Here is a 69,940-nt window from a genome sequence, read left to right as displayed (position 1 = left end):
TTGCATATCCTTTCGACGATGACGTGGCGGCGGCCTCTGGCGCATCACCGAGCCGGCGGGGTGGGATGCCTGAAGTTTACGTGGCCGTTTGGTTTCCTCCTGTTATTGCTTTCCATCCAATTGAATCGGCCAGTCCGTTGTATTTCAGACCTGCGAAACAGTGACACTGCTGGTACTGTAATCTACTCGTCGCCTGCTGCTTTCCGTTAGCCTTCCGAGCAGTGTCGACGCTCTGGAAACTTCGCAAGAGGGCCTGAATACGTTGCAGCCGGAGAGAAGATCCCGTTGACACGACCCCAGGTACTTGCTCCACTGGCAGCTGTGTCGGCATACCTCAGGCCAACTCCGCGGCAGCAGCAGCAGCTAAATCGCGAACAAGGCTGCTCAATCACGGTGCCACAATGCGTGAACCTGCGCCGTTCACAGCTACATTGACGGACGTGGCGCGTCGTGGCCTGGAGATACTTAAAGCCACCACAGGTCGTGCTTTTTCATCCTCTGGGCGACCATCCCGGGGTTGGAGCTGCGGCCCGAGTACGCAGTAGTCGGAATACCGCCGAATTTGGATATCGATATTCATTGCAACCTGACGCGTCATACGGCAGTCTCCCATGTAATTTGGGAACTTCTCACGAGGATCCGCCAGCCCGCAGCCAGTACTTCCCTGAGGATGTCTCGCAGTGCACGGACTCGAAAGTTACGGGCCATGATTTAACTCTCCATCGCCCCCCAAGTTCCAACACCTCTTCTGCTCTGTCGCGTGTGCGCAATGGCCAATATTGTCCAGTCTTTCCAGCTCATACATCATTGACCGCAGAATACACTTTGGCAGCCCCGCGTGGACGGAGGTCTGGGACCGGTTTGAACCGTAAGATGGAGCGACAATCGCTCACCCGGGTCCGTTTGTGCGCAATATATACTCTCTTCCCAGCTGCTGCCGAATTCGACGGACCTCTCTGTTATTATCGATGCTCAAGTTATCTTGGGCGGTGTGCCTCGGAGCTCTTAGCTCGCTACCTTCAGCTGTGTATGGCGCGGGATGCGCTGGGCTTAGTGGCAGCGCATCTGGGAATGGTGTGTCTACCAGTTTCAGTCGTTCTCGGAATACCTGATTGACCTGGCTCTAGATCCGTTTTGGATGAACGACTCCGGCTTGACGTCGCTCAGTAAAAGCGCGTACAAGTCGGGCTATAAGGTTGGTCATGATAATCGCTGGGGGCTTGACACCTGAAATCTATTAGGTATTCCGCAATGTGAAAACTGACTATGGGGCCGTGGGCAATGGTGTCGCAGGCACGTGTGATCATTTACAGACAAATTCATGGCACTCATTGGTAATGCAGACGATACCGCTGCAATTAACCGAGCGATCAGCGGTGAGTGCAATTTCTTTTGTGTATGGACAACCCTGAAGTGGGTATATATCCAGATGGCGGTCGCTGTGGCCAAGGCTGTGTATCATCTACAGTCTGTTCTAGCCTCATTTCTAATCTTCTATCTGTAACGATTGGTAGATTACACCCGCAATCATCTTCTTCCCTCCGGGGAAGGTATGTATACAGTATTCTATGGGTGTAAATTACATTGTTTACTGATTGGTTTGCAGTATCGTGTAACTGCACCTATAATTCCATTCTACTATACAACTCTGTTTGTGATTTGGCTCAGTACTTGCATCCACAACTCATATGATTGATTCAGTGTTGGTGACTACAACAACAAACCAACACTTGTTGCAGATGCTAACTTCAATGGCATTGCTGTTATTGGTACCTGCTTTCACTTACCTTGTTATGCTCTATCAAACAAATTAACAGATGCTGATCCTTATATTCCCGGACAAGTTAACCCTGATGGTTCGGGAGTTAACTGGTGGACAAACCAGAATGTGCGCTGTTGTGCTACTTGAATAGGGAAAGTGACTAAAGCATGCATTTGTAGAACTTCTTTCGCTCAATTCGAAACTTTGTGATTGATGTCACAGCCATGCCGCCTGAGGCATATGGAACGGGTATTCATTGGCAAGTTGGCCAGGTGGGTGCATCCTTTCTAGCATGAGACACTCTTTGTAATTGACATATGTAGGCAACATCATTGAACAACATTGACTTCAAGATGTCAGCTGCATCTGGAACAAGACACCAAGGGTAGATGTTCACTATTCATGTTGATTACCTCTGACTCAATTGTACAGAATATTTATGGAGAATGGATCTGGTGGGTTTATGTCAGATCTGACATTCAATGGGTGTGTTGCATGTTTTTTCTAGCTCCCTATCTATCTAAACCAGTAACAGTGGTGCATTTGGCATGTGGCTCTCCAACCAACAGTTCACTATCCGCAATGTAAAGATTACCAATGCTGTTTCTGCCATATATCAACTCTGGAATTGGGGGTTTACATGGCAGAATATCCAGATAACGTCAGTCTCATGCTATTCTCATTTCATTGCTGTTCATTATTTCAAAGGAATTGTCAAGTGGGATTTGATCTCAGTACTGGAGGGTTAACCCTAGCTACACAAAGTGCTGGTGGTGTCCTGATTATTGATTCTAAAATATCATCCACTGGTATTGGTATCAGGGTATGATAAGGTGAACTTGTCAAAACCAGCATTGACATTGTTTCAGATGACAAGCAGTCAACCAAAAACACTTGGTGGCTCCATTGTTCTAGACAATGTTGCCTTCTCCAATATCAAGACTGCCAATATTCAAGATGCTAGTGGCACTGTGGTTGCTGCTAACACTGGTGTTGGTTTGGAATGGTTCCAGGGAAATGTTTATTTAGGTATGATTTTATTCTTTTTCATTTAAAATAATCTGAATAATCACTAGGCAATTCAAAGCGCTATTTGCGTGGATCATATACACCAGCTGGGAGTCGTCCACAGCTCTTGACAGATACATCTGGAACTTATTTCTCCCGATCTCGCCCTCAATATGCATCATATACCACAAGTCGTGAGTTAATATATCAAGAAAATATGCTAATATTAATAATACTCAGAATTCCGCACTCTCATGACAAGTGGTCTTGGAGCAAAGGGTGATGGTGTAACAGATGATACTCAGGCAATCAATAATTTTATCTCTCAGGTATGCACTTTCAAACATGTCAGATAACATAACTGATCTATGAAATAGAACTCTGGTTGTGCAATCCTAAGTATGACAAATATTATTTCCACATATACTTAGTTATACTAACCAACTATCTAGTTATTGAAACAGGCACCTATCTTGTTTCAGATACAATATTTGTCCCTGCTGGAACACAACTTGTTGGGGTACTCTACTCAGTCATTATGGGCACTGGGAAGAATTTTGCTGATCAGGCTAATCCTCGGCCTGTCATTCAGGTAATCATCTCTTATATCTAATGGTAACTCTTGAACTTATGTAACATGGCAGGTTGGTCATCCTGGAGATGTTGGAATTGCTGAAATTAGTGACTTTGTTATCACTACTACTGGTGGTTCAGCTGGTGCTATTGGCATTGAGTGGAATTTAGATGCATCATCACCAGGGTCAGCTGGACTTTGGGATGTGCATGTCCGATTGGGTGGTGCCAAGGTAAGGCAGACCTTCAACACTTTTTTTTTCTGAGTACTAATCTTACCAGGGAACAAATATTGATGCAGCACACTGTTCCACCTCTGCAACCAACTTAGCAACCTGTGGTTCTGCATTTTTGGGCATCCATATCACTCCTTCTGGGTCAGGATACTTTGAGGTATGCACTATTTTATATATATTACATGTAACTAATATAATTTAGAATGTCTGGGTTTGGAATGCAGGCATGTATCAAGTATTGGTCTTTCTTATTTGCTTATGTTCAACCAGACCATGACCTTGATGATCCCAATCAAACACAGATCAATTCTTTTAGTGGACGTGGGATACTGGTGGAATCAGCGGCTGGTCCAGTTTGGCTGGTTGGAACTGCCTCAGAGCATCATGTAGGTCTCTTTTTAGCATGAGTTATTATTGCTAAAAATATAAAGGTCATTTATCAATATGCATTCAACAATGCACAGAACATCTATGCAGGCCTAATCCAGACTGAGACCCCATATTTCCAGCCTACACCTATTCCCCCTGCACCATTCACACTCAATTCAGCTTATGGAGATCCATCTGAGGCTGTTGTTGATGCATGGGGCCTAGTTATAACAAGGTCCTTCAACATATTTGTCTATGGTGCAGGTCTATACAGCTTCTTTCAGGTACCTTATACAATTTTCCAATATCAAGACTAATAAAATTTGTCTAGCATTATCGCCAAGATTGTGTTGCTACCAAAAACTGTCAGAACTCAATGGTTTTGGTTGATCATGAGTCCTCTGCAGTGTATATTTATCAGCTGACAACAACTGGAACTACCAACATGATCAGCTATCCTGGGAATATTTCTATTGCATTACAAGCAGATAATATTGATGGATATGCAAGTACATTAAGTCTTTGGGAAGCCAATGTGGGTGCTCTATTAGTTGCTCCAGACTGAATAACAACTTCACAGGGAAATGGCTCTCCAGGCAGTGGCTCTGGTGGCAACAATGGAAGCAATCCTGGTGGTGGTGGTGGTTCTGGCACATTCCCTAATTGGAACTTTATGCCATGGAGCAAGTTATTTCATTATTTGAATGAATTATTTTTATTGATATATACATAGATCCCAACCCTATCCCTAGTTCTGGTGCTGTCTCTGAGACATTTGCTATTGCTGGTGGCTCCACAACAGTGATACCAATACCTACCACAACGACAATAGTAACTGTGGGGACACAATTTGTATTCCTTGACCCAGGAGGAACACCAGCAACAGCATTGCTTCCACCTGGTGTTACAGAGGTCAATGGTATAACACCCACATGGACCTTTCAGATAGTTCCTCCAACCACAGGTCCTATTACATTTACTGCACCACCAGAATTCTCTGGTGGTCCATCTTTTACAACAGTTGTGCCATCACCATCTATAGGTGCTATTGAGACTGTTACAGGTCCTCATGGTGTCTTGTGGTCTATGTCAGGTGCTCCAACAGGTCCTGTAATTATTGGCACTTTGCCAACATCAATTGGTATATCTGATGGCATCACTCCAACACCTGTTATGCCTGTTGGATGGCTCGGGCCATGGAGAGACCCTATATTTCCCTTTGTAAGTTCTGTTCACTATGATTTTTCAAGAACTTATGAATTTTCCATAGACAACAACAATTGGGCAACCAGCTCAATCAAACACAGATGTCCCTTGGAGTATAATATTTAGTTTCTGCAGAATCAATATTAATATAACTTATAGATCCAAATCCCTTCCCACCACCTGGAGCAACATCAGAGACATTTGTTTGCTCTGGTACTACAACTAGTTTTCCTATTCCAACTGCTACCACTACCATATCTGCTGGTGGTGCTACTATCACATTGAATAGGTAAGTTATTACTCAGGCATAATATTCAATTTTTAATTTTTCAGTGGTGGCACTCCTGTTGGTGGTCCATTAGCCACCCAGTGTTCTGAAGTGGGTGGAATTATTCCAACTTGGTGTATGTATAATCTATTCTCATTAAAGAAATCTGACACTGCTATAGCTCAGGATATTATTCCACCTCCTGGAGCTACACAGATTACATTTACTGGCCCTCTCACCTCAACTCCCACATATATAAGTGTAGTTTCTGTCCCACCCAAAACAGACTCCCCTCATCCCACCGTAACTGGCCCTCCTGGAGATCATAACCGCTGCAATACATTAAATATATGGGCAATCATCTTTGGAGGATTCATCAACCCATGCTTGCCACTTGATATAGGAATTATTCATGGGCTTACACCTGTTAGTCAAATCATATTTATAAAGATCTTGTACTTAACCCTTTGCAGGTTCCAATTCCTCCTCCTGACTGGAAAGGACCCTGGACCAATCCTATTCCTAGACCCACACCACCACCTCCTGGTGGGGAGGATGATGGAGAGCATACCTCACATTCTATATCAATGAGCAGGTCAAGTAGCATGAGTCAGTCCTCTGCATCTTCATCAGCATCTTCATGTCCAACTATGCCGGCTGATCTGGGGCTTCCTGATGACCCAGAAAATGTTGATTGGGATGCTACAGGCACTGATCCTGATGAGAGACGTAAAAGAGGTATGTAATTATACCTATCATTTTCAGTATTAATCATATAGCAGGGCTTTCTGCAGATACTATGCAAACATCATCTATAACTATGCTTTTAGCTGCAGGGAGGACACTTATACATGGTGCAACACAAATATTCCAATTATATCTGGATTGGTATAATGAGAAGATCACTCTGCCCTCTCCATTGTATCAACAACCCCAAAGATCATCTGGTCCACCTCAAAATCTGACTAAAAGAGTTTTTCCTCTGACACCTCGTCGTATGCTACTATATATCAACTTATTTAAATCTTAACCTAGGTTATAGGTATCAACATTCCTCGCTGTGCTGGAGCCAATACCAACAATACACACATTGTCGAGCTGGGTGCTGGAGATTATGTGAAACTCAATTCCAGCCTTGGCATTATAAGCACAGTTCTTGGGGCAGAAGCAGTGAATGGTCGTCCACTTGGTGTAGATGTCAATCGTCAGTCTATTTTCCAGATTCCAGCAGATATAAAGATACTAATAAATATATAGAGGAACATGTTTTTGAGTAAGAGACTGAGGATAACAGAGCATCTGGCTTATCAAGTGTACAGATTAGGCTACATTGGCCAATGGGCAGGCTCAGTTCCTATGCTTGCTGGTGATTGTGACTGGTATGCACTTTCCAAAATCCAAATTAATATTTTTTAATCAGATACTTAGGGTATTGGATAATCTCATCAACTATATCAGAGCAGATGGCACAACAATGGGCTTTGGCTTAGTTGATGCCATTGATCAGGTCTTGACCACCTTTCAACCTTGTTATAAAATCTAATTGCTTTTGATTGTAGGAGATAAATATGGTGTAAGGGATCAAAAACACTGATGACACTGCTATTGATGTTAATGCTTTCAGTTGGGTTGACAAACCTTTAAATCAAGGTTTGCATCATTAGCTTTATCAATGTTTCAACTTTCTGAGCTTCTTGACCATAGCAAAATCAAATGTTGTCAACCAGAATGCTGGAACAGCAATGAATCCTCCAATGAAAAGAACATTTGATACCATCCCTAACTTTGCCAGCTTCCGTGAAGCCTCAGATACAATCTATAGGATGGAGTGAGATTTTCTACTAGTATTTATCACAATATTGAAAATTTTCAGGTTCTTTCTCCGGAACCTAGCAGCAATTGGACAATGTATGTGCTGCTCTCAATATATTGGATCCAGTTCTAAGGCCAACCATTTTCCAGACTTTGGTGGAACTAGCCAAATTTTCAAAATGACTGCAGAGCGTGTTCAGAATGTGCTGTCGGAGATCACACCCTCGGAGGTTCTTTCTACTGATGCAAGCTTACCCCTTATGTTCAACACTTGGCTTCGAAATCTGGTCAATACATACCCAGCAGGATGCACGTCTCGTGGCAATAATGCCTGGGATTATTATCGGATGAAGATGCAGGCCTTGGCCAATCGACTTGGAGTACCTGTTCCTACATGCTATCCCCTCTATACTTTGAACACAGTGAAGTTTCAGAGTCTTTATCACAAATCAAAAGCTAACAGAAATCCTCAGTATAATCCCTCAACATTTCCAACAGGAGTATTAACTTCCACTGGTATAATAATAATGTCTCCTGATCCCATTACAGCTACTTATTCCGGATGCACCAACTTCACCGCGGTGCAATGTTCCTGGCACACTTGGAAACTTGATTTACAATTCTGATAATGGTGTGGGCCAGCTTGATGCATATGGCAATCTGAAGACGATGGGCTCAGGGAACACTGTTTGTGGCTTTTATTATCACTTGAAGCTGGTCTGAATCGATTCCATCAGGTCCGCTATTCGATTGGTTCTGGGTCGTCAATCAGCGGAAGACACATGCAAGGCCTTGATCTGAGCCAGGACCCCAACTTTGGAGCCTCCTGCCCCAACTCATTCTTCTTTGACGACCTCCCGGGGTTCACACCCGAGTACGAGACTGCCGAGATCCAGTTTAGCTGCAACAATGGCCTTGGGCCGCAGGATGCCGTGATCAACATGGTGATGGATGGGCGGGCACTACCAGAGTGTATCCTGACAGCGGCGCCAAGCGACCCAACGCTCCCGCCTCAGTGGAAGCTGCTGTGCAGCACAACCTCGGATGAGGCCCTCAACTGCGCGCTGGACTACCTCCTCGATACATACCGCGTGCCCACGCTGACACAGCCTATCACCGGCCTCGGGTTCCAGATCATATGAACTCGGACGTGAGGAGTAACTGGACTACTCTCTCCAAACTCATTCTGCCTGTTTCTCGATATATATATGCTAGTGACAATGTCAAGACAATGTTATATACTGAGACACTTATAATTCTTTAAGTTGCTGCTCCACTGGCAAGCTATGAGCCTTCGAGGTAGCAGGTGACTCCTTCCTGTATTTTCTATAAGAAAGTTGCAGAAAATAGTTTTTTCTTCGAAATGTTGCAGAAAAGTAAAATTATCACAAAGTGTGTGGAAATTTATTACTTCCCCGGATGTCAACTTTCAAAACCAGATATTCAGAACTTTTTGACAGAATATCATATTCTGTCAAAAAGTATTTTAAGGGCTTTCTGGGACCCCCCTTACTATATTAAGTAATATGTTCCCATGATTATAGAAAAATTAATCAATGGCATCAAACATATCCATAAGACTTATATTTTCTATTAGAATGCCTCAGGCCGTAGATAGGTAGAATATGGTATTTTAACCTTAGTCACTAGTATGTCAGGCTTTGGGTTGTGCCATATAAAGCTCTCCTGCACTCAGAACAGAACAGAATTGTTGGGCCTGTAAGCAAAGTGGGTGCAGTTGAGTCAAGTCATATGAGCTCAGTAAGACAGTCCCGGTCCGGAACTTGAAGCAGAAGACAGGTTCTCCTGTTTTCACTCCTGTGAGTGATTTTTCCTGTTGGAACATCAAAGCAAATACTATTTCCAGGTTGTAAAGCAAGGTATCGCATCGTAAGTAGGTATCGCAAATAATCAGTAATTCCCACATCCTCAACTTCATAGTCGTCAACTCACCGCATGGGGCGGTACGAATGGGCGGGCGAGGGCGGGACGACGCCGCCGCGGCCAGTGCTCGCGCTGTAGCTCGTGCCAATACTCGTGCGCTGGCTGACGCTCGCGCTCCCGCTCTGCCTCCTCATCGCCGGCTCACGGCCGCCAGCGCGCGCGGCGTTCTGGAACGTGTTCTGCATCGTGAGCTCCGCCATCCCCAGCGAGCTCACCTCGCTCCCGCCGTCGCTTCCCGCCACTGCCATCCCCACTGGCCCGCCGCGGCCATAGCTAGACGGCCCGGCCTCATCCTCTTCGTCGTCATCTGGGTCCGTGTACGGGTTCGCCCGCCCGAGGTTGATGCTTCCCACGCTCGGGTGCGGGGTATGGTTGCCCTTCTTCCGCATCGCGCTTGGGGCAGAAGATGATGCGCGGGAGAGCGGGCGCGCCGGGCCGGGGGTGACGCCCACGCTCGCGCGGCGGCGGTGCGCCGAGGCGGTGCTTGACCCCGTCGAGCCCGCGACACCGGCGTAGAAGGACCCGGGCATTGGCGCGGGGACGGGCAGCGGCGCGGCCCCCGTGGACGGCGAGGCGCCAGCGTAAATCCCCGGCCGGGGGGTAGTCGAGCGGGCAAGGTCCGCGGCGCTCGGGATGAACGGTTGGGGCTGCGGGGCGACGGGCTGCTGCTGCTGCTGCTGGCCGAAGCCAAACTGTGGGCCCATGTTCCACGAGCCTGTCTGAGGCTGGGCCTCTGCCAGTGGTTGTTGTCGCTGCTGCTGGCCAAACCCAAACTGCGGACCCATCGACCAGCTCCCCGGGACCGCAGTTGGCGCGGGGTTGCCATTCCGGCTTGCGGGCCGTGCAGGCTCTACGTCGAACCCGCCAAAGCTCCCCTGGGTGCCCAACAGCGGCACCTGTCTCTGCTGTTGCGGCACGTGACCCTGGCGGCTCGCGGGCCGGCCCGACTCGACCGTGAACCCGCCCGGACCAAGAGACGAAGCAGGCGCGGGGGCATAGAGCGCGGCGCCCTGTCTGCTCGGTGGACGCGCGCCAACTCCCGCTGCGGGGAGGTTATTCCATGCGGACACAGCCGCGGGCAGCGGCGTCGGGTTCGGCTGGCCTCCTTGACTTGGTGCATATAACGCCGCACCCTGCCTACTCGGCGGCCTTGCTGGCTGGCCCCACGGGTCCGCCGGGGCTGTACTCGCCGGTGGAGCACGTGCGTATATTCCATTTCCCTGCCGGCTCGCAGGTCGCGCGGGCTCTGTCGTGAACATCGAGTTTGGTAGTGCCCCTCCGATACGCGGCGTCGGTGGAGCAGGCTGCTGTGGTGGTGGTCTGGAGGAGGACTCAACGGTGAACCCTCCCGCGGCGGAGGCAGTTCGCGCATGTCCAGGCCCGAATCGGGAGGACGTCGACGACGCCGCGCGTGGCGGGGGACCAGCGTGCTGGGGAGGAGGCGCCTGTCGACTAGGCGGACGCTCAACCGTGAACCCTGCACTGGGATTTCCCCAGCCTGCACTCGCTGGACCCCCGGCATACACCCCCCGGCCCGCCGCCGGAGACCGCCCCGGGCGGAATCACCTGTCCCATCACCGTCGTCATCTGCGCACCTCCTCCGCCCGGGCCAGCCCCAGGGACGAACCCGCTTGGGACACCCCTTGCGAACGCGGGCAGCGGGCTCGCGCCGGGCCCGAACCCGATGGGCGGGCGTATGTCGTCCGATTCGTCCGACGTGTCCGAGTCTGAGTCGTCTTCAGGGTGCTGGGGATGGTGCTGTGGGTGCGCAGGGGCGTAATGTTGTTGTTGGGGTTGTGCTTGAGCTTGTTGGCCGGTGGAGGTCGGCCGGGACTGTAAGCGATGTCAGCGTTGGGTGCAAGAGAAGCAAAGGACATGATTTAAAAACCAGAAGAGGAAGAAGCGGAATGTAAGAAAAGAAACGAGGCATAATAAAATGAAATAGCCGAGAAATGAAGGCGCAAAGAACACAGAACCAAAGGGAAAACAGCAACGGTGTATCACAGAAGCAACTCGCCTCCTCTAAACGATCGATAACAACACTCGCCAAAGCCTACGCCAACGAAAAAAAGCAACAAGAAAAAAGAAAGATCTTTCTGCGAAAAAAAGAACACGACCCAAACTTGCTGCAAACACAAGACGAATCCAAATCAATCAACTCACCGGCGGCACCACCGTAATATTCACCGTGCTCCCGCTCGAGGACCTTCTCAACAGCGTGTCCTGGCTCGGATTCCCGCCCTGGGTCATCATGCCGGGGACGTACGCGCCGGGCCGTGGTGGCGGTATCGCATACGGGCTGAGCGACGCTTGTTGTTGCTGTTGCGGTGGAGGGACGACCGGCGCGGGGATCGGGATCGCAGGCTCGGGGACAGGCATCTCCGCCCAGTGTTGCTGTTGCGGCTCTTGTACTTGCACCTGCATCTAGTTAGTTAACCTCCATTAATAATAATAAGGAAACACACCTGGGGCACAACCACCTCGCTGCTCCGTCTCCACTGCTCCATCTCGCCGCCTTGCGGGTCCGCATACGGCGACGCCCACGTGCTCCCCGCCGCGCTCGGCGAGCGGCTGCTCCCCTCATGCGCGGTCTCCATGATCACGCTCAGCTCCCGCTCTCGGCCCGGCGCGGGGAACGACGTCAAGTTCAGGTTGCGCAGGCTCGCGGACACGCTCGAGGCCACGCTCGTCGGCGTGCGGTTGCGCTCCTCCGCCACCGGAACTGTTGTCGCCGGTATCGTGATCGGGACCGGCATCGGGACGGAGGACCGGTGCGGCGGAGGCCGCATGGGCACGTGCACCTGCGAGCTGGTCACGCTCGTGTCGTCCTCGTAGTACGCCCAGCCGAGCGGGGGCTGCGGCTGCATCGGCGGCGGCGGCGGGGGGCACCTGTGGCATCAGCGCGGTCACGGGCATCGCGCGGGGCGTGCCGAGGCCGAGCGAGTCGAGCGAGGTGAGCACGGAGCCGGCTGCGCTGTGGCGGGTGCCGGCGGAGCGGAGGGAGTAGGAGGACGGGTTGATCGGGCCGGCGGCGGAGCGCATGGAGGCTGCGCGGCCGACAGCGGGTGAGTCAGCGACGATGGAGACACGCCGGAGACTTGTGGCACGGGTTCTTTGGGTGGGATCGGGATCAGAGTTTGGGTTGGGGGTTGATACGCTGCGAGAGCGTTCAAGTGGCTGGGTGCGAAGAGATGAACGACGGATGGGTTGTTGTTGTGGCACGATTTCTTCTGGTTGTTCCTCTTCTTCTTCAACTTGGGCTGGTGGTGTTGGCGCTGGTGCTGGTGCTGGTGGCGGCGGTGGTGGTGGAGGAGCCTCAATCTGTCTTCTCCTCGCTGCCTCCTCCTGTTCCGCCCTTTTCCTCTGCTCCTCCCTCTCTTTAGCGACCCTTCTCTTTTCCCTCTCCTTCTCTACTTTCGCCATCGCCACGACCCGGCCATGCCCAAACCCCGTCTCGTACCCCTCCTTGCGTCCCTGCTCCTTCGCGACGAGTGCCAAATTCTCCGCATGCAGGCGTCTTGCAACCTTCTTCGCGTGACTCGCCGCCCTTTCCGCGTCGTCACGCTGCGCCTCGAGGCCCTTGACGACGTCGCGCGCGCGCTCGATTTCGAGCTCTGCCTGCCGCATCTGCAGCTCCAGCAGGCTCAGCTGCGCCCGCGCGTCCGCTGTCTGCTGTGTCAGCACAGTCGATGCCCTCAGGCTCGAGGCGGTCCGAGACAGCCGGTGTCGGCGGTTGTCGGGGATGGTGAGCGCCGTCTCGGGCTCGGGCATCGCCATCATGGTCTCCTCCTCCTCTTGTACTTGCTTTTGTTTTTGCTTCTCTTTCACGGGCGGGGACCTTGCCCTGGGCTGCTGGTGCTGCTGTTGGAACCCATCCATCTGCGCTGCCTTGAACGCCGCCATCCCTCTATCGCCATGCTGCAGCGCCGCGAACCGCCGGTCCTGCGCGGCCTTGAACTCTTCAAAGCTCGCACTGTCCTTGAGTGAGTACACATAAGCAGAAGATGAAAGGCCACGCAACTCGTCCATGCTCGTCACCGACGACGACACCGTCGTCCTTGTCGCGTTCCGCTGCGGGTGGCCCATCGGGTGGTGTGTCCGCGTGTGCGTGCGGGTCGCCATCCGCTGCTCGTATTCCTCGTGGTAGTCGTTCTGCTCGTGGTCAAGTCGTGCGCGGAGGGAGGAAGGGCGGGGGGGTGGCACTGCGGAGAATGGAAGGAGAAGGAGAGAAGGCGATTGCCTAATCCGGCACGAAAATGGTTGATCGTGCCGTAACGTGATTCTTGTCACTCCGGCTCGTCTTCTTCTTCTTCCTTGCTTTCTTCGACTCGAATCCTTGCGCGGGACTGCCCGTGGCTGACGCTGCCCACGAGCTGGAGCCGTGCGTGCACGTGCTCGGGGGCGCTTGACGTGCGCGCCGGCCACCTTCTCAGCGGCTCCTCCTCCCACCGCCCAACCGCACGCCGCGTCTCCTCACACCGAGTCGGGCGACAAGACTAGTCGCCGGATCGACGCACCTGAATATCCTAGGATGCGGCCAACCGGGCTCGGTGGGCCCGAGAGCCTGAATAGACTTCGAATTCTTGACCCCCTGCCCATTGCCATTGTCCACCGGCGCGCACGTCAGCCGGCGACTCTCAGGACGCCGGCCGGTTAACCTTCTCCCCTGCGTCCAGGCCCGTGTTTGTTTTTTCGGATTCTGGCCCCAACGCGCGCGTGGCGTCCCTCAAATTCCCCCCGCTCAAGCTGGCCCGGGCCGTCGTCATTTGGGAGCCCAGCGTGCCCGACGCGGTCTGCCCGCCCCGGCCCACTCTCCTCCCGTCCGTGAACGCACATCCGCGTCGTCTTGGGTTTGTGTGTTGCGAATCGGGGCCATGCTGGCGCCTGTCGCCACGGAACGCGCTGCCCGAATGGGGCAGAAATCAAGCTGTGTTGCTTACCGGCACGGAAAGCACCTGGCCCGGATTGGCGCGCGGGATGTGTGCGCAATTCAATGCTCCCAATACCGACAGCAGATCGTTCAATTCAGAACGCCAGCGCCGCCTGGGGGACGCAGAATCTATAAAAAGGCCCCGCTTGCATGGAGGCTACCCATAATTACTAGCACTATGCGTCTCCCGATGTGGGCTGTGTGGTTCTTGGCCTCGGCCTCGCTGCCGTCTGCTGTGTTTGGCGCGGGGTGTGCGGGTGTCAGCGGGGGTGCCGCCGCGAGCGGTACTTATGTTGCTTTCTGGCCCCCGTCTTCATGCTCACAGGCCGCAGATCCCTTTTGGATGAACACCGCGAGCCTCACAGCGCAGAGCAAGAGCGCGTACAAGGCAGGCTACAAGGTTTTCCGCAACGTCAAGACAGACTACCACGCCGTCGGCGACGGCATCGCAGGTGCGCCGGCGTTCTATTTATCTTGAGAGGATATAATACTATGCGCCGTAGATGACACTGTCGCCATTAACAACGCAATCAGCGGTGGGTCATCACTTGTGCTCCTATTTCTCGCAGTTGCTGACGGTCGGCGTTTTTTTCCAGACGGCGGCCGCTGCGGCCAAGGATGCGCGTCCTCGACGGCATGCCATGATCTTCCTTATAAATCTGTCTTTCTCAATTTTCTTCTCTGCAGCTCACCCCCGCGATTATATTCTTCCCTCCCGGAAAGGTGCGTCCACTTCCCGCTTGCTGACACGACGCGAAGCTGAACCCAACCGAGTACCGCGTCACTGCGCCGATCATTCCGTTTTACTACACCACACTGTGCGTCGCTCTGCTCCCCATCTAACTAGCCTCCTAACCATCTCCTCAGCGTCGGCGACTACAACAACAAGCCGACACTCGTCGCCGACGCCAACTTCGTGGGCATCGCCGTCATCGGTACGATATCATCCTCAGTCTCATCACCGCCGCAGGCTGACGCTGTTGGCACAGACGGCGACCCTTATATCCCCGGGGCCTCCAATCCGGACGGCAGCGGCGTCAACTGGTGGACGAACCAGAACGTGCGCAGTGCACAGAGCCCCCCAGTTTTTTACTTACCGTGTGCAGAACTTCTTCCGCTCCATCCGCAACTTCGTCATCGACGTCCGCGCAATGCCGCCCAGCGCCTTCGGCACGGGCATCCACTGGCAGGTCGGCCAGGTCAGGCAATTTCCACGCTTTGCTTTGCGTTGTGTTGAAATTGAAACGACGCGCAGGCGACGTCGCTGAACAACATCGACTTCAAGATGTCCGCCGCCTCGGGGACCAAGCACCAAGGGCGAGTGTCTCCGGTCGTTTTTCTGCGGGGTAGCACTCAACAGCCTGCCAAATAGAATATTCATGGAGAACGGGTCCGGCGGATTTATGTCTGATCTAACCTTCGACGGGTGCGTTGAGTGCTTGCCTATTATGTATTTGCTCATCATAATCCACAGCGGCGCCTTCGGGATGTGGATCTCGAACCAGCAGTTCACCATCCGCAATGTCAAGATCACCAATGCCGTCTCTGCTGTGTACCAGCTCTGGAACTGGGGATTTACCTGGCAGAACATCCAGATCTCGTGAGTCGTTATGGGCCGTAAGTTCCATTCAACGTGGTATACTTATCTTTTTTTTAGCAACTGCCAAGTCGGGTTCGACCTCAGCACGGGTGGCCTGACGCTCGAGACGCAGAGCGCAGGCGGGGTGCTCATCGTCGACTCGAAGATATCCTCGACCGGTATCGGCATCCGTGTAAGCCGGATTATATATTCCTTGGCAGCTCGAACTGATCTGGGACACAAGATGTCGAGCAGCCAGCCGGCGAAGCTCGGCGGCTCGGTCATCCTCGACAACGTCGCGTTTACCGGGATCACGACGGCGAACATCCAGGACTCCAGCGGCACCGTCGTGGCCGCCAACGCCGGCGTCGGGCTCGAGTGGTTCCAGGGAAACGTTTACCTGGGTACGCTTGTTTTCCTTTTGAACCGCTCCGGAGCCCCGCCGAGACTTTCTGTGCAGGGAATACTAAGCGCTACTTGCGCGGATCGTACACCCCGGCGGGCTCGCGTCCGCAGATGCTTACGGTCGGGTCTGGGACGTATTTCTCGCGCTCCCGCCCCCAATATCAGTCGTATTCCCCAAGCCGTGCGTTGATCTCTCTCTCTCGACTCGTGCAATCTTATCCTCGACGCACTACTGATAGAATTCCGCACGCTGATGACGAGTGGTGTCGGCGCAAAGGGCGACGGTGTCACGGACGACACTGCCGCAATCAACAGCTTCATCGCCCAAGTCTGTTCCCCTCCCTGAAACGTAATGCTGTGACACTGAATACCAGCCACAGAACTCGGGTTGTGCGATTCTCAGTAAGATCAGAGTTGAAATTTGCTACGCCGGCGCGAGGCTAACGCGGATTTTAGTTATCGAGACGGGAACGTACCTCGTATCGGACACGATCTTCGTCCCATCGGGCACGCAGCTCGTCGGCGTGCTGTACTCGGTCATCATAGGCACAGGAAGGAACTTTGCCGACCAGTGACGAGCGCGGGATGCGTGCACCGTGGGAAACACGCAGAAGCGCCCCACAGGGCAACTTTCAAAAGCCCAGTTGCGGGCTGACGCTGATTCGAACGGGCGTAGAGCCGGACCGAGTCAGGCCGGCGCGGGCATCAGAACCGGAGGTGGTGGGGCCTTGCCGGTGGTTACCGGAGCTCCAGAACTGCAGGAAGAGGACGGAATAGCGTCCCCAACAGGTGTTTAGCACGTCAACAAGTGCACGCGAAGCGCAACAGCGACGCCGAGCAAGCGTGTGACCCGATGTGACGAAGGGCTGGCCACCAGGCAGCTAGCGGGAGGCAGCAGTGGTGCAGGCGCAGAGGAGCGCTCAAATGCGGGGGAAGATAGTGCCAACTCCGGGATCGGCATCACGATCGGGCACCGGAGATCGAGAATCTAAGGCGGTGAAGCAGTCGCCGACAGCCGCCGGACGTCAAGAACGTGTCCCGCAGCATGAACAAAGCCATGGGAACGATATAGATGTGGTGTGGGCGCCATATATGTGGTATAGGCACAACATTGCAGCCCACAACGCGTTAGACACGCGTCGCGGAGCAGGAGAGTGGGACCGGGCAGGCCGGATCGGCGGTCACATGACCGAATCGCGGGGCTACGCCGCAGGCCGAAGACGGGGGCCGATCAAGGAGTTCGCACCGGCGGTGCTTCCGCCTCACCCGACACATCAAGGAGGCCTCCTTGGGACAGCCAGGATGCGTCAAGGGGTCTGGAATGGAGGGAGTTGCGTCAAGGAGGCCGAGTGCGGAGGCCGATCACGGGGAGCGTGCCAAGGGGAATCAAGGGGACGCCCGATTGTCGGGGCCACCCCCGATGGTCTGGGGAAGCTGACGTAATGCGGGGTCGTGTGGGGTATAAATTAGCGCTGTCTTGTAGCTATAGAGCAGAAGAGAGTTGACCCCGGACTGAAGCGGGGTGTGTGTCCGTTATCGCCGTTCTTGATCGCCGTCGCCGTTATCGTTATCGAACCTCTGCTGTTGTTATTGGAAGTCTCCGTCGTTGTCTCTGCTTTGTTTCGCCAAACGTCTTTGAACCCCGAATCCCTCAATTTCCAAGAAGATCGTCCCAACTTCTGAACTGGTGTCGCTTATGTAAGAGTGGTTAGATGTGGATACCACTGATCTTGTATGCACTTCCCTTCTGGGAACGTCGCCTTTCCTGGATTGTGCGACCCCTTTTGGAGCTGCAAGCATGGCAGCTGTTGCTCTTGATGCAGTTGGTGGTGGTGGCTATGTTATTAGGAGGAAGAAAAGCAACAAAAACAACAGAAAACATAAAACCTTCAAACAAATCGGATGTGACTGTGACTGTGACCATTGCCATTTTGGGTTTTAGTTCTGGTTTTGGGTTTTGGTTAGGTTTCCTTTGGGTTAGTTGTTGGGGAGTACAGGTCACACCTCAAGAGACATGTTCAAGATGTCACACCTGTTATCATGCTCAGCTCAACCTTTACCTGGCCCTCTCACATCATCACCTCCTCCTCTTTCTCTTCATCTTCTACTTTTCACCATTGAAACGCTTGGAATGGTGAACACACACAGACACTAAAAGAGAAACACAAAACCACACAAAACCCAACTCCAACACAAACACAAACAAACAAACACACACAACACAACACACGACCTATTCGGGACCTAAACCACCTATCCGAGCTTCGGATCAGTCGGATCAATCGGATCACGTCGGAGTTTGATTTGGGGTAGTTTGGTTTTTCACAAGCGCGCAAGTTCGGGGGTTCCTACTAAAGTATATAGCAGTTGCAATTCAGACAACAATTTCGAGTCGATTATGTAATTGGGCGCAATGCAGGCGATTAGATAATCTTGAACTTTGAGGCACGGGATCGAACACGGTCACAAGACTTGAAGCGGAACGGAGGGGACGACGGCGGAACAATACAACGGCGGAGACGGACTTAACGGACCAGACGGCGATAACGGAGACGATCGTAGACAACGGCGATAACGGAGACAACGTAACGGAACCAAAACACAACCCCGCGAGGGCCCGGGGCAAGCCAAACTTCACTACTGTACTACTACAATGCATGCCCAATTTATATCTCTTAGGTGCCCAGCATTTGTAAGCTCCAGACCATCGGGGGTGGCTCCGACAATCGGGCACCTCCTGAATTTATCCCCTTGATCCTCCTTGGTACGCTCCCCGAGACGCGACCCCGTGATCGGCCCCCGCGTTCGGCCTGCGCAGCCTCTTCTCCATTTTACCCCAGAATGGAGCCCCTTGACGCGTCTCCTTGACGCGCCAACGCCCATTCCTACCTCCTTGACACACTGCTCTCCATTTCAGGGGCTTAATGCTCCCCTTGAAGCACCCAATCGTCCCAAGGGGACCTCCTTGAAGCGCTGAGTTGAGGCGGAAGCACCGCCGGCCCGGCCCCTTGATCGGCCTCCGTGATCGGCCTACGCCGCAGCGCCGTCGCTCGGTCACATGTCCACCGACGCGCGCTCTTGTCGCGCTCGTTCCCGCCATCTGACGCGCGTCATACGCGTCCTTATCCTCCACACGGGTGCTCCACACCCACCCTTCCATCCCCGCTGTCTTGCGCATTGACAGCACCGCCCATGCGCTGGCAGTTCCAGCGCCTCCATCAGTCAGCGGCGAACGCGTTCGCCCCGGCCTAGGGTTCCCCGCGCTCCACCGGTCGTTCTCGCGCCGGTTCGCACCGCATCTCCGGGTCACGCGCCGCTAACGCGGTGTCGTGCTTCCAAAAGATGCCCCTCGTGGGCATCTGGGCTGATTCCAATGGCGCGCGAATCACGCGCTCTTCATCTCCCCCCAAAATAAATCTTGAGTGTCCTCACTCAATTTAAAAGGTGCGCTTCTTTGACCATCTTTCTTTTAGAAATTCTGATTGATGTGATTTGACTTTGCTGCGCCGTCGCCAGCTGGCATTTATAGGCGGCCTCTTGCTGGCCTTGACTTTCAGCCCCCCACTTTCAGCTTGCTTTCTTGCTCGTTCCCGCCGAATGCTAATGGTGTATCCCACTTATTTCGACTCCACGTTCTTCGTCTCCGACCCCTCGTCCTTCTGCGACAGCCCGGTCTATTCTTCAGCTGTAGATGCTCAAGTCCCGGCGACCTCCGTTCCTCTGGAGATGTCGACCGGCCCCAACGGCGAGCGAGTCTTCCCGCGCGTTCACGAACATGCTCGCGCTGCCAACACACCCGACGTCTATCGCGCCATCCATTCGCGCGGCACGGTACGTATTTGTTGCCACTTTCTTCATCTTCTTTGCTAACTTGTGTCTTCAGGCGCTAGCCAAGTGCGCATACTGCGTCGCTAACAACCTGCCTTGCCGCTTCCGCTCCAACGGCATTCCCTGCGCGAACTGCGTCTTTGGATGCAAGGACGACTGCTCTTTCGTCAACGCCGATCTATTCCTACTCTCACTTCAAGAATGGCGCCACGAGGAAGTAGTTGGGCTCTGGACTGAGCTGGAGAATCAGGTCTCAGACGCTGACCAACTCGGTACGTCTTCTTTTCATCTTCGCGGCCTGATCTAAATTTTCTCCAGCAATTTGTCGGAAATATGCTCTGGATTTGGTCGAGCAGACTGTTCAAGGCGCGATCGCACTGTTCGAGGTGCGAATTTTTCACTGTTCATTTCGTTCCAGCTAACTCTTCTGTAGTTCCTTTCCTCTTTGCTCTCGTCGTTCGGCAACGAAGGTTACACAGATCTCGCGTCATTGTCGAGCGAAATCCGATCACCTGGCCCGCGTCATCTGCCTTGCTTTGGACTCCCGTTTCGAATCTTAACCGCGCCCGTTGTCGATACTTGCTGCTCATTGCTTACATTTTTGTTTTGTACTTAATTTATGTCGAATGTTAGATTGTTGTTTTGGCTCGATTTGAACCCAGTGCGTCCGAGTAAGGCCGAATAGGCCGACATCAACCGTTGGTCTTCTTGACCATGCGCCGGCCCGTGTCCGGTCTGGCATTTGCCCAATTCGTAAGTCTTCTGTGCCGTTTAAGCTTTTGACGTCCGGTTGACAGCTCCGCCGGTTCTTGAAGATCACCAGTGGGGGGTCTTCACATATACAGAGCGGTGGGTCGTCCCTCTGTTGCTTCCTTCCCTCATGCCTTTCTGTCTGCCCTTGTGGTCGCGCCCGGCGCCTCCGGCCGTCACGCCATTCACAACGCGCGCTCCACCAAGCGACCGGTCGTTGCGCCGCCCTACGCAGCACGCCGACCCAACCATCGCCTCCTCGCACCTCACAACGTGGTCTACGACGTCTGCGTCGTCTTCGCCGACCTCTAAAGCGCGCGTTCGAGCGCCGCCGCTGCCTCCACTCCATGTCAACGCTCCTGCCAGCTCTAGCGCGGTGTCCTCGCCGCTGGTCTCTCCGGGCGTTCGCATTCCATCCAGCTGGCTAGCCGCGTCGCCTACGCGGTCTTCGGTCCTACTGCCGCCATATACGCCGGCCGCCGACCCTCTCGAGTCCCCGGTCGACTTCCTCTTCCCTCCAACCTCCTTCCCCTTCGAACTCGACTACCGCGGCGATATAATGCTGCCCAAAGTCTCGGACCACAGCGACCTTGCGACACTAGGCGATGTCCAGCTGGCCCTGTCATTCTGTCCGCCGGTGTGTTGCACACTATTTCTGTTCGTTTAATTCTTGACTCCTTGGTTAGAAGTTCGCGACTTGCGCCAACTGCGCGCGCCTAGGTGTCCGCTGCATGCGGTATGGTGTTGGCGATGCCTGTGCCTTCTGCCTCCTCACACCAGGCGAACCCTGCTGCTTCACAACTCCTACCCGCTTGCTCGAACTCATGGCTGAGTTCCGTCACTCTGAACTGGTAGCTTTCCAGACCACCCTTTCTTGTGCTGTTGTCTCTGGCAACTTATCTCTTCCTGAAGCTGGTAAGCCTTATTTTTGCATTTGTTTCTATGTTCTTTTGCTGAGCTCTGTTACAGTCCAGAGTTGGCGGTCCAGGATTTGCGCTCTGGAAAATGCTATCCAGGTTGTGCTGGACAAATTCCAGGTTTGCTCTGATTTTGTCTTTTGCTTCTTCTTCTGACTTTTTCTCCAGGCTGCTGTTGCTTCCCCAAAGGGTTCTCCCTTTGCAGCACTCCACCATGCTATTTCCAATTCTAAGTCTTCTTCTTTTCTCCTGGCTGTTATAGACCATTTTCCCATTCTTGACCCTCTCTTTGGTGACTTACACTCTCTTGCCCTTTCTCACCTCTCCCAGCTTAGAAATGGTCAAGTCTGACCAGGATTCTCCTTGTACTATCTAGAATTATTTGTTGAATTTTCTTGAATTTAATTTAATTTTTCTTGAATATTTTGGCAAAATTTCCTTTTTCGGACTTATTTCTGGTGATTTATGTCGTCCATTATCTTGTCCCTTGGATTTACTTGTTCCAGTGAATACCTGTGCATTTCTTCTAGTTGATATCACAGATAAGAACTTGACTTTTTGAGTTTTTGTTTATCAGTTTTCATTTTGATATCTTTTGGAAGAATTGGCGCGCTCTTCCATCTTATCAGATGCCCTAGAACCCAATATCTTCTTATCATTTTGTTGCTGGGGGGGGCAGCCGCCACCCAGCTGTGCTTGATTATCGCGCACCGGCGGTCCTTCCACATCGGGCACCGGTCGGTCCGGTCGGCCGGTCGGTTCCCATATAAAAGCCATCCGACATTTACCCGGTCACCCATTCAATCTCTCGTCACTGCCGCAGATCTTCACACGCTTTGCTCTTTGCCTCTTACCACCACCATGCCCGCTTTCTCTCGCCCTTCTCGCCTTACCAACAAGCAGATCGAGGGCCTTCTGGAGGCCTACTGGCGCGTTCAAGAGCTCGCGGTCCGCGACCCGCTCGAGCATCGCGCGGCTGTGCTTTCCCTCGCGAATCGGCTGGTGCGTCGCAGTCGATTCTGTGTGTCCTTGTACTAATTTGTTCTTCTAGCTTGCTCTGCGCGGACGCGCACTCTCGTTCTCCGAACTTCCCCCAATCGGCAACATCTTGTTCGAAGTCCGCAACGCGTTCTACCGTGTCGAACCTAACACATCCGAGACTTTCGAGCGGACTTTCCACGACATTCGCGCCCTCTGCGCCGACGTCATGCAGCAAAACCAAGCCGTTCGCGAGCAGCGCGATGTGTGCGCCAACTGATGCGCTCTCGCGACGCTCGTCTCGCCGCTACCCGTCAAGAGGAACAAGACCTCCTTGAGTATCGCCAGAATCTTGCTGACTGGGAGGTACGACTCCCATTTCTTCTTCTTTTGCTGTTTACTGACCATCCTTGTGACTAGAACGCGGTGGCTTTCGACGTAGCCGCCGCCGTATCGCTGCCAACAACGCCGCTGCGTCTGCGGCCAACGCCGACCGCCTTCTCGCGCTCGCCCGACGCGTCACTCGGCGCTCCCACTCCGTCAACGCGGACCATAGCGCGGGCAATATAGCCGGCCCATCCACTCAGGGTACGTCCTGTCTCTCATCCCACTGTCGTTCTCATTCAAACGCTGAGTCCAGTAGGTCCTACCCCGTTCTCTCGCTTGTCTCCCGAACTCCAGCATCTAATTCATTCGCTGATCGCGTCCAGCTCTCTGTCCCAGGTAAGTTTTTCTTCTCTTTCTTCTGTCTTGTCCGTTCTGATTGAAATTCTAGGGCTCCTCGAATGCTTCTTCGTCGATAGCGACCCCAGCAAGTCCACCAATGCGAAACTTCTCCCAGCCGGAGGCCGTCCGCGCCCCCGCTCTGTTCGTAACGGCACCCGACGCACCCGCCGTGGCCGACGCAACCGCAAGTCTGTCGCCAAACGCGGCCGTGCCGCTGCCAACTCGCAGTGTGACTCCCCTCAACCATCTGGCTCTTCCATTCCAGGTGCGTTGTTTTTCGTGATTCCTGTTGTGCTGCTCTAATCCATCTTGCAGCCCCGAACTCACCCTCTTCCGAGCATTCCTTCGGTGCTGGTAACCCCACCGATGGAGGACGAGTCGACTCTCATAACGGCGACCCCAATGATGCCGCCGACCAGTTTCTTGCCGCTCTCTTCGCGGATCTTCATAACATCGAGGCCAACCAACGCTGCATCGAATGGCAGTTCAGCGTCCTCGACTGCAGCGAGCCCCTCTGGAGACCCTCCTCGCCTTCGCAGGTCGACCAAGCAAATTAAGGCCCGTACTCGTTTCAAGTAAGTCTTCAATTTTGAACTTTGACTTGTGCTGATTTATTCCAGCAATCCTCCCAGAACCTGTGACCTCTGTCACTCGAACCAGCACTTGGTTCGCGACTGCCCAGTTCGCTATCTCGAGTAAATATTCTGTTTTTCCCATCTGACCACCTGTATTATTTATCTGTGCTGAATTATATTTATCATTGCTGATCATCTTCTGAATATTTTGTTCTTTTGTTGACAGATTTAGCCTTTTAAGCTTGGAATGATGCCAGAGTGCTTCTTCCATCTATCTTTTGCTGGTTATCTTTTCCTGCATTCTTGATGATCTAAGTCAGATAATCAATTTCCACTTGTGGTATTCCCCTCCATTTATAAATCTCCACTCCTGTGGAGTCAATCCATCCTTCCCTTTTGCCCATCAATTTTCACTCATGTCCTCCTCTTCAACTTTGCCCCTGCATCTTCAAACACAGATTAAAACCCTATTTGTTCCAACTTGGGTTCCCTTTCTGCTATCTCTGGCAGAAAAATTTCCTGTTGTCTTTGTTGCCACTGCTCTCACAGCAGAGAGTTTTGTTTGCTATTCCATTCTTCCAGCCCTGGTGAAAATAAAATTATCTTCAATTACACATTTTGACCCATTTCCTTAGATGTCAGCATCCAACAAACTCTTGTGGCTTGCTAATCCAGATTCCAATGGTCTTATGCCTGGAGAATTACTTGTCAAGGCACTTGACTTTTTGCAGTCTCCTCCTTTTCTACAGGGTGGTGAATATTTTCGCCAAGCCGAAGTCGTTCGCGGAATTGCCCAGAATTTCAAAGATCATATCGCGTTGAAGAAACAAGCTGCTCGTAAGGCTCGCGGTAGACGTTCCGGCTATCGTATGGTAATATTTTCGAATAACTCCCCCCAAAATTGCTGAAAACCAATTTCGTAGTCTTGCGGACCTAAACCTCCACCATTCTCACATCTCATAGCTAGACCCCTTCCTGATGGATCTATTGGTCCCAATTCTTTTGTTGCTGTTGAGTTTGAGACTCCAGCTGGTAGTTCTTCTGTAGTTCGTGTGGGTTCGCAATCTCGTGCTTCGAATACAGCATATTCGCAGGGTGAGGTGTGACAGTTCAACTTGGTCACACTTTCTGATGGAGTCAGTTTTGAATCAACCACACCTAGTCCCACCACCAGCACATCTCACTCTACCCATTTTGACTTTTCCTCCACCAGCTAGACCTCAACCTCCTCCTCCAGTTCCATATATGGCTCCTTTGCAAATTCCAACTTTTTCTCCTCTGAATATTCAAAGAGCTCCTCCTCCAGCTCTACTTCCTGGTTTCCATGCTATTTATAATGCGTCTTGGGCTAGATCGGCCAATATTGGCAATGTTTCTCCTATTCAAGGTCCTGTCGAATGTCGCACTGGAGATTTGATTTACGATATTCGTGTTGCTGAGGCTGCCCAGTTCAGAGCCAAGGCCAATGCTCGTCGTGCCCAACCCAACTCTCTCTGGGTCACCAGTTCCTTGGATTTGTGGGACAGTATTTGCTCTAATTTTGATCATCCTAGACCAGGTCCCAACCCTACTCAGTCCATTGAGCATTACCCAGGATTCTCCCTGTAATTTAACCGTCGATCGAATATTTATGTAACCTGTATTTTTGCATATTAAATTATTTTGAGGATTGGTTAAGTCCAAATTTGGAAAATCTTGAGTTCGACTCCAGCTGAATCCATTGTCGCTCTCTCGGTTTCCGGTCACGTTTTGAACGTCTAAGTCCTCCTTCCTCTTCAGAATCTTCAGGGTCATCCTCCAATAATTCAGGGATTTCTTCTTCATCAGAGAACTCTTCTTCCACTTGAGCATCTCCAGTGTTGTTTTCTGTTCTGATATTGATCCCATCAAATTGATAGTCAGGCCCCTGATACTCCAGATCCTCCTCATCTTCAGCTTCTAACTGGTCCAGAGTTGCCTTAGAGATATCCACTAACTCCTCTATAGGTCTGGGCAAAGTTAGTTTTCTCCTCTGTTCATATGGCACCACTCTAAATCTCCCAATCTTCTTTTGCCATACTACACCATTCATATCTGCCACAATGTAGGCACCTCCTTGTGTCCTTCTGACAATGATCATAGGTCCCCACCATCTTTCCCTATTTCTAGCACTTGGAGAATCTTCATCAACAGTGTTTCTGACTAAGACAATATCAGCCGGCCCAAAATGGAAATCTTTGATGACATGTTGATATTTCTTGGAATATTCTGCTGCTGATTTGATCCTCTCCTTCAGCATTCTAGCTTTCATTTCTTCCACATGTGTGACATGCTTGGCCAATGCTTTTGCCCTGAGTCCAACTAAATCATCTGTAGAAATAATGGCATCTGGATATTCTGCTAGCCAGGTTGCTTCTGCTAAATCCAGAGGTAATGTTGGGTGTGCTCCAGTAACTGCAAAATATGGGGAGCATCCCATGCCTCTTCTGGCTGTGATTCTATCTGCCCAGAGAACTTGACGGAAGAACCAATACCATTTCTTCAGATCTCCTCCAGTAGCTTTGAATAATGACTGTCTCAAGTCCCAGTGCCCTCTTTCCACAATTCCATTAGCTTGAGAGTTGTAGGGTGCAATTTTGATGCCTTTGATGCCATACTTGGCCTCCAACCATTTGACTGCAGCAACAAAAGGAGAGCCATTATCTGTGATTAATACTCCAGGGCATCCCCATCTGCATATAATGTCTTCAAGTAAGAATAGTCCAATTGACTTGGCATTTTGCTCCCTGATTGGTCTTCCCTCAATATATCTTGACAAAGCACATCTAGCATCCACCACATAGTTGAACCCATATGACTTCTCAGCCATATACATCACATCTGCATGGACCTTCTGAAATATTCCTGGTACTTTTGCAACCACAGGCGGAGTTCTCATCAAGCTCTGCTTCCTAATCTGGCAAAAGTGACAAGTCTTGACATACCACCTCACATCTCCATCCATGTCAGGCCACCAAAATCTCAACTCTAGCAAGGCCTTAGTTGCAAAGCCTCCTCTATGTCCTAGAGCATCATGAGCAGCTCTCATCATATACATCCTGTGCTCTTTCTCCACTACCAATTTGTGCATAGAGTCTTTTCCAATTCTGTACAATTTGCCATTCTTGCCCAAGAAGAATTTTGTTGCAAACTTGATAAACCTGTTATACTTCTGGTCATCTTCCATATCATCTGGTCGCTCCAAAGGATTCTTCAGCCATTCTTCCACGGTTGACAATTTGTCATCTTGTTGCTGAACTCCCTTATGTCTGTGTTCTTCATCATAAGGCTCTCTCTCAGCCTCATCAATCTTCAGTGCTTCATCTGGTAGCAATAGATCTTCAGAGGTGTCATACTGCAAATAGACAGGCATTTCTAGTCCTTCAGCGTCATAAGCTGTTTTGACCATTTGGTATACAGCCTTGTTTTCTTGTTGAGCTGACTCCAACTCCTGCTGAAAGTCCTGAATACTGTTTGCCAGACCTGTCAAATCTTGCATATAGCCTCCTCTGGTATCAATGTCAGTCTTGAAGTCTTCAAATTCCAATGGCTGTTCTGCAAAATAATCCCATTCTTCATGCATTTCTGGTGGAATTGTTGGCTCCAAGCCATCTTCATCATCTGGCCACACTTCATCTCCTGGCTGAGGTTCTCTCCTAGATAATCCATCAGGTGGGAAAGTTGCTCCCTTCACATGCTTGAGCTTGAACTTGAACATCAAGATCTGTTCAATCCATCTGTTGATTGTTGCATTTGGACCCATTCCTGGATTGTTCAGCATGCCCTGAATATACTTTGCATCTGTCTCAATGACCAATCTCCTGCACCCTAACAACCAATATCTCATGGCATCCAGAGCTCTTTTGAGACCATATAGCTCCCTTTTTGGCTGTGAGAATTCTGCTTCCCTCTTGTTCAGTGGTATTGAGGCAAACTTGGCATAGTAGCGCTTCTTTGGGTCATCTGGATCACATTGGTAAATCTGAATGCCAACTGCCATCCAAGAGGTGTCAACAGCCATAACAATGTCTGAGTCCCATTCATAGTTGAGAGGTTTGAGACTTGGAGCATTTATCAGAGCTTGCTTCAACCTGTCCATAGCTTTCTCCTGTGCTTCACCCCATTCAAATTCTACATCTTGCCTGGTGAGTTTCTGGATTGGTCTTGCAATCAAAGCATAGTCCTTGATGAACATCCTCAAAACTCCCACGGTTCCTAGAAATTGCCTAACAGCAGAGACATCCTTCAAAGGTCCCCATCTGGCAATAACTCCAACTCTATCAGCATCTGCAGTTCTACCTTCAAAAGAGCAGAGGTGCCCCACAACATGGAACTTCTCAGCACATAACACTGATTTTGCCCCATTGAAAGTCCCTCCACAATATTTCATCCTCTGTAAGATCCTATTCAAATTCTGAAAGTGCTCCCAGATAAATCTGCGAATGCCAGGATTTTCTGGGATTGTTTCAGGTGTTCCATCTGGTAGCAAATATCTTGATCCAGGTCCCCTTAGTGGTACATCATCAATATATGGTTGAGTGACATGTGGAATCTCATCCTCTAGAATATAAGTCACATCATCATGAAAAATAGGAACACTATTGGTCCACCCCATTGGGAGTTTGACAAGTCTCATAGCTCCAAAAGGTGTCTGGAAAGTAGTGAAATCCCTTGAACTTTCTGCAATGTCCCTGGCATCATAGCCAGAATAGAGGTCTAAACATCCACCACAAGCTCTCCCTGCAAAGTGATTGGCTAGTTCTTCAGTTGCTGGTGGAATTCCTGAATGAGCAATAGTAACAGCATTCAAAGGTTCCAGAGCATGAACCAGTCTAATACTTTTCCCATCTTTCTTGATAACTCCAAAGAACTTGCTCCTATATGATGCATTTGATGGCTCATAGACTCCTGCATCAATTTTCTTCTTGATCACCTTGCAAAATTCCTCCAACTGTCCCCTTGGAATTGGAATGGTCTTTTCCACCCAAGTCTCATGTTCAATCACTGGAAATTCCACTGGTGGAAAGAAGTCATGTCTGAAGTCTCCCCTCTCATTTTCTGTCCAGGCAAAAGCATATTCTTGATTGCTGACTAATTCGTGCAATGCTTTCATTTCTTCAGGTTGCAAGAAGTCCGAATGCCGTTTATGCAGATCTTCCATTCGCTCCCGAGTATATCGCTTCCTATCCCGGTACTCCGGCGGGTTTGGATTTAAAGGTGGCATTTCGGCTAACGGATCACCCGTAATCTTTCTTCGAATTCGGTACCGGTCCGGCAACTCAGTATACACCGGTCGAACCTTCAACCCCACGGGCTTATACTTCTTCCCCGCAAAGACAGACTTCGGTTCCTGATCTTGATCCCCGATCAATTCATTCGCTTCTGACGTCTTCGGGTCTTCTGGCGGATCAATGAAGTCAATGCTCTGACAGCATACACATCTCTCTCCCCTGTCCCTATGCTCTAACTTGTTATCCTTGGGGTCCACCAAAACATTTGCCAGAACTGTATGCGGTACTCCAGTTGAATTGTCGATTTTGCCTTGCATAAATTCTTCAAATATTTTTGTGGCATTTTCGTCATTTCCGAATCCAGCCAACTTATTTTTCGATGCCAATAAATACGACTCCACAATTTTCCTGGTTGTCATTTGCCCTCCAACAGGTTGGTACAGTTCTTCTATGTGAGGATTTCCTTTTTCATCAAATCCTATAAGGACCGCAGCTTCTTCTCCTTGTCCCATTTGGCCCAATTCATCGAAGACGTGTGAAAATCCTGTTCTTCCTCTAGATTTTGGAGAGGAACCCTAGTCCTGTTGCTATTTGAACTATTGCCCTGTTTGGAAGATCCTGGTTTGACCCGATCCTGAGTTGGAACAGCCCAATGTCGACCAGTGTTTGGATCAATAACAGTCAAAATTTGGTTGTCGCCTTCATGATCAGTTCGACTCTTAGTCAGCACATCGAAGGGTCGTCCCAATAGAACTTTGTAGGCAGGTCCGCGGATCACATGAACTTGAAGGAATAGAGTCAACTCTCCCCATCTAAACTTTACATTCTTCGCCATTCCCACAGACTTCTCCAGCTGTCCATTTGCACTCTGCATAAATATGTTAATAGAAGGGTCCCACATAAGTCCACAAGCCTGCGCTGTTTCCAGCGACATAGATACAATCTGTGATCCAGAGTCCAAAACACACTCCACAGGTCCAACTGAATTAATATGAGGGAAGGTAACCCTCAGAGGTACTGAATCTTGAGCCACATAAATTTGTTTGGGTCTTTCATCTTCATCAAGATTTTCCAGATACTGCAGATAAGGGTCTTGTGCCACCATAGATCCAGCAGGAATACCATCAAGATCAGTATTCACCACAAATACCCCAGCCACACTTGGCAATTGACTGACTTCCACAGCATCCACATCTAACTTGAAGGGTTCAGGTTCAGACACCAGTTGAGCAGCATTTGATGCCAATGAAACTGTTGGCACTTCTTGAATAGTGTCCACTGGCTGCCTGACTCTGGTCAACCTAAGTCTTTCCTGTTCCCTAAGATCCCTGCTAAGCCCAAATAAATCCCCTAGTCTGATAGTGACTTCTGTATCGTTGATGCGCTCCAGTATTTCATCTGTCAGACCTTCCCTCTGAATGGGTGCCCTTAATTTAAATGCTCTCCCATCTTCCTCTTTGTCTTGCCTTGGAGTTGCCTTATTGGGTGGTGGCTGAGTTCGAGCCCCACTCTTCCCAATTTTGACAAACTTGTATGGCAATTCCTTCAGCACTTCTTCTACCACTTCCTTCTCTTTAGAAACTTCTTTCCTCTCTCTCTCCTTGTTTTTGGCATTTTCTGTTGAATTTTTATCGGATGGTTCTCTCTCAGGCGGCTTATTCCTAGACTTGGCCTCCTTCATTGAGATATTTAAAAATCCGACCCAGACGAATTAGCTCCATTGCGACCCCGAGTTTGAACATATTGCTCAGGTAATTCATCTTGATAGTTGATAAAATTCAATACTGCCCTCCCAATTGCCTCAACATCATTATTCCCATTCTGAACAGGCCTAGCAGAGTGAATTGAAGAAACCTGAGAATTAGCAGCAAGATAAGAAGGGTGAACATTGGATGGATGATAACCACTATTTGTTGCTGGTTTCATCTTGTCAGAGAGTTGACTGAGTTTGACATGGATAGTCCTGACTTCATCCCTGAGAAGATCAAACTCATCATCAGTCACTGCTGGTCCCTCCATATACATATGTTGTCCCATGGTGTTCTTCTTCTGCCAGTACTCTTCCACTCTATTTGATGCAGGCATTGGTCCTCTTGGTATAGCACTTCCATCTGCCATCTTCTGTCTTCCATCTTCCACTACAATCCATCCTTTGGCAAGGTGACTATGCTTGACTGGGCAGTCCCTGGCAAAATGATCTGGCTGTTCACAATAGTAACATCCACCTCCTCCATTGTTGTTGTTGTTTCTTGGATTTCCCCAACCATTTCCACCATAATTCCCACGGTTAGGTTGACGTTCCTGTTGCCCATAGGAGTTCTGAGCTGATTGCCTATGTTCATAATCATCCCTAGGTGGTGGTGCATTTCTTTGGTTCTGGAAAGTCTTGACCAACTCATCAATAGAAGCCTGTGTCTGCTTCTGTCCTACAACCACAGCATCTCTAAGACCAGACACTTGTCCTTCAAGGTCATCCAACCTCACATCTCTTTCTTCAAGCTTGACCCTTGGAAATCTTTCAGACCTTTTGATCTCTGGAGCCTCTGTATTGAAGGAAGTATCACTTCCACCAGAGCGTGAGAATTTTTCTGCCATTTCAATTAGGTCCTTTAATTTGATTGGGTCCTCCCTCCTATCATTTGGCTGAGCAGCACCAGCAGCAGGTGGTGCAGCAGGTTGTGCAGCAGTATCTTCCTTCAAGAGGTTCCTAGTGTTCATAGCCAATCTAAGTGACTGTGCAAAACCTCTCTCCAATGTTGCCAGATACTTGGTGCAAGCTTCTTTGTTCAAGATGATTGCTGGTGGCTTAGACAATTTGATCACCATAGCCTTGAACTTCATGCCAAACCTAGCCAGTCTTCCTTCTTCAGTATACCTAATACCCCTATACTCTGCACACAACTCCTCTAACTCCTCCAGAGAACCTATATCTTCTTCATCTGCCTCTGGATATACTTTCATAACTGCCTTTCTGAAGTCTTCATAGGTTTTGTTGACATCATTATACTCTGGCAGTTCTCTCCACACTGTTCTCTTCTTGGCTCCTAAGTAGCCTGTCAATAACTTCTTCTTCTCAGCATTATCTGTGATGCTGGCCAAATCAAAGATTTGTTCCACATGATCTATAAAGTCCAACAGATCTTCTTTGTTGTCTGATGTGAACTTAGGAGCACTGGTCTCCCAAGCTCTTGGAATTTTGAAAGGTGAAACTTGTGGATTGGGTGGTGGATTGGCCATATTATTCTGGTTCTGAGATTTCTTTGGAGTAGAAGTTTGAAAGAACTCTGGTGTAACTGGACGTAAACGGAAAGACCAGTCGAAAAGATATGAATCGTCCGAATGATAGTCAAGCTCTTGTTGTTCAAGCTCTTCTTCAGACAATAAAGGTTGATCGGATACGGAAAGGGATGGTGATCTTGAGTATTGAGGTTCAAAATCCTCTAAGATCGGTAATAGACTCGACAGTTTGATAGATCAAGTCACGTTCGGGTTGCCTTCCTAATTTGGCAGGTAGGCGTGGGAATAGACACAAAAGTTGTTTAATCTGAATGAACCCCCTCGCGGTGGGCTCCAGATGAAACGCTTGGAATGGTGAACACACACAGACACTAAAAGAGAAACACAAAACCACACAAAACCCAACTCCAACACAAACACAAACAAACAAACACACACAACACAACACACGACCTATTTCGGGACCTAAACCACCTATCCGAGCTTCGGATCAGTCGGATCAATCGGATCACGTCGGAGTTTGATTTGGGGTAGTTTGGTTTTTCACAAGCGCGCAAGTTCGGGGGTTCCTACTAAAGTATATAGCAGTTGCAATTCAGACAACAATTTCGAGTCGATTATGTAATTGGGCGCAATGCAGGCGATTAGATAATCTTGAACTTTGAGGCACGGGATCGAACACGGTCACAAGACTTGAAGCGGAACGGAGGGGACGACGGCGGAACAATACAACGGCGGAGACGGACTTAACGGACCAGACGGCGATAACGGAGACGATCGTAGACAGCGGCGATAACGGAGACAACGTAACGGAACCAAAACACAACCCCGCGAGGGCCCGGGGCAAGCCAAACTTCACTGCTGTACTACTACAATGCATGCCCAATTTATATCTCTTAGGTGCCCAGCATTTGTAAGCTCCAGACCATCGGGGGTGGCTCCGACAATCGGGCACCTCCTGAATTTATCCCCTTGATCCTCCTTGGTACGCTCCCCGAGACGCGACCCCGTGATCGGCCCCCGCGTTCGGCCTGCGCAGCCTCTTCTCCATTTTACCCCAGAATGGAGCCCCTTGACGCGTCTCCTTGACGCGCCAACGCTCCATTCCTACCTCCTTGACACACTGCTCTCCATTTCAGGGGCTTAATGCTCCCCTTGAAGCACCCAATTCGTCCCAAGGGGACCTCCTTGAAGCGCTGAGTTGAGGCGGAAGCACCGCCGGCCCGGCCCCTTGATCGGCCTCCGTGATCGGCCTACGCCGCAGCGCCGTCGCTCGGTCACATGTCCACCGACGCGCGCTCTTGTCGCGCTCGTTCCCGCCATCTGACGCGCGTCATACGCGTCCTTATCACTCCACACGGGTGCTCCACACCCACCCTTCCATCCCCGCTGTCTTGCGCATTGACAGCACCGCCCATGCGCTGGCAGTTCCAGCGCCTCCATCAGTCAGCGGCGAACGCGTTCGCCCCGGCCTAGGGTTCCCCGCGCTCCACCGGTCGTTCTCGCGCCGGTTCGCACCGCATCTCCGGGTCACGCGCCGCTAACGCGGTGTCGTGCTTCCAAAAAGATGCCCCTCGTGGGCATCTGGGCTGATTCCAATGGCGCGCGAATCACGCGCTCTTCACCATTCACTCTTGTCAGCACTTGCTTCTTATGGATTGCAGCATGGATATACTTTCCATGGAGCCCCGAACACACCGACCACGTGATAGGAGTTTTGTTTGTTTGTGGAGTTCATTCCACATCCAGCTTAGGTCCCATCTCGCGCGTTTCACCAGACGAATCCACGGCCCGTGGTCCGGGTAAGTATCCCGCAAGCCAGTCACGTTCGATTACGAGCCATCATCCACAGGTCGGTAACCCCGGAGACGTGGGCATCGCCGAGCTGAGCGATTTTGTCGTCACAACCACGGGCGGCTCGGCCGGTGCGATTGGGATTCAGTGGAACTTGGATGCATCGTCGCCCGGTTCTGCAGGGCTGTGGGACGTGCATGTCCGTCTCGGAGGCGCCAGGGCATGTTCTCAGTTTCCCTTGATGATCTCCATTGATAGCCTTCCCAGGGAACCAACATCAACGCCGCAAACTGCCCCACCTCCTCGGTCAGTGTCGCTGCTTGCGCCTCCGCATTCTTGGGTATCCACATCACATCCTCCGGCTCCGGATACTTCGAGGTACGTGCTTCCATGGATGCGCTAATGCATCTCCTGACCATGTTACTCCAGAATGTGTGGGTTTGGAACGCTGGTAAGCACTATCACCCCTATCGGACTGTTATCTTATCTCATATCAGATCATGATCTTGACGATCCAAATCAATCACGGATCAATTCCTTCAGCGGACGCGGCATCCTTGTTGAGTCGGCGCGCGGTCCGGTGTGGCTTGTCGGAACTGCATCAGAGCATCATGTAGGCTACTGCTATTGCTTACCCTTACTTGCTAACGTGCAGTCTAGGTCATTTATCAATATGCCTTTCACAATGCCCAAAATATTTACGCTGGTCTCATCCAGACGGAGACACCGTATTTCCAGCCGACTCCTATCCCTCCTGCACCGTTTTCGACCAACCCGCTTTATGGAGATCCGTCAGAGGCTGTAGTCGACGCCTGGGGCCTGGTTATCACACGCTCTTTCAATATGTTTGTTTATGGGGCGGGGTTGTACAGCTTTTTCCAGGTACATTCAAACCAAGTTGGCTCTGGGTGATGACTTGCAACTGACGCAAGTGCTCCAGACATATGGGCAAGGATGTGTCACCACGCGGAACTGCCAGAACTCGATGGTTCTGGTCGACCGCGAGTCCTCTGCCATATATATTTATCAGTTGACCACAACTGGAACGACAAATATGATCAGCTACCCTGGAAATGTGTCGATCGCCCTCCAAGCGGACAACATCGATGGGTATGCGAGCACGCTGACGCTCTGGGAGGCAGATGTGACGTATTTTTGCCTTCTTTGCACCCTTGCTGATTTTGCCCAAGGGCACTGGCGCTCCCGGCAACGGTTCGGGCGGCGGCGGCGGCGGAGTCTTTGGAAATTGGAACTTCATACCTTGGAGTGCGCCATCGTGTCTTGTTGTCGGCGCTTGTTGCAACTGATTATCCAGATCCCAACCCAATTCCGCCGGCAAATGCTGTCTCGGAGACCTTTGCCGTCGCCGGTGGCCCGACCACCGTCATCCCGATTCCCAGTCAGCCCACAATCATCAGTGTCGGCGGCCAAATCATCTTCCTGGAGCCAGGCGGAACACCCGCTACCGCATTGCTTCCCTCCACGCTTACAGAGGTTAACGGCGTTACGCCTACGTGGAGCTTCCAGATCATGCCGCCACCCACTGGCCCCATCACGTTCACTGCCCCAACTTCGGGCAGCGCAACCTTCACAACGGTTGTCCAGCCGCCCGGAACCGGGGCAGTTCAGACGGTAACTGGCCCAGGGGGTACCAAGTGGTCGATATCTGGCGCCCCCACGGGCCCTGTGGTCCTCGGGACCTTGCCGACCTCCATCGGTATTTCCGGCGGAATCACGCCGACGCCGATCATGCCCATCGGGTGGCTCGGCCCGTGGACTGATCCGGTCTTTCCTTTCGTAAGCCACGTCATGACACGTCACCATGCCGCTCATGGTCTCTTGCTTAGACTGTGACCACGGGGCAACCACCTCAGTTGAACACGGATATTCCATGGAGTAGCTGCCCTGTTGTTTTCTCTCGCGTCTCGTTTCTCATCTCTGCGCAGATCCGAATCCGTTCCCACCGCCTGGCGCTAAGACGGAGACCTTTGTTTGTTCAGGGACGACGACGAGCTTCCCAATACCGACTGCCACGACCACGGTTTTTGCTGGAGGGGCGACTATCACGTTGAATAGGTCCGTTTCAACCCGTGTTCCGGCATTCTCGTAGTCTAACCGTTTAATGTGTGCAGTGGAGGCACGCCTGTTGGTGGTCCTTTGGTCACTCAATGCTCCGAAGTCGGCGGTATCTTCCCAACCTGGTGTACGCCTGCTTTATCGCACAACATAAGTTTGGCTCTGACTGTGACGTCGATGTAGCATTGGATATCATCCCTCCACCAGGCGCTGCGACCATCACATTCACCGGTCCACTCACGTCAACGCCGACGTACTTCAGCATTGTACCCGTGCCCCCGAAGTCGGACTCGCCCAAACCAACAGTGACAGGGCCACCACACGACCACAACCGGTGTAACGATCTGAACATCTGGCAGCTACTCTTCGGCGGCTTCATCGACCCGTGCCTGCCCATCGACGTCGGCATCATCAACGGCATCACACCGGTGCGCAGATATTGCGTCCCTTTCCCTCCAGCCTGACTCTCTCAGGTCCCGATTCCGCCCCCCGGCTGGAAGGGTCCGTGGACCAATCCTATTCCACGTCCGACACCGCCTCCACCGGGCGGCGGCGGCGACGACCAGAACACGCAGTCTGTGAGTCAGTCCAGCGCGAGCCAATCGTCGTCGTCCTCGACAGCGTGCGCGACCCGCCCGGCGGATCTAACATTGCCAGACGACCCGAATAACGCCGACTGGGATGGGCAGGGCACGGACCCCGACCGACGCCGGAAACGCAGTGCGCCATCTTGATCACCTCTACATACCAACACCCACTCACGCTGATATAGAAAATGCAGGCCGTTCTCAAGCTCAGTCGACGCAAGAGCGGTATGTTACGCAGGGGTCGCCTGCTGCGAGGCTCGCAGCGTGGAGCAAGACGATGTTAAGCAAAACAGCGGAACCGCTGCGGCTTGTGTGGAACTGGCGTCGGCAGGCGGCACCAGTCACGGTATCGCTCCCACCGCAGCTGACGTCTCCGCGTCTGCCTTCTGCGATCACGGCACTTGATTTATCTAAGCGGCCCGCAAACGGCACACACCAGCTCTTCCGCCGAAACCGACGTGGGCCCCATCCCGTCTTTTGAAGTCGAGACATTGACCCGTTTCAACAGGCGTAAACATCCCACGCTGCCCGGGCGTGATGGTGACCAACACGCAAAACGTTCTTCTGGGCGCTGCCGACTACGTCGTGCTTGACCCGGCGAATGGAGTCACTGGCACCACGCTGATCGGCCGACCAGTAGGTGGGAAGCCTGTCGGAGAAGTGAATCGTGCGTAGTATGTTGAGCACCAGCCACCCACTGCTGACACTGTTCCCCAGAGGAGCACGTTTTCGAGTGCGTCTTGCTGCCCGTATATGCACTGGCGGATTGGGGTCTGATTCTTGATTTAGACTGGGATACATCGGACAGTGGGTTGAGTCGGCCCCAATGCGGGCTGGTGACTGTAACTGGTCAGCTGCGAAAGAAAACCGATTCCGGCCTGGGCTTGCTGATGCGCATCCAGGGTTTCGCATAATCTAATTGACTACGTGCGAACGGATGGCAGCACGATGGGTCTTGCGATTGTCCAAGCTATCGACCAGGTGAGCACGGGCAGGACATTATTATCTTTGTAAGAGCCACTGGCATTGCTAAAACCACCATCAGGGCCCGAATATGGTGTAGGTCATTTCACCTGGTTTCGCGTGAATCTGTGATACTATATTTTCTATTTAGCTGGGTTGATAAACCTTTGAATCAAGGTTCGTTGGCCAATCGCCTTATTTTCTTGTGTTTAAACTTCTTTGCAGCCAAATCAAATGTAGTGAATCAGAACGCGAATACAGCGCAGAATCCTCCGATGCGGGCGGCCATGGATACCATTGCCGGCTCTGCAAGTTTCAGAGATGCCTCTGATACAATTTATCGAATAGAGTAAGTCCAGGCACAACCACATAAGATAACTACTTAACTCTTGCAGGTTTTTCCTGCGAAACTTGGCCGCCACTGGACAATGTGAGGCCCCACTGTCATTATCGATTGCGATGCCCATGCCCATTCTTTAGACTTCGCTGGCACGACACAGATTTTCCAGGACACTGCGCTGCGTGTGCAGAACCTACTCTCAGAAATTACCCCAACCGATGTCCTGGCCGACGATGCGAGCCTGCCGCTCATGTTCAACACGTGGCTGACCAACCTGATCAACACGTATCCCGCGGGCTGCACGTCGCGGGGCCAGAATGCGTGGACGTATTATCGAAACGCAATGGGGACACTGGCGACGAGGCTGGGCGTGCCCGTCCCCGCGTGCTTCCCGCTCTATTCGGCCAATGTGGTGCGTTGCTACTCCGGATCTCCCGCGCGCAGGGCACTCATTCGTTTCCGCATAGTACAACCCCTCCACGTTTAGTGCCCGCGTGCGTCCGGTTCATCCTTTTCTTCTTGTCTCGTTAACTGTGCTTAGTTGCTGATTCCCACCGCGCCGACGTCTCCTCGGTGCAATGTTCCGGGAACCGACGGAGTGCTAACCTACACGGAAGTCGCGCCGGTCGGGGTGTCTCCAGCCGTCGGTATCCTCGAATACGGCACCAACAACAACGAGGTCCAAATCATGGGATCTGGAAACACGGTCCGTTCAAGTTCAATGACATTCTATACTTGTCGCTCCCACTCACCCTTCGCAGAACCGCTATGGCGTAGGCTCCGGCGCGTCGCGCAGCGGCCACCACCTGCAGGGCCGGGCGCTGAGTGCATTCAGCGCGACGGACTGCCCTAACACGTTTCTGTTCGACGACGTCGCGGCGGGGACGGCCGGGTACGCGTCGGCCGAACTGGCGTTCACGTGCGGCAACGGGCTCGGCCCACAGACCGTCGACGTCACGTTCGTGATGGGCGGCCGGCCCCTGCCGGCGTGCATCCTCGTGCGCCGCGACGGCACTGCGCCGTGGAAAGTGCTGTGCAGCCCCACGGCCCAGGAGACGAACAACTGCGCGGGCACCTTCATCCTCTCCGGGGCGCCGGGCCTCCGCCGCGCGCTGGATCCGCTCAGCAAAGCTATCTCAGAGCTCAGTTTCTCAGTTTCCGGCGGACTCTAAAGCGATTCGGTCATTTATTGAGTACTCTGTATCGTCCTAATTATATTTGAGTCTTTTGCTCCTTCCGGAGTAGGTTGGGCCTTCTGAGTAGTGCTCTGCCGGGCCGGGCTTGGAGCCCGAATCTCGGCCCAGCCCCCGTCGGGCAGCCCGATCCCGGCCCGGAAATACCAGAGCAAGGGACTGCGGCCCCTCCGGCCGGGGAACGTCGGAGCCTGGCATATGCCGTGAATGGGACGGGATCTCCCAGTCGGCCGCCGGCACCAGTCCGCAGAAACCGGCCTGCGTGCCCGAAGCGTGGTGCCTGCTGTCCGGCCCTGTTGGCAACCTCTGAGGCTCTGCCCTGGCGCAGAAGACGCCGAGTGGCTGGCGCCGATTCGACGCGTCTGTCGTTGACTACTAGTACCCGAATAACGCCGACTGTGGCACGCAACTGGGGCAGGGCACGCCGGGACGGAGACCGACGCCGGAAACGCGGTGCGTCATCTTGCTCACCTCTACATCCACACGCCCCACCACTTGTTGAAGTAAGCGGGTTGGCGAACCCGAGTCATCGCCGAGAGATGACGTCAGCGGCTGCGCCATCACCGACGCTCGGCGCGTCGGGAATGTTCTCCCACTTTCTATTGACTCAGAATACAGAATATACTAGAATAAAGAGAGTAGTATAAATACTTGGTAGTCCTACTCTAATAAACATCGAATATTTTGTCTAGTTTCTTCAACAGGTTATGGGCCCCGGCACCTCACATTGGCCAAGCACCCCACAGTAGCGACACCACTTATTATCCCCTGCACCACCCTCCTCCGACACACAGCGACCACGCGATGGGACGGCTCCGCGGAGCAGCCTTTTGGGATGTGATCCCTCTACGGCAATGGGCTGGCAGAGCAGCGCGGGAAAGAGCGGCGAAGGGAACGACACGTACCGGACACTCGATCACGGATGGCAGATGGCTCAGCATCGCCAGCACACGGACAGATGAGCATGGTCAGCACAGATCGGTCATCGACACAGCTTCGGGCTCACGGCGCGCCGGAGCGGCATGGACTTGGCTTGGGATGGGTTACCGCCATGGGATCGCCAATGGGCTGGATCAGTTGGTTGGGACCTGGAATGGAATGGAACAGAGTCACGAAAGGGATCGCCACGATGGGCTGGATCACAGTCGGACTCGGAATTGGATGGACTTGAACTGGAACCGGGCCGGAGGCTACCGACACGACATGGGAATGTACTCGCGGACACGGACATGGACACCGAGGGCTTATGGGCCGCGGCAACGGATTTGGTATGGGCACGGCATGGACTCCGGGTTGACGCTGGCGCCGAGGGCGGCCAGGAAGGACCATAGGGACGGCCAAGCAGCAAACAGCACATGGGCAACAGACACTGGGATTTACAGTCAGCATCAGAGACTGTATGGAGAAAGGGGGAGTCTACAACACCACAAGAAAGCCTCTAACCCAGGCGAGGTATTCCACTGCGCACCATGCTTGCGAAAGCACGGCTCGACTCGTGTTCGAGGGGGAGTGTTGAAGTAAGCGGGTTGGCGAACCCGAGTCATCGCCGAGAGATGACGTCAGCGGCTGCGCCATCACCGGCGCTCGGCGGCGTCGGGAATGTTCTCCCACTTTCTATTGACTCAGAATACAGAATATACTAGAATAAAGAGAGTAGTATAAATACTTGGTAGTCCTACTCTAATAAACATCGAATATTTTGTCTGGTTTCTTCAACACCACTGCCTTGGAGGCTTATAGGCTATAGCTTGCCAGGGGACTCGGAGCAGCAACTTAAAGTAAGTGTCTCAGTATATGACATTGTCTTGGCATTGTATATGAAGAAACGGTCACTAGCATATATATGAAGAAACAATTTGGAAGGATTAGTCCAGTGACTCATTACGTCCAAGCTCACGTCACCTGAAACCCGAGGCCGGTGATCGGCTGCGTCAGCATCGGCACGCGGTACGTGTCGAGGAGGTAGTCCAGCGCGCAGTTGAGCGCCTCGGCCGCAGTTGTGCTGCACAGCAGCTTCCACTCGGGCGGGAGCGTCGGGTCGCTCGGCGCCGCCGTCAAGATGCACTCCGGCAGCGCGCGGCCGTCCATCACCATCGTGATCACGGCGTCCTGCGGCCCGAGGCCATTGTTGCAGCTGAACGCGATCCCAGCGGTGGCGTAGTCGGCACCCGCGTGTGCGGGGGAGGTCGTCGAAGAAGAACGAGTTGGGGCACGACGCGCCGTAGTCGGGGCTCTTACTCAGGTCGAGACCCTGGATGTGCGTGCCGCTGATAGACGGCCCGGAGCCGATCGCATAGCGGGCCTGCCGAGATCAGGGATTTTAGCTCAAGTCACAGATATAAAAACACCACAAACAGTGTTCCCGGAGCCCATTGTCCTCAGATTGCCATATGCATCGAGCTCACCGACACCATTGGCAGAGTTGTATATCAGGGTCCCGAGGGTCCCGGGTACATTGCACTGCGGCGAAGTTGGCGCATCCGGAATAAGCAGCTGTGTATGGGATCAGGACAATTGTTAGCGCTGATGCTTGTGGTAAGTGAATACCTGTGGCGGAAATGTTGAGGGATTATACTATCATTGATTTCTGTTAGTTGCGACTGTTCACACATAATGGATATCCTGAAAACCCACCACGTTCACATTATAGAGTGGATAGCAGGCAGGCACAGGTACCCCAAGTCGATTTGACAAGCTCTGCATTTTCATCCGGTAATAATCCCAGGCATTGTCGCCGCGGGATGTGCATCCTGCGGGGTATGTGTTGACCAGGTTCCGGAGCCAGGTGTTGAACATAAGTGGCAGGCTTGCATCATTGGAAAGAATCTCTGTAGGTGTAATCTCTGCTAGCACATTCTGAACCCTCTCTGCTGTCATCTTGAAAATTTGACTAGTTCCACCAAAGTCTAGAAAATCAAATTAACCTTGGAATTAAATATAGAGAAGAACTTGAACATACATTGTCCGACTGCTGCCAGGTTGCGGAGAAAGAACCTGAAAATATTAATATCACTGCACTAACATCAAGTTGAAATTCCCACTCCATCTTATAAATTGCATCTGAGGCTTCAAGAAAGCTGTCAGGGGAACCCCCGCTTCGGCCTCCTTCGGACCCTCCGAACGCATCCGAGGCGCATCCGACCGGCGCCCCCTCGGACGCTCCGACCCACCCCGACCATCGTCCACGGCCTCCTTCGCCCGCACAATCACCGATCCGTCAAGACCCTCCCAACGATCACCTTGGGACAGAGCCTGCGACGCCGCTCAGGCCTTCTGCGCTCTACGTCGGCAGTTACGGACGACCAGTATATAGTTGGCGCCCTAGCAGGCGGACCCTTAGAGTTTCTTCTCTTTGGATCCTCCCCTGCTAGGTCGGTCCCTCCGTGTATTTCCCGTAGCTTTTATTCACGCTTTGGATCCTCCCCTGCTAGGCTTTCGTCGGAGTCTCCAGGGTTGCCCTTACAGCAGAAGAAACTCTCTACGGGATTAACCGGTCAAGATTGCCAGGTTTGGCGCTGACTCAGGCTCGGAGTACGAGTCCGTACCCCCCTCGTCACCGCCCCTGCCACTTGACCCCTCCTCCTCTGCTCTTGTCGTCTTTACGCCCGCTATGTCCACCGGAGCTGCTCCGGACGCTGACGCGCGCATGGACGCACTTGAGGCGAAACTAGACAACCTCACCAATCTCCTCACCCACCTTGCTTCCCAGGCTTCCGCTGCCGCACCACCTCCGGCAGCTCCCGAACCGCCTTCGGCATCTCCGAATGCCCCCGACGCGGATGCGTTATTTGGTGACATTACTGTCGCCTCAAAACTGGTCTTACGACCAAACCCCCCGTTTGCGTTTAACGGAGATCGCAAACGCGGCCGCGCTTTCCTATACGCGGTCAAAACCTACGCTCGGCTTGCCCCGGAGGCCTTCGTAGTTAACGGAGAGCCGAGCGAAGAAAAGGCCGTCCACTACGCCATGTCCTATATGGCGGAGGGACCTGCTCAGCAATGGGCAGAGCGTCATGGGAGCAAAAACCCCTTCCCCTTCCCTTGGTGGAGCCAGTTCCTCTCCGAGTTTCGCCTTCGGTTCGTCGAGGAGAACGAACAGGACCTCGCGCTCGCTAAGTTGGAAAGCGCGGGTTATCACATGGGAACGCGGGATGTCTACGGATATACCGACGACTTCGAGGACTTGATGGACCTCGCTGGCTTCGAAGACGCGTTGGTTAAGGTAACCAAGTACCGCCACGGACTTGACCCCTTGATCAACAACGGCATCACCTCTTCGAACGACCCCCCAGACCTCCGTGACTATCTAGGCTGGCGCACTCGGGCTTTCCGACAATATGAAGCCCTGGTGCGAGCGAAGCTCATTAAGGGAACGGCTACCCCGCGGACCGCTTCGGGAGCTCCGCGCGGCGCCTTCCCCATCACTCGTTCGGCAACTCCGTTCCCCATCCGCCCGGTGGCCGCACCTGCGCCACCCGCGGCCCGCGCCCCCGTCCCGGTACCTCCGGCTCCCGTCCCTATGGAGTTGGATCGTACTAGGGCTCGGGGCGCCCCTCGTCGAGCCTGCTTCAGATGCGGCGACCCCAATCACTTGGCTCGGGACTGTCCGCTCCCCGCCGATGTTCGCCATATGGACATCCTCGACGAGGTGATCCAGCAACTTGGCGATGAGATGCTAGGAGAGCTACTTGCGCGGTTGTCCGACACCGCGGCCTTAGCAGAAGCGCATTCGGAGGCTCCGGCAGAGGATTTTGTCCCCCGCGACGAGTGACTGGTGTGCCCTCGTTCGCGTCCATAAATCGTTTCACTTGTTTGTATGATGAATCAACTCCCTTGCCTTACAACGAGCCTGAAACGAAAGACGCACCCCCTGCCCCCTCCGAAGCCCCCGTTCGGATACGCCGACTTGCCTGGGAGAAAAAGCTACCTGGCAGTTATACCATCTCTGCCGCTCCTGGCGTTAACTCGCTGCACCTCCCCCTTGAACTTGAGTCCACTGCGACGCGCGCTCAAGCTCTCCCTCTCGGGTCTGGTCGACTGCGGAGCCACTTCGGACTTTATCGACACAGAATACGTCAACCGAAACAACGTGCCAGTCCGAAATCTCTCAGTACCCATACCGGTCTACAATGTCGACGGCACCCCCAATGATGCTGGGTCTATTCGCCAAATCGCGGACCTGGTCCTACGATACAACGGACACTCCAACGCGTTCAGCTGGCTGTAACCCACCTTGGGAAACAGGACTTGATACTCGGGTACTCCTGGCTCAAAAAGCATAACCCCGAGATCAACTGGGAAACAAAGGAGGTGAAAATGAGCCGCTGCCCCGAAGCTGCTCCACCTGCCGCGACGAGGAACGGACCGGGCGCTGAGGTTCGCCGCCTCCGACTCCTTAAATCGCGCTTACTTGCAGGCGCCTTCCCCACCGTTTGCGCTATCGATATCGCTGGCCCAGACGATGCCGACGACGAACTCGGAGCTCCTTCGGACCCTCCGGAGCGCTCACCAGACCTTGACGACGACGAGCATCTTGAAGACGGCGACCGCATCTTCTACACCTCCTTTCGCCCAATCGAGGAGATTCGCGCTGGGAGCACCGTGTCCCAACGCCTTGCAGAGGCCTTCGCCCGTAACTCGGCCCCCCCGCCTTCGGAGATTCCGGACTGGGCCAAGGAGTTCCAAGACGTCTTTGACAAGGAGTCCTTCGACACGTTACCAGAGCGGAGGGCTTGGGACCACGCTATCGAACTCGTCCCCGACGCGAAGCCCGCTAATTGCAAGGTGTATCCGATCTCCCCCTTGAACAGCGCGAACTTGACGAGTTCATCGAGGAGGGACTTGCCACAGGCCGTATCCGCCCTTCGAAATCTCCGATGGCTTCCCCGTCTTCTTCGTTAAGAAAAAGGACGGAGGACTTCGGTTTGTCCAGGACTACCGCGCCCTCAACGCAATGACGATTAAGAACCGGTACCCCCTCCCGTTGATTAATGACCTTATCAACAGGCTTAAGGGCGCCCGTTACTTCACCAAACTCGGCGTTCGCTGGGGCTTTAATAACGTCCGGATTAAAGAAGGAGACGAGTGGAAGGCGGCCTTCGGACCAACCGAGGGTTGTTCGAACCTTTGGTGATGTATTTTGGCCTGACGAACTCCCCCGACTTTCCAAACGATGATGAATGACATTTTCCAGGATCTCATTCTCTCAGGAGACGTCATGATCTACCTCGACGATATCCTTATCGCGCATTCGGACCTCCGTAAGCACCGCGAGATCGTCCGCGAAGTCCTTCGGCGACTCCGAATGCACAAGCTGTACCTTCGCAAGGAGAGAAGTGCGACTTGAGAAATCGTCAATCGAGTACCTGGGGGTTATCATCTCTCACAACCACGTCGAAATGGATCCCGTTAAGGTTGCCGGAGTCTCCGCATGGCCTCCGCCCGAAAACAAGAAGGACATCCAGCAGTTCCTGGGGTTTGCTAATTTCTACCGCAGGTTCATTCGGGATTTCTCGGCCCTAGCGCAACCCCTCTTCGCGCTCACCAAGAAAGACCAGAAATGGACCTGGGGAGACGCCGGCCGCCGCCTTTCAAGCTATCAAAGACGCGGTCGTCTCAGAGCCCGTCTTAGCGATCCCGGACGACTCCCGGCCTTTCCGACTTGAAGCAGACAGCTCAGATTATGCGACGGGGGCGGTTCTTTCACAACAATCCGCCCCGGACGGGAAGTGGCACCCTGTAGCGTTCTATTCCAAAAGCTTAAATGATGTCCAGCGCAACTACGAGATTCACGACAAGGAGATGCTCGCGATCATCCGCGCACTCGAGGAGTATCGGCATTTCCTCGAGGGCGCCGCGCATCCGGTCGAGATCTGGACTGACCATAAGAATTTGGAGTATTTCCGAAAGGCACAGCACCTTAACCGTCGGCAAGCCCGATGGTCGTTGTACCTTTCCAGGTTTGACTTTACGCTGCACCACGTCCCCAGGTCGCCAGATGGGCCGTCCCGATGCTCTCTCCCCGCCGGCCCGACCACGGTATCTCCGGCGACAACTCGGATGTCACCCTCTTACGCCCCGAACTGTTCCACGTTCGCGCGCTTGAGGCCGTCACCGTCTCTGGGCCTGGCTCCGAACTTGTCCGCGACATCAAGGAAGCGCTATCCGGTGAGCCTGACCTAGAGGAGCCCGTCGCGCTTGCGGCCCGGCAACTCTTGAAGGTCCGAGGTCAAGTTCGGGGCCCCCGCTCATCACGTTCGGACGAGTGGGCCGTCTCCGGCGACCTCCTGTACTTCCGCGGCAAGGTTGTAGTCCCTAAAGACAAGGACCTAAGGAGGCGCATCATCGAGCTCTGCCACGATACGCGTCGCCGGACACGCCGGGCGGTTCAAGACCTTAGAGTTGGTTTCGCGCAACTACTGGTGGCCGCAGATGTCTCGCCATATCGGACGCTACGTCGCGACCTGCGACTTATGCTGCCGCACGAAGGCCCTCCGAAGGCTTCCGCATGGAGAGCTCCATCCGACCGAAGTCCCGCCCGAACGTTGGCACACTGTCACTGTAGACTTCATTGTCGAGCTGCCCGAGGCCCATGGGTATGACGCGGTTATGGTAGTGGTCGACGCCCTCGGAAAGCGCGCCCACTTCACTGAGTGCCATACGACAATAGACGCGGTCGGAGCTGCCCGCTTGTACTATCGGAACGTCTGGAGGCACCACGGAACCCCCGAGAAGTACATTTCGGACCGTGGCTCGCAGTTCATCGCTGACTTCACGCGGAACTCTGGCGCTTAATTGGCGTCAAACCGGCTACCTCCACGGCTTACCACCCGCAAAACCGACGGACAAACCGAGGCGTTAACCAAGAGCTCGAGCAGTACATCCGGATCTTCACCAACTACCAACAAGACGACTGGGACGAGCTTATCCCTGCCGCTGAGTTCGCCTATAACAACCACGTTCACTCCTCCACTCAACAGGTACCCTTTATGACGGACACTGGCCGGCTTCCCCGAATGGGTTTCGAGCCAGGCGCCCGCTCAGAGTTGGAGTCGGTAAACGAGTTTCGCGATCGGATAGCTAACGGCGTCTCCGAGGCAAAGGCCGCACTCGTTAAAGCCAAAGACGAGTATAAACGGTACTACGATCGGAAACGTTCGGACGCTCCGAAGATTCAAGTTGGTGATAAGGTTTGGTTGGACGCCTCTGACATTAGAACGACTCGGCCCTCCGAGAAGTTCTCCCACAAGCGCCTTGGACCGTTCAAGGTGCTCGCAGAGGTTAGCAAAGGTGCCTACAAGCTAGACCTCCCCCGCGTTACTCCAAGCTCCACCCCGTCTTCCCCGTTGTTAAGCTCGAGCCCGCTCAGGACGACCCCTTCGACGGACGACCCGGCTACGACGAACCGCCCCCGAACTAGAGGACGGAGTTCCCGAATGGGAAGTCGAGGAAATCTTGGATGCCAGGATAAGGTATAAGCGTCTTAACTATTTCGTCAGGTGGAAAGGCTACGATGCTTCACACGACTCGTGGGTTCGGTTCGACCGTGTCTTTGCGCCAGACAAGATTGCGGACTTCTATCGGAGATACCCGGGTAAACCACGGCACATCGCCTCAGCAACCTTCGACTCGCTGCCCTTCCGTATTATGTGTCGGGACGCCGCATTCAAAGGGGGGGTGATGTCAGGGGAACCCCGCTTCGGCCTCCTTCGGACCCTCCGAACGCATCCGAGGCGCATCCGACCGGCGCCCCCTCGGACGCTCCGACCCACCCCGACCATCGTCCCACGGCCTCCTTCGCCCGCACAATCACCGATCCGTCAAGACCCTCCCAACGATCACCTTGGGACAGAGCCTGCGACGCCGCTCAGGCCTTCTGCGCTCTACGTCGGCAGTTACGGACGACCAGTATATAGTTGGCGCCCTAGCAGGCGGACCCTTAGAGTTTCTTCTCTTTGGATCCTCCCCTGCTAGGTCGGTCCCTCCGTGTATTTCCCGTAGCTTTTATTCACGCTTTGGATCCTCCCCTGCTAGGCTTTCGTCGGAGTCTCCAGGGTTGCCCTTACAAAAGCCCGCAAAAGTTTGGGATGGTATCCATTGTCCTTTTCATTGGGGGGTTCATGGCTGTCCCAGCATTCTGGTTGACAACATTTGACTTTGCTATGATAGAGAAGGTTATTAGAGAAAACCCAGCATAAATTCAATGCAAACCTTGATTCAGGGGTTTGTCAACCCAACTGAAAGGATTTATATCAGTCCTAGTCTCATAAGCTGTTTTGATCTCTCTTACACCATATTGATCTCCTGCAAGAGAATACAATTAGATTTTATAGCAAGATAAAATAAAGCCAAAACCTGATCAATAGCATCAACTAGACCAAAGCCCATAGTTGTGCCATCTTCTCTGACATAGTTGATGAGATTATCCAAGACCCTGTAAGAAGAGATAGTTGATTCCTCAAAATATTGGTTGGTAAAGCACATACCAATCACAATCACCAGCAAGCATAGGGACTGAGCCTGCCCATTGGCCAATAAAGCCTAATCTGTATACTAATGAGCCAAATGCTGAGAAATCTGTGGTGTCTTACTCAAAAACATGTTCCTCTATAGACCTGTCAGTATATCTGCTAAGTTTGGAATTCGAAAGTAGACTTGCGATTTGTGTCAACACCAAGTGGACGGCCATCTACTGGTTCTGCCCCAAGAACTGTGCTAGTAATTCCAAGGCTGGAATTGAGTTTGACATAGTCACCAGCACCAAGCTGTACAATCTCTGTATTCATGGCACTAGCTCCAGGACAGCGAGGAATGTTGATACCTAAAAACTGAGTTAAAATTGGAATAATATGATATATTATAGCATACGACGAGGCTCCAGAATGAAAACTCTCTCAGTGAGATTTTTTAATTGACTAGCTGATCTTGGAGATTGTTGATGCAATGAAGAGGACTGAGTTATCTTCTTATTATACCAGTTTAGGTATGGCTGGAATATTTGGGTTGCACTATGCAGGATGCTCTTCCCTGTAGCTAGGAGTATTGTTATAGATGATGTTTGAATAGTGTTAACAGGAAGACCTGCTTCGTGATTAATAGTTAGAATGAAAAATAGGATTCAATACCTCTTTTACGTCTCTCATCAGGATCAGTACCTGTGGCATTCCAATCTGCATTTTCTGGGCCATCAGGGAGCCCCAGATCAGCAGGCATAGTTGGGCATGAGGACGCTGAGGAAGACACAGAGGACTGACTCATGCTACTTGACCTGCCCATGGATATAGAATGTGAGGTATGCTGTCCATCATCCTCACCACCAGGGGGTGGTGGTGTGGGTCTAGGAATAGGATTGGTCCAGGGGCCTTTCCAGTCAGGAGGAGGAATTGGAACCTGTAAACAGGTTTAAGTATAAGATATTTATGAATATCAATTGACCAACAGGTGTAAGCCCATGAATAATTCCAATATCAAGTGGCAAGCATGGGTTGATGAATCCTCCAAAGATGATTGCCCATATGTTTAATGTGTTGCAGCGGTTATGGTCTCCAGGAGGGCCAGTTACAGTTGGATGGGGGGAGTCTGTTTTGGGTGGGACAGAAACTATACTTATATATGTGGGAGTTGAAGTGAGAGGGCCAGTAAATGTGATCTGTGTAGCTCCAGGAGGTGGAATAATGTCCTGAGCTATAGAGACATCAGAATTTTATTTATGAGAATAGATGATACATACACCAAGTTGGAATAATTCCGCCCACTTCAGAACACTGGGTGGCTAATGGACCACCAACAGGAGTGCCACCACTGAGAATTTAGGAATCAATCATTATACCTGAGTAATAAACTTACCTATTCAATGTGATGGTAGCACCACCAGCAGATATAGTAGTGGTAGCAGTTGGAATTGGAAAACTAGTTGTAGTACCAGAGCAAACAAATGTCTCTGATGTTGCTCCAGGTGGTGGGAATGGATTTGGATCTATAGGTTATATTAGCATTAATTCTGCCAGGATCAAATTATTCATACTCCAAGGGATATCTGTATTTGATTGAGCTGGTTGTCCAATTGTTGTTGTCTAGAAAAGATTAATAAGTTACTGAGAATTAGTGATAAACACAACTGACAAAGGGAAATATAGGATCTGTCCATGGCCCAAGCCATCCAACAGGCATAACAGGTGTTGGAGTGATGCCATCAGAGATACCAATTGATGTTGGTAAAGTGCCAATAATTACAGGACCTGTTGGAGCACCTGACATTGACCACAGAACACCATGAGGACCAGTAACAGTCTCAATAGCACCTGTAGATGGTGATGGCACAACTGTTGTAAAAGATGGGCCACCAGAGAATTCTGGTGGTGCAGTAAATGTAATAGGACCTGTGGTTGGTGGAACTATCTGAAAGGTCCATGTGGGTGTTATACCATTGACCTCTGTAATACCAGGTGGAAGCAATGCTGTTGCTGGTGTTCCTCCTGGGTCAAGGAATACAAATTGTGTCCCCACAGTTACTATTGTCGTTGTGGTGGGTATTGGTATCACTGTTGTGGAGCCACCAGCAATAGCAAATGTCTCAGAGACAGCACCAGAACTAGGGATAGGGTTGGGATCTATGTATATATCAATGAAAATAATTCATTCAAATAATGAAATAACTTGCTCCATGGCATAAAGTTCCAATTAGGGAATGTGCCAGAACCACCACCACCACCAGGATTGCTTCCATTATTGCCACCAGAGCCACTGCCAGGAGAGCCATTTCCCTGTGAAGTACTTATTTAGTCTGGAGGAACCAATTGAGTACACCCACATTAGCTTCCCAAAGACTTAATGTGCTTGCATATCCATCAACATTATCTGCTTGCAATGCAATAGAAACATTGCCTGGATAGCTGATCATGTTGGTAGTTCCAGTTGTTGTCAGCTGATAAATATACACTGCAGAGGACTCATGATCAACCAAAACCATTGAGTTCTGACAGTTTTTGGTAACAACACAATCTTGACGATAGTGCTAAACAGATTTTATCAGTCTCAATATTAGAAAATAATATAATATACCTGAAAGAAGCTATATAGACCTGCACCATAAACAAATATGTTGAAGGACCTTGTTATAACTAGGCCCCATGCATCAACAACAGCCTCAGATGGATCTCCATAAGCTGAATTAAGTGTGAATGGTGCAGGGGGAATAGGTGTAGGCTGGAAATATGGGGTCTCAGTCTGGATCAGCCCTGCATAGATGTTCTGTGCATTGTTGAATGCATATTGATAAATGACTTTTATATTTTTAGCAATAATAACTCATACTAAAAAGAGACCTACATGATGCTCTGAGGCAGTTCCAACCAGCCAAACTGGACCAGCCGCTGATTCCACCAGTATCCCACGTCCACTAAAAGAATTGATCTGTGTTTGATTGGGATCATCAAGGTCATGGTCTGGTTGAACATAAGCAAATAAGAAAGACCAATACTTGATACATGCCTGCATTCCAAACCCAGACATTCTAAATTATATTAGTTGCATGTAGTGTATATGAAATAGTGCATACCTCAAAGTATCCTGACCCAGAAGGAGTGATATGGATGCCCAAAAATGCAGAACCACAGGTTGCTAAGTTGGTTGCAGAGGTGGAATAGTGTGCTGCATCAATATTTGTTCCCTGGTAAGATTAGTACTCAGGAAAAAAAGTGTTGAAGGTCTGCCTTACCTTGGCACCACCCAATCGGACATGCACATCCCAAAGTCCAGCTGACCCTGGTGATGATGCATCTAAATTCCACTCAATGCCAATAGCACCAGCTGAACCACCAGTAGTAGTGATAACAAAGTCACTAATTTCAGCAATTCCAACATCTCCAGGATGACCAACCTGCCATGTTACATAAGTTCAAGAGTTACCATTAGATATAAGAGATGATTACCTGAATGACAGGCCGAGGATTAGCCTGATCAGCAAAATTCTTCCCAGTGCCCATAATGACTGAGTAGAGTACCCCAACAAGTTGTGTTCCAGCAGGGACAAATATTGTATCTGAAACAAGATAGGTGCCTGTTTCAATAACTAGATAGTTGGTTAGTATAACTAAGTATATGTGGAAATAATATTTGTCATACTTAGGATTGCACAACCAGAGTTCTATTTCCTAGATCAGTTATGTTATCTGGACATGTTTGAAAGTGTATACCTGAGAGATAAAATTATTGATTGCCTGAGTATCATCTGTCACACCATCACCCTTTGCTCCAAGACCACTTGTCATGAGAGTGCGGAATTCTGAGTACTATTAATATTAGCATATGTTCTTGATATATTAACTCACGACTTGTGGTATATGATGCATATTGAGGACGAGATCGGGAGAAATAAGTTCCAGATGTATCTGTCAAGAGCTGTGGACGACTCCCAGCTGGTGTATATGATCCACGCAAATAGCGCTTTGAATTTCCTAGTAATTATTTAGATTATTTCAAATGGAAAAGAATAAAATCATACCTAAATAAACATTTCCCTGAAACCATTCCAAACCAACACCAGTGTTAGCAGCAACCACAGTGCCACTAGCATCTTCTGTGGAACTTAGATAGCATTTAGAAGTACCCCCATACATAGACATATATACAGTGGTTCTCCTCACCCATTTGGGATCATCAGAGCCGACTCAGTCGTCCTCCAAAAGCCGAAGTTAATTTACGAGGCAAAGCAAGAAACCCCGTCCGACACTACCACCACCAGGAAATGCACAACTGCACTTACGCCGGTCTGCCGTCACGGCTCGCCGGTCGCGTCGTGTGGGGGGCTGGGAGGCGCTCCAGGGTAGCAAGCTACCCCATCATCACCACCTCCCGACCCACTAAAACCTGGAGCTCGACAGTGGGACGTGCCACTAGCATCTTGAATATTGGCAGTCTTGATATTAGAGAAGGCAACATTGTCTAGAACAATGGAGCCACCAAGTGTTTTTGGTTGACTGCTTGTCATCTGAAACAATGTCAATGCTGGTTTTTGACAAGTTCACCTTATCATACCCTGATACCAATACCAGTGGATGATATTTTAGAATCAATAATCAGGACACCACCAGCACTCTGTGTGGCTAGGGTTAACCCCCCAGTACTGAGATCAAATCCAACTTGACAATTCCTTAATAGTCTTGAATATCAATGAAATCAGAATAGCACCAGACTGACGATATCTGGATATTCTGCCATGTGAAACCCCAATTCCAGAGCTGATATATGGCAGAAACAGCATTGGTAATCTTCACATTGCGGATAGTAAACTGCTGGTTAGAGAGCCACATGCCAAATGCACCACTGTTGCATATTTGAACAGTTATGAAGCCAGAGATATAATACAACACACCCATTGAATGTCAGATCTGACATAAATCCACCAGACCCATTCTCCATGAATATCCTGTGCAATCAAGTTGGAGGCAATCAATGTGGATAGTGAACACCTACCCTTGGTGCCTTGTTCCAGATGCAGATGACATCTTGAAGTCAATATTGTTCAATGATGTTGCCTATAACATGTCAATTACACACAGTGTCTCATACTACAAAGGTTCTACCCACCTGGCCGACTTGCCAGTGAATACCTGTTCCATATGCATCAGGTGGCATGGCCGTAACATCAATCACAAAGTTTCGAATTGAGCGAAAAAAGTTCTATGAATGCATGCTTTAGTCACTTCCCCTATTTGAGTAGCATAATGTTGCACATTCTGATTTGTCCACCAATTAACTCCTGAACCATCAGGGTTCACTTGTCCAGGAATATAAGGATCAGCATCTGTTAATTGATTTAAGCAAGCATAGCAATATAACCGGAATGTGTACCAATAACAGCAATGCCATTGAAGTTAGCATCTGCGACAAGCATTGGTTTGTTGTTGTAGTCACCAACACTGTATCAATCACATGAGTTGTGGACTGCAAGTGCTGAGCCAGATCACAAACAGAGTTGTATAGTAGAATGGAATTATAGGTGCAGTCACACGATACTACAAAGCAATCAGTAACAATGTAATTTACACCCATATAATACATACCTTCCCCGGAGGGAAGAAGATGATTGCGGGTGTAATCTACCAATCATTTCAGAAAGAGGACCAGAAACGAGACGCGAACAGACTGTAGATGATACGCAGCCTTGGCCACAACGACCGCCATCTGGATACACACTTTCAGAGTCATCCACATGTGAAAGAACTGCCAGACTCACCGCTGATCGCTCGGTTAATTGCAGCGGTGTCGTCTGCATTAGCAATAAGTGCCATGAATCTGTCTGTAAATAATCACACATGCCTGCGACACCATTGCCCACGGCCCCATAGTCGGTTTTCACATTGCGGAAGACCTAACAGATTTGAAGTGTCAAGCCCTCAGCAATTATTGTGACCAACCTTATAGCCCGACTTGTACACACTTTTGCTGAGCGACGTCAAGCCGGAGTTGTTCATCCAAAATGGATCTAGAACGAGGTTAATCAGAGGACAAATGAAACTGGAAGACACACCATTCCCAGATGCGCTGCCGCTAAGCCCAGCACATCCTGCGGCATACACCACTGAAGGTAACAAGCTAAGAGCTCCGAGGCACACTGCCCAAGATAACTTGAGCATCGATAGTAAGAGAGAGGTCCGTCGAGTTCGGCAAGAGTTGGGGAGAGAGTATATATTGCGCACGAATTCGAACGGACCCGGGTGGGCGATTGTCGCTCCATCTTACGGTTCAAACCGGTCCCAGACCTCCGTCCACGCGGGGCTGCCAAAGTGTATTTTGCGGTGAATGATGTATAAGCTGGAAAGACTGGACAATATTGGCCATTGCGCACACGCGACTGTTGAAGATATGGCAGTGGCGAACGCGAGCCTTCGCCGAGACGATGACGTCAGCGCCGGCCCAGGCTCCGGCGCCATCACCGACGCGCGACGCGTCGGGAATCTTCTACGTTTTTCTCCTTGTTTCTTTTGACTCATATTTACAGAAATTGCTAGAACATTTAGAATACTATAAATACTTACATGTTTCTCAGTAGTAGGCATTGAATTTGCATCTATTCTTTCAACAGGTTATGGGCCCCGCTAGCCATAACTAAAGACATCGACATTCTACTTGCTACATCTCCCACATTCCCACTTGACACATCATGTCAGACTCGACGACTTCTCGCAACGTCATCAAGGCTCTTGAAGGCCAGGCTGGCTACGCGACTTGGCGCGTGAAGATCCTTGACTTGGCGAATGAGCACGACTTGGATGAGTACCTTATTGGCGACGAGACGGAGCCGCCGAAGGTAGTCAAGGTGGGGGAGCCAACAGAGGCAGAGAAGAAGGCGACGGCTATATGGACAAAGAAGCAGCGGAAGGTTCTGTCGCTCCTCCGACAGCGCGTCAGCGATGGCCCAATGGCTTACATTAACACCATGACCCTCGGCATTGCGGCCTGGAGGAAATTGGAGTCCATCTATCAGCCTAAGGGGGCCATCAGCATAATTCGGCTTCGACGCGTGCTGTATCACACCTCGTGCGCCGAGGGGGAGGATGTGGAAGAACATATCAGAAATTTATCGACTTACCGGACACAGCTTGCGGCATTCGGCAGCTCTATTGACGAGGCCGAGTTTGCCATCATCGTTTTGACCTCGCTACCAACTTCGTGGGACCATTGGGTAAATGGTATTGATTTGACGAAGATCACGGACTCCGAGGATGTGATTGGAAGGGTACTGCAACAGGCCGGACGACCCCACGCGAAGCCGGACGCCGACGCCGACATGACTACGGCGATGCCAGCGCGACGCGGAGAGGGGCAGGGCAACAGACAAGGGAATGGAAATGGAAATGGGTCGGGCACTGGGAATGGGAACGGGAGCCGCGGAAACCAGAGTTGCTGGAATTGCGGGCGACCCGGACACCGGAAGCAGTGGTGCCCCGACGCCGAGAAAGGAATCACTTACACTGATCAGGAAAAGGACGACAACTACGCCCGTGCTATGCGGTACCAGGCCCAGAATGGTGGGCAGAACGGCCGGCAGACAGCACACATGGCCCGAGAAGACGATGAAGACATCGCGTTCATGGCTTTCGGCCGGGAACGGCTCACGCGGAACTCGTGGCTACTGGACAGCGGTGCCAGCACACACATCTCGAACGACAAATCACTATCACCTTGCTTTACAAGGTCCCCAGGCTGGTAATTCGTCACGTTATCTGTGAAAAACAAATAGAGACAAACAATGACTCATACTGATTGCGAGGATGATTTATATAAAAGTAGTAGTGAAACATCGGTTTGGAGGTAACACACAAAGAGATACAAGATATGTGGTTGAAGGAAGCATACAAAGCAGGAAGATATTTGGATTGAAGAAGACAGATTGACCAACATGAGCCTCTCTGTCTCGAACTAGCGCAGTTCATCGAGAGTAGGTGTTTTTACCGCGATGAGGGATGTGAGGCAGTTGGGGCACTTGAATTCGGTAGGACGGGGAGGGATATGATTGTGTGTGATGTGGCGTGGAGGGATGACAGGCTGTGTATGCCATTGTCTGGCGTACTCGTTGGATCTGTGGTTATGTTAACGGAAGGGTTTAGGTGTTTCAAGTTCGCGCTGTACGCACTTCTGGCCGAGGTGAGTCTTGATAGGGTTCGTATCGCGCGCGCCGTATTGATGTGTATGTCCCTTTCCGACCTGTGGACTGAACGGGAGGGTCCCTGCGATCTGCATGGGGTTGAAACGCTTGTTTTGGCTCGCCGTCTGTCGGAGTTTGTAGACCTCTGCCGATGAACGACGACAACCATACCTTACTGTACGCCGCAGGGTGTTTTGGTTGAGGCGAGAACACAGGAAGGTTTCTATCTGCGTTTTGCACGTCCGAAAACTGTCCTCCCAAGAGCGTCGGAGTCAGTTTGGTCGTTTCGAAAATGATGTCGCTTCGCTTTCCCAGTGCAGGTGTGACAGGTATTTCCGCGGAAGCGCGCTTCGCTGGGGCCGAAATATTCTCGTTCTGCTTCGAAGTTAATGTTTGTTAGTTGTCTGGGATAATGCTGCCCACCTTGGTGAGCTTCCACACATCTACATTCTCTTGCGTCGGCACAGGCAAATAATGCTGCTCTGCTTCCTTCGATGTGTCGCCTCTAGGCTCTGGCTCACGCTTCCTTCCATGCACATTTTGCATGTGCTTTGGGTGAATGGCGTTCAGTTTTGAGAGATTCTGTAATTGAACAGAGAATGACGCACAGTGTTGAAGAGCTCTAGGTTTTGGAAACCTAACTGGCAGTCCATACATTTTGGATGCATGATCGAATCGTCGCGGTGTTTTTGTAGTTCTTCTGCGCTAAATGTTTGTAGGACGCATACTTCGCAATAGAATTCCTTGTGCTCTTTAAGACAATGCTTTACTGGGATTTAGCTTTTAGCACCTAGTGGTGGGATGTTCGTACCTCCGAGTAGTGACTCTCAGTCTGAAAACCAAGGCAACAACTTCGACAGGTTGGGTGCAGTACCGAGTCTTTGCAGTGGTCCGTGACATCTTCCTCGTAGATTTCACGCCCGCAGATGCACTTGAGTTTTTGATGGATGGAGGTGAAATGCTAGTGTCATTGTCACGAGGTGCCGTTCCAATTATTGGGACGTACCTCTTCCAACATTGTTTTGTTCAGGAAGCCTTTGTTGCACTTGGGGCAGTTAGGGTGAGCATCTTTACCCCGGTAATGGTCTTCTAGCGCTTTCTGTGTATTGAATATTTGACGTGGCTTACATGTGGCACAGATAAAGTGGAAGTTGACGAGGTGCTGACTGGGTTCAGAATCGACAGGATTGGTGAATGCAATGCGCTCACAATGCTCATGTCTTCTTTCCTTATTGCGGGTGCATCTGTGGGGCAGATAGGACATCGCGTTGTCTGATTCGCCTACGTAGGTTGTCTTTATCGGCTCTCTGTTCACAGGAGATGGACGCACTTCGGTGAGCCATAGACAATGGTTGAAGTGGGTGACCAGGTATCGATTTGTATTTCTTCGATGTATGCGTAAGCGGCCTTTTATCTGTATGAGAGGCCTGTCGAAGAGACTACAAATAAGGCAGTTTCTTTCTTTTGCGTCAACCAATGGGGAAAAGCCGGGTATCGTCTGGGTGCGGTCGGAGGTCGGTCCTTCCGTTCGATTAACCTTTTCGGGATGCTGTCGAGTTCTCCACTGCAGCTAGTTGACTATCGAGCGCCCGTTGTCGCCATTTTGTATAACGAACCAGCAACGCGTTCTGCAAAATCGTGGTATAATGGATTTATGGTATCTATGACATGTAAGCGTTGACACTAGGCTCTGCTTTCCTGTAGTACACGCTTCTTGCTGGTTGTCTGGCGTGTCGCGTGTGTTGGACTGCGCTAAACAGTCTTGTGCTCTGTGCGTGGATTGTTGAGCGTCACTTGGTCAGAATCAAAGGAATATTTCTACCAAATACCTATGGGGTGCTTTTCAGCGCTTTGATGTGTAAGGCGTAGCATGGGTGAGGATTCCTTCTTCGTTTGTCGACCGACATAGGCTTGAGATGTTGTACCATCTTGTTCCCAGTTTGTTCCCTAGAGGATCCACAACACTGGTTTTAAACGTGTTTGGCGAGAATTCGTGCTCCACGAAAGCGTATTGTCCGATGAACTCTGTTTTTCCCCAAGAGTCGGGGCCTATGATTACAACGCGCTCGTTCTGCCCCACTTCGCTGACATTTCCTCGTGCTGCAGATAGAGTGGTAGGAAACTCGTGCACGGGGTCCAACCAATCCAGTAGTATCCGGATCTTTCTGGAGGTTCGCTTCAAAATGACCTCCATGTGAGTACGGGTGTGGTTGCAGGGAATTGGTGCAATGGGTTCAACAAATCCTTCCTGCCCAATGACTGCGAACAGGGACTGAGAAATTCTGCCCCGTTCCATACGTCTGATGCGCACGTCTAAGCGCCTTCCTGTGTAGTCTGTTCTTGTGAGCCAATGGCCCGCATCGCACAACTCCATCGATAGCGAGACGTAACTCGAGATAGCCTTGGGAGATTCCGGTCGGAAAGAGACGAATTGTGATGGCAGGATGACCTTCAATTCGACGGACCGTCAGCCCGGGTTTATTTTTTGTTGTTGGTCGCACCTTTCCGCTTGCGTCGTCCTGTATTGGTGAGCACACGGCTTCTGAGCTGTTGAAGAAGGACCTCTTACAAGGCATATTTCCAGCCCTCCATGGGGAAACTGTTCGTGTTTGAGAGCTTTCAAAGGGAAAGTGCGAAGAACAAGTCCTTGATGTCCGACATAAAACCCATATGTCACTCGAACGAGGTCGCCTGCCAAGTAAAGTGGGGCGATATTGCATAGCGCTATATTATGGATAATTATCCCGTTCGATTCAATGTTGACCAGAGTGGTGAGCGGCAATTGCTGAAGTTTATGTATAAAACCATACTTGAGCCTGTGTGGACCATCTAAAATGACGACTCGGTAGCCTAGTCGAATCTCAGTTCCTCCTGTTAGATAGTGAGGTCGGAGGAAGCTGCGATCCATGATAACCTCGTCACTTGGTTCGATGACGGGCGACATTAACTCTCTCATTAGCGTCGGAGAGAAAGCATGGACGGCGATTCCGTTTGTCAAAACACGGACTCGACATGATCCTTTGCAATCAGTGTCTGTAATGACACCGTTGCGTCGTCCCGAAGGCGATGGGATACTGACACGGTTCCCTGCAACAAGCATGGCGTTGTTGTTTCCATATGTCACATTTGTAGCGCATTGCATATCGATATCTTCCCACAATACTAGGTCTGAGGGAGTCGGTCCGTTTGTTTGTTGAGTTATCAGGCCAGATGTCGACACACAGAATAGGGAATAAGTCGGTGATTCGATGATAGGTTTCAAGTCGTCGTGGAATGGACATTTCAGAACACTCTTTCCTCTTGAGGATGGTACTCGAGCTATCCACAGATCTTCGTCTACGGCGAGAGCCAATTGCCCTGGTTGAAAGCAAGGGCATGGTATGTCAATGCGACACCAGTGAAAATAGCTTTGCTGCAGATTTTCTAAATTCATGGTGGACCGACACAAGTGACGATAGAGAATGGGAGCACTGTATTTGAGCGAGATCCTCTGGCGAGTCAACTGCGTAGCAACCAAGAAAAGTGGTTATACAAGAAGAGACAATTGGTAACGTCTCTCTGGAGGTTACAGTACGAGTCGGCGGGAATCAAGATGCAAGGCCGGTGACAATCACACGAAAGAAAGTTGATTTGATCAGAATATATTTGTCATGCTTCGATTTGGAAGTCTCTATTGGTTAATTTGGTCGTGCTGGTTGGCTGCGACCACGCTCGTCATCGGTTCCTCCACTTAAGTTGTGTCGCGTTTGGAAAGATCAACAATGCTGCCCGACGTCAAGTAGACAAACAGCTCGATAGTCCTATTCTGGGCAACTTTCACTTTTTTGAGCTTCAGCCAACAATCTGGCAAGTTATGGAACGAAGCTTACGGTCTCCAGAAGCGATCGCTTGTTTGAACTCGTTATCGTAAACGATATTAAGGAATCGACAGATGTCCGGGTCATTCAACCAAGGAGCCATGACGGAGGGTAGAATTTTATCTACAGGCATTGAAAACATGGAACAAGCCAGGTTGTTGGAGGCGACGACACGTAAGATTCGAGGTCCCTTTTCCAGGTGCGTAAATTCCTTGAGGAACGCTGCCTTGTCTTCCTTGTTGACGATATATGCTGCCTCATCTTGAGGAACCACGTCGTCGACAGCTTTGTCGAGAACCATTCCTGATTTGCGCACCTGCGTTTACTTCAAGTTAGCTTACGACTAATATTGGGGTATATGAGAACAACCATATAACACGCTCTTCGAGTTTTGGGGTCGTCGGAACTGCCCTGCCTACCTTCGAGGTCGACAGCGAAACTAGAGAAGTGTCAGCCTGATTGACTCCTCTATCCATCTTACTTGCAAGTTATTTTCCAGATATTCGGGTTGGCGGTTGGCAATGTTGGCGGCGAAAAGAGCCCATTGGGTGAGTGCCGGGCGCCAGTCTTCCATATACTTGAGGAAAAAGTGGAGAACATTTGAAAGCACCGGATTTGGGAGTTGATGGGATTGAGCCTGCAACTCCACGCAGTTGTGCTTATGATTATCCCAGTCCAATTTTTGGCAATTTGCGTCGCAATACCGAGAGAGTTTACAGGCCGCGCAGCATTTCAGCGGCGCCGGTTTGCCGCAGAGATGGCAGCGCGTGTAGGTGCGAGAGACGTGGCGAACGAAGAGGGAACTCTCTATTGCATCCATCGGGGTTTCGAGTTGACCTGTACCCGCTTTGTTTGCTGCTTATATTCAACAATAGATGGCTTTCAGGTTATTTTCTATATCGGGTATGTCTATCTAGATTATAGAAATCGGGCTGTCCATGGGAAATCTCTCACGTGTTTGGCGTGTAAGCCAGTCTAACCTTTTGTCCTCCTCCCGTAAGACCTCTGAGGGGTGGGTCGTAAACAGCTCAACGTCGAATCCCCGTAATATTCGGATTGTGTCGCGTCCCCTGCTGCGAGACAACGCCACATACGCATTGAACGGTGTCAACCCTCCTCTCGGTGGGTTCTGCAGGTCCACAACAACAAATGGTATCGTCTGCCCTTGAGATTTATAGTCCGTGAAAGCGTACCCTGGCGTAAGAGCATATTGGCGTCGTTTAATGGATACTGAGTGTTCATTAGAACTTTTTATTGAGAAAGATGCTGTTGTGGGTGTTATGGGAAGAACTCCGGGTGGTAATCCTTCAAACGGCGGAAAAGAGTAGTGGTCGATGCGAATGAGCAGGACGGCGGGAGGGTAGGATAACAGATATCTGCCTTCTGAGTCGCGGTTAAGCGGTTGCTGTTCACGCATATCTAGTCGTATGTCGACTATCGTCCCCCTCGTTCCATTCGCTAGGTCGGCCTCCGTCGATATATTCCACAATACCATTGCGCGCATCCCTAGCGCTACCTCGACTTGTTCTTGGAGTTTTCCTGTCTGCTTGTCGCTCATCCCAGCAACGATTACACGCTCTTGCAGCGTCAGGTTTCGACGAGTCCTTGTAGCTTTGTCTTCCGCGTTTGAAATGTAGATGGGGTTCCCTGTCACGGTCCTATGCCTCAGGAGAGATGCCGAATTCCATAAGATGCGACATGAATGTCTGGGTGTTACTAGTACCGCGTCCTTCCAAGGATCCTGAACCCAGTCCACCTTAGCTCCGGGAGCAGTGACGAGTAAGCCCCTGACCATGTTGATGTCGTCTTCTGTGCATCGTCCATGGCGTAGACGCTTTAGGAATGCGCTCCATCTGGGGTCTGTTACGCGGTTTTGTTCGGTGAGAGTTATAACAGTGTCGAACTGCTGGTAAAAAGCTAATCCCAGTTGTGATAGTAGCGTGGTGTCAGAATTAGGGTTGTATAGGGCTGCTTTGGGGTTACCAACAGGCGGGAACTGGTGGGGATCTCCGCAAAGGATCACGTTGATATTTCCAAACGGCCGGGATGGAGGTGCTTCCCCCATAGTAGCCTTGACGTGGCCGAGAATTTGGGAGAGCTGAGCAAAAGTCTTCTTCGTCAACATCGAAAACTCGTCGATTATGAGATATTGCACGGGAAGGATATTTTGAAGGCGTCGCTCTTGGATTTTCTTGCTTGCACCTACACCAAGTGAGATCGTAGATATCAGATAGCATGCAAAACGTACTTGTAACCCAATTTTCGTTGTTTCCCCCTCTGATAGGAATGCCCGCCCACTGGTGTAATGTCTGGCCGTTAATTAGACTCGCGGAGATGCCTGTAGTACCCGTTTTGGCCAAACGGGATGTAGCGTTCAAAAAATCGAAAGTGTGGCTGACAGCATTCAAAAGAACTGTTTTGCCTGTGCCTCCTTCTCCTTGTACGATCATGAGAAGTTGAGCCTGTTGAACGCCCAGGATTGCATTGCGGAGATGCTTTTCGATAATCGTGTGGGCGCGTCGTTGCTCAGTATTGAGAAGGTCAAGGGAAGCTTGCTGCTGATCGGTCCGTACACGGTTGTCGTCATTGGCGAGACACTCAATTGAACCATTTGACTCTATTGCGTCTCCAGGTTCCCCGACGTCCACGTCAACTGAACCAATGTCCACATCGCCTGGAAGACCCCCAATCGGAGCTTTGGATAAAGACGCTGGTTTGCGCGTTATTGCCGCAACTTTGCCTTCCCATTCCGTGTATAGGTTTGTCTCCTCCAGGGAAGCGACATTAGCAATCGTGGTTTCTTGCGCTGCGACTCCGGTTTGTGTGAATATACCGGCCTTTTGTGCTACTCGCATTGCTTCCACTCCGTATTTGTGGTCTGCGGTCAAGTGCTTGTTATGTCGAGCAAGCGTCACGTCGTCTTCAGTAAGCGTGCTTGCGATTGCGGGGAAAAAACATTCTCCGTCCATCATGTCGTCTTCGTCTGCGTCACTAGTAACCGCGGCATCCTCGTCGTTCTTGTTCTTTTGTGCTTGACCAGAGCTGTCATGAAAGTACTGGAGGTTTTCCATGATTCTCTTGATACGGAACGGGCTACGGGACACAAAATCCTCCAGCGCAAGCTCGTAAGAGCCGTGTTCGTCTTTCAAGTCGCTCAGTTCCCTCCAAGGTTTGAGTAGCATAAGAACTTGAGCTGCGTAGTTCTCCCGGTTCGGATCGTTGTCGGCGGGGAGCCAACGGCCAACAATGTGAAGGGCCGTCTCCTGCTTTTCGCCTCGGATGATTCGGGCTCCCTCTCGCCCACAGTCTGGCATATACGGAATACGTTCCCGAGCTGGCCTTCCTCTCTTAGCTGGTGCGTGCGGGTCATCGATCGTTTCGGATTCGTCTTCATCGGTGTAATCACTGGTATGATAGGTTTGCGTGAAGTAGTCGTAAATGTTCATGTTCTCCAGGTACTCTCCTCTATCCGCATATTGGCTTAGCTGGTCCTGGAGAACCAGCTTTCCGTTCTCTAGTGCCATGGAACTAGCCTGTTGGTGGACATGTTACCAATGATAATGTCTGAATGAGACCGATGCAGAGGTGCTCACCTGAGAATCATTCTCTGTACTGGAGGCAGTCGGTCGATCCACAGACCCAGCTGATCTATGTTGGCTACGCATCAGAAACCGACGAACTTAACAATTCGAAGTCACTTACTGAGATTTGAGCTCGGGAGAGTGTTTGTATAATGCCGACACCATGACGTCCCAGTAAATCTTGATAAACGTGTGGGATATATAACGATCTCCCCAGCCCATCAGGTAGCTCATGACTTCGGGACCACTGAGCTCGTATTGACGACTAAGCGTGTTCGCGCATTGCGCAAGAAGGCGCTTGTTCAGATCGCGGAGGGTCTTACTTCGACTCGACTTTTCCTCTTCCGTTTCTTTGAACGCTCGACTCGAAGAGAGTATAGCAGACACGTTTGCAGCTTGGACTTGCCGTTTGGCGATATAAAGGGTGATGTAGAAGGCTATATCTTTGGTCTCCCGGGCGTTGGTCATGAGTTTGAAATCCATGTTAGATCGCGTCACTCGAAAGATTGGCGGATTCCATGGATTTATAAACGGGTACCGGCGTTTTGCACCCCAATTTCCGTTTGCATCGACCCAGTCGTCTGGGTAGGTTGGCCACGGATAACCTCGTTTACAAGCATACTTGCCCTTATAGATTTTGAGGCAATAGAATACTGTACATTCATGGCATTGAAGAACTGCAGCATCGCGATCTTCACGTTTCCTCGCCTTTTCTTTGTAGTTCGGTTTTCGTGGGTCTTCGGGTCGAGAGTAAGGGATGCTGCTATGCAACTTAGTTCGGTTTTGTTGGGGTAAGATGTCTCCGGTAACATCTGCGCGTATATTTGCCTTGATAAACTGCTTGATTTTGTCACGAAACGAGGGAGACTGAAGCGCATCTTGCATGAGACGAGCGTGGGGGGCATCCTTCAACCAAAATAGGATATGAAGATGAAGGGAACCACGGGCTTGAGCTTCCACTGTGCCGATATAGGCGTTCACTATTCCGAGAATGCCTTCACGTCGGTTGATGGCTCCGTGTGTACCGACTGATATTCCCATCATTTCCTCCAGAATCACTCTGACAACGAGATGGAAGTACTCTGCCGCAGCGAAAGGATCTGCCCCGATAATTTTCCCCCTTAACGTCGCATTAGGCCCTGTTTTTGCCACGAAAATTATCCAAATCGATGTCTTGTCCAGCCAAAACTTGCGCAATGGGGTCGCCCGTGTCGGATAGATTGATAGTGGCCCAAATCGTGGGGGGATTGAACCTCAGGTTCATTCCCCATATCTGTGCACGGATACCGATGCGACTCTCATCGGTGCCTTGTACGCGAGCTCGGATGGTTTTGATGTGCTTTCGGAGGAGCCTGATAGCAGGGTTGGATATCGGTTTCCCTTTCAACTCTTCCTCACTCGCTTGTACTAGGTCTTCAGGCTTCAGTCGTTGAAATGCCGTTTGGTTGGCCAGGAACAGGTTGCGGTCGATCTGGAGTGACGCCGACCGGCAGATTTGCCTTTTCCAAAGTACCCCGAAGGCTTGGAAGGCGAATAAGGTGTTCTTGCGAAAGCGATCGTCGGGCGTATTGTAGCGCCCATTTCACGTGCTCTTCGTAGGAGAGACTTTGTCGACACGATCCACCTCCAGTCCACCCAACCCATAAGGAAACAGGATAGGAAAGGCCCCGAGCAGGTGATTGGGGTTGGTCGGCCCACCATCGAAACGTTCCTTGTTATCGTCTAGTCTTCCATATTCATTGACAAAAGCCCGACCCTTTCTTACGCCGTAATCCTGGGCGAACAAAGTGGGGACGATATTTTCTACTGCGTGCGCAAAAAGCGTTGTGTCGGGAATATTGTCTCCTCCAACGTCTACGACGCCATGACTCTGTAACGGGAAAACTTGAGGTTCTACAGCTTTATAGTGAATTTCTGTTGACAGAAAGTCGTTACGCTTACCGGGATCGTTGGTTCCCCTCTGTTGTACAGCTAATAATTTTCAATTTCACATTATATGGCACAGAAGAAATATCACGTACCGCTATGTTCCTCGGTTGTCGCCTCATTAACAAGTGCTTCTGGGATGTTTCCTTCATCGACAAAAGACTGAGAGTATTCATCCAGATCGACGTCCATCGAATCTATTTGCTCTCCTCCGTCACCATCTTCCTCGTCATCATTCCCATTGGCTCCGGGAACATAGCCAGCGTGCTCGCGAGCGACTGCATCCAGGTCCGACGAAAATTTGACATTTTCAGTGATCTCTTGCGGAATACCATCTTCAGGCAACGAGCGCAGATTGTCTTGCGAAATTTCCACTTGGGAGTAGAGGCTGTTATGTCTTTTCAGCCACATCAACGCATCGAATACTCGTTGTCGCCTGACTCGAAATAGTCCGTCTACCGCATCCATACCACTCTTATCCACGCCGACGAAAGTGACCCCAATTACAGCGGCCAGAATCAATGACGGACGAGGTACGATGTTACCCGCCACCATATTCGCGATCTCGGAAGTGGGTAGTCGGAACGACGAAACATTGCCTCGAAGCTTCTCGCTTGCGACAGGGGGACCTGAACCGTCGTCGGTTTGTCGCTTTGGGTTGACGTTTTTTGGATAGATTTTAAGGATGTAGGCGGCGGGATAGTTAAGAGAAATCAAAAGCTGCTCTGGTAGCGTCAATATCGCCAATTGGAAAGGCACTGGCCCAATCCACATGTTGTTTGCTAACGATATTTTGGGTCTCGAGCACTTGGTGAGATATCGCAAACAGGTTTTGCACACATCGTTGGATTCTTCGGTACTGACAGTAGTGTGGAATAGACTGCCCTCGATAAGACCATGATGTTCGTGAGGATGTGATGGTTTCAAAACATGGGTGTTGGGGATGTCGCGCAGCAGGAGCTGAAAGTACTGATCGGCAGACATTTTTCTTGCGCACACCACACATATTTTTTTGCGGGTAGAGTCGTTATTGGTTCGATCGATGAACCTATGTGTTAAATTCAGCTAGTCTTCACAAACGAAATGTGTGCGCAAAATCGCTCACCTGCTTATGCAATCCTCGACAATGGTGTCTGTTTGGGTTGCGAGGAACGGACCATTCACAAGATCATCTACCGTTTGCGGAATCTCATTTGCTGGTGCCCACAATCCGTCGTGCCTTTCTTCATGTTCTGTGAGTCTAGGGCGCTTCTGAGTCCGTTCACTTGATGAATCATCGTTAGCCGATCGCTTCGATCCAGTTCTAGCCCCAGCGGATTGTCGTATCCGTTGTTTCGTTTCAGCGTCCAAGGTTTCGATGTAAGCGAATAATGACTTCCAGCTCCTTTTGGCTTTGTATGGAACCTGGCACAACTCGTGGAGGAGACGCAATGCTTCTACCATCGTGTACGTCCGGAAGATTTTGTCCATTGGCGGGGTGTGCGAAAAGTTTGTCTCCTGATGCAATTGGTTTTAATATCTCAAAAATCGCGGTGGGAAAGAGATAGATCTCACACGACAAGTCCTTTAAATAAGGGACGTCAACCCATTGCCTCTCCCAATGGCTAGCGCAGCCGGACCCCGTTCTTTTCCTCCTTTCTCTCATGGACAACGTAGCTCTCGAGCGCCTCAGTTCTGTCTCCCACATGTTGACCCCCGATTGCTCTCTCAAACCATTCCACCTGATCGCCGCTGTTAACGCCCACGGACAGCGCTTTGCGGGAAATGCCCGCTATTTCGTTGATTTCTATCCCCCCGAATGGCCTAACTGGAACTTCGACGCCTTCACGCACACGAAAGGCGGTCCGGGCGATGAGCATGCCTTCCTTGGTATTCTTGTAGGCGACATAGTTCAGCTCCCAAGGGAGAGTCCATCGGAAGGTCTGGTGAAATTCGGCCTCAGCATCCCTGACTGGTCGGTGTTGGGTTGGGACTTTGACTCGTTCTCGAGTCTGTGGAACTCCCAAGTGCAAGCGCTGAAACGCATTCTCCAGTTGGATCGCATTCATCTGGGAGACCGAGCAGAGGTCAGTTCATGTAGAAATCGTCACAACTTCTCACATGATTTCCAGCGCACCAGAGTCAATAGTTGGTTCGACGAAGAACTAATCAACGTGGAATTCGGGGGTCCTGGGGAACAACCAGTGTTTTATGTTCCCCTCAATGACTGGTCGTATCGTGCGACTGCACCTGTTTATGAAGCACGAATTCCATTCTGCGATGGCGATACCGTCGTTATGGAGTGTGAATTCCGCCGCTCTGACCAACAAGTCTCGCAGTCGACTGTTGGGGAGTACGACAGAGTAAGACGCTTCGATGCGAGTCAGTGCAAGTTCTGATGAACTACCACAGACATACACTATTCGAGCTCGTAAAGTCAAGCTTATACAACCACGGGTGAACAACTTCGAGCCAACGGTATGTTCTCCAATATTGAAACTCGAGAATGGCTTGACTTCATTCAGGAAGAGTACGAGCTTCTCGACGACGAGTATCGTCGCGTGAATGGCTCCTCAGGAAGTCCGTCGAATGGTCATTGGTTGGCTTCTGTGGGTCGTGTTGAATCCCCCGAGTTGGTATAGACTGGAACCTTGTTTGTGTGTTGATAGTTGGCGCACATGAGAATTTTATGTGACAAGTCACCGATTTGTGACCTTGACTTATCGATTCATCGGGAGATCATGGAGTTCGGCGCTTATTCCTAGTATGTCGCGGGCTCAGCATTTAAAGTGTGTCTATACCAAGGCCTTTTGCTGCGAGAACCTCAATGAGCGCGTCTACTTCCAGCCCTGCCTACACCAGGGATGTCGTCAGCAGAATCAGTCGAGCAATGGATGACTCTCGAAAGGTGGCCCCCCCAAGTATTTACTCCTTTAAACATCGCTCACTCGACTCGCCTAGACTTTTTGGGGAATTCTGTTTGCGACTGGCATTCCGCAACCCATCATAGTGCGCGTTCCGGTGAAACACGGAATAGAGACCCCTCGCACAACGCGCGATTTGGATAACCAGTTCTGGATTCCTCTGCTCGGGGTACCCCACGCAGCGGTTTCTGAACGCCCTCAGGCAATGGCAATTATCAGAAACTGGCCTTTCGATGACCCCGATCCTTTGGAGTACGCTTACACCGTGTTTTGCCAACCTCAAGCAGTCGAAACAATCTTTATCGAGAATAGTCCCCAACGCGACAATCGGGCCATTCGAGAGCTCGTGCAAGAGCGATCCGCACCGTGGTACGGGAATGTGTTGGTAGTCCGCAGCGAGACAAATCGCAGTGACCAAGCTGAGTATGACGGCGTCGGCGACATTACTCGCGCGGACATGCTTTCGGTCAGAGCTATAGTCAAGTAGTAGGTCTCTTGCATCTGTTTGCGTTCTGATCTAATCGAGATCTTAGTCTGATCAGAGGACGTCTCCTGGGAGAAGATATTTTGTCCACTTAATAGATTCAATGATCATGTTATAAAACCTCCCTTGTCGGCTTTCTTTCCTTCGCTGCTACCACCTATGTCACTCGTCGCAGAAAATCCGGCTTCTATTTTTTTCAACTCAGAGTCTTGCATCCGGTGCTTACTACAAAGCTGC

At 51.1% G+C, this 69,940-nt stretch overlaps 6 protein-coding genes across 6 annotated transcripts; 3 read left to right on the top strand and 3 right to left on the bottom strand.

The window, feature by feature from the left end:
• Positions 1 to 968: 968 nt before the first annotated feature.
• MIND_00203800 (Glucan 1,3-beta-glucosidase) lies at positions 969 to 3,856 on the top strand (the record flags this gene model as incomplete). Its single annotated transcript, XM_037358937.1, has 22 exons — positions 969 to 1,074; positions 1,128 to 1,195; positions 1,242 to 1,299; positions 1,344 to 1,376; positions 1,430 to 1,467; positions 1,515 to 1,550; positions 1,607 to 1,650; positions 1,702 to 1,769; positions 1,818 to 1,888; positions 1,942 to 2,034; positions 2,086 to 2,147; positions 2,195 to 2,248; positions 2,298 to 2,423; positions 2,471 to 2,585; positions 2,632 to 2,791; positions 2,839 to 2,964; positions 3,011 to 3,099; positions 3,148 to 3,169; positions 3,223 to 3,362; positions 3,415 to 3,576; positions 3,626 to 3,736; positions 3,782 to 3,856. 22 exons carry the CDS (start codon positions 969 to 971, stop codon positions 3,854 to 3,856), a joined length of 1,857 nt encoding a protein of 618 aa, XP_037224032.1.
• A 5,327-nt stretch (positions 3,857 to 9,183) lies between these two features.
• MIND_00203700 (uncharacterized protein) lies at positions 9,184 to 13,402 on the bottom strand (the record flags this gene model as incomplete). The annotated part of the gene is made up of 6 exons (XM_037358936.1): positions 13,200 to 13,402; positions 12,068 to 13,151; positions 11,644 to 12,033; positions 11,342 to 11,596; positions 10,774 to 11,011; positions 9,184 to 10,220 (listed from the first exon to the last, which is right to left on the bottom strand). The coding sequence occupies exons 1-6, from the start codon at positions 13,298 to 13,300 to the stop codon at positions 9,184 to 9,186; spliced, it is 3,105 nt and encodes a 1,034-aa protein (XP_037224031.1). The 5' UTR covers positions 13,301 to 13,402.
• A 641-nt stretch (positions 13,403 to 14,043) lies between these two features.
• MIND_00203600 (Glucan 1,3-beta-glucosidase) lies at positions 14,044 to 16,667 on the top strand (the record flags this gene model as incomplete). Its single annotated transcript, XM_037358935.1, has 18 exons — positions 14,044 to 14,392; positions 14,441 to 14,560; positions 14,612 to 14,644; positions 14,705 to 14,742; positions 14,796 to 14,831; positions 14,883 to 14,926; positions 14,976 to 15,043; positions 15,098 to 15,168; positions 15,215 to 15,307; positions 15,364 to 15,425; positions 15,481 to 15,534; positions 15,583 to 15,708; positions 15,766 to 15,880; positions 15,932 to 16,091; positions 16,148 to 16,273; positions 16,332 to 16,420; positions 16,473 to 16,494; positions 16,549 to 16,667. The coding sequence occupies exons 1-18, from the start codon at positions 14,053 to 14,055 to the stop codon at positions 16,665 to 16,667; spliced, it is 1,716 nt and encodes a 571-aa protein (XP_037224030.1). The 5' UTR covers positions 14,044 to 14,052.
• A 17,676-nt stretch (positions 16,668 to 34,343) lies between these two features.
• MIND_00203500 (Glucan 1,3-beta-glucosidase) lies at positions 34,344 to 39,284 on the top strand (the record flags this gene model as incomplete). The annotated part of the gene is made up of 25 exons (XM_037358934.1): positions 34,344 to 34,370; positions 34,414 to 34,524; positions 34,576 to 34,597; positions 34,644 to 34,759; positions 34,807 to 35,028; positions 35,087 to 35,295; positions 35,337 to 35,943; positions 35,994 to 36,042; positions 36,093 to 36,222; positions 36,279 to 36,349; positions 36,406 to 36,650; positions 36,696 to 36,942; positions 36,995 to 37,267; positions 37,318 to 37,476; positions 37,527 to 37,542; positions 37,599 to 37,658; positions 37,712 to 37,790; positions 37,855 to 37,868; positions 37,924 to 37,949; positions 37,998 to 38,121; positions 38,168 to 38,202; positions 38,253 to 38,524; positions 38,580 to 38,606; positions 38,654 to 38,818; positions 38,874 to 39,284. 25 exons carry the CDS (start codon positions 34,344 to 34,346, stop codon positions 39,282 to 39,284), a joined length of 3,717 nt encoding a protein of 1,238 aa, XP_037224029.1.
• Positions 39,285 to 49,558: 10,274 nt separating this feature from the next.
• MIND_00203400 (Glucan 1,3-beta-glucosidase) lies at positions 49,559 to 52,573 on the bottom strand (the record flags this gene model as incomplete). The annotated part of the gene is made up of 15 exons (XM_037358933.1): positions 49,559 to 49,572; positions 49,619 to 49,694; positions 49,744 to 49,988; positions 50,035 to 50,105; positions 50,151 to 50,280; positions 50,329 to 50,377; positions 50,427 to 50,895; positions 50,961 to 51,067; positions 51,115 to 51,318; positions 51,366 to 51,554; positions 51,862 to 51,972; positions 52,021 to 52,182; positions 52,235 to 52,374; positions 52,428 to 52,449; positions 52,499 to 52,573. The coding sequence occupies 15 exons, from the start codon at positions 52,571 to 52,573 to the stop codon at positions 49,559 to 49,561; spliced, it is 2,064 nt and encodes a 687-aa protein (XP_037224028.1).
• A 506-nt stretch (positions 52,574 to 53,079) lies between these two features.
• On the bottom strand, positions 53,080 to 54,940 carry MIND_00203300 (Glycoside hydrolase family 55 protein; the record flags this gene model as incomplete). The annotated part of the gene is made up of 15 exons (XM_037358932.1): positions 53,080 to 53,292; positions 53,340 to 53,454; positions 53,502 to 53,627; positions 53,677 to 53,730; positions 53,778 to 53,839; positions 53,892 to 53,984; positions 54,038 to 54,108; positions 54,156 to 54,223; positions 54,276 to 54,319; positions 54,368 to 54,403; positions 54,451 to 54,488; positions 54,541 to 54,573; positions 54,618 to 54,675; positions 54,722 to 54,789; positions 54,835 to 54,940. The coding sequence occupies 15 exons, from the start codon at positions 54,938 to 54,940 to the stop codon at positions 53,080 to 53,082; spliced, it is 1,185 nt and encodes a 394-aa protein (XP_037224027.1).
• Between the last annotated feature and the right edge of the window lie 15,000 nt (positions 54,941 to 69,940).

This window comes from Mycena indigotica, assembly GCF_014461135.1.
Source record: "Mycena indigotica strain 171206Taipei chromosome Unknown Mind.scaff0002, whole genome shotgun sequence".
In the NCBI taxonomy this organism is placed as follows: Eukaryota; Fungi; Basidiomycota; class Agaricomycetes; order Agaricales; family Mycenaceae; genus Mycena; species Mycena indigotica.
Note: the sequence above shows the minus strand (reverse complement) of the source record. Positions and strands in the feature narration are given on the sequence as shown.